This window comes from Trachypithecus francoisi, unplaced genomic scaffold (genome assembly GCF_009764315.1).
Source record: "Trachypithecus francoisi isolate TF-2019V2 unplaced genomic scaffold, Tfra_2.0 Contig00526, whole genome shotgun sequence".
NCBI classification, from domain to species: Eukaryota; Metazoa; Chordata; class Mammalia; order Primates; family Cercopithecidae; genus Trachypithecus; species Trachypithecus francoisi.
Genome location: NW_022680701.1, coordinates 1 through 53,265, shown reverse-complemented (window position 1 = coordinate 53,265; position 53,265 = coordinate 1). Strand labels below are relative to the sequence as shown.

The 53,265-nt window shown below is 45.0% G+C and overlaps 1 protein-coding gene and 1 pseudogene across 2 annotated transcripts; one reads left to right on the top strand and one right to left on the bottom strand.

Moving 5' to 3' along the window:
• The first annotated feature begins 7,655 nt into the window (after nt 1-7,655).
• Nucleotides 7,656-46,851, top strand: LOC117085142 (archaemetzincin-2). The gene is made up of 9 exons (XM_033213758.1): nt 7,656-7,750; nt 35,942-36,027; nt 37,094-37,376; nt 37,696-37,869; nt 37,961-38,078; nt 42,350-42,360; nt 43,541-43,704; nt 44,755-44,931; nt 46,508-46,851. The coding sequence occupies exons 2-9, from the start codon at nt 35,992-35,994 to the stop codon at nt 46,661-46,663; spliced, it is 1,119 nt and encodes a 372-aa protein (XP_033069649.1). The 5' UTR covers nt 7,656-7,750; nt 35,942-35,991; the 3' UTR covers nt 46,664-46,851.
• Nucleotides 40,975-42,882, bottom strand: LOC117085133 (annotated as a pseudogene). Its single transcript, XR_004437805.1, has one exon. The product of XR_004437805.1 is annotated as a chromatin accessibility complex protein 1-like (transcript).
• Nucleotides 46,852-53,265: the final 6,414 nt, after the last annotated feature.

Genomic DNA, 53,265 nt, shown 5'->3' with positions numbered 1-53,265 from the left:
GGGGGGCATGTTGGAGGAGCCGCCCTTCCAGAATCTTGTTGGCAAGAGGGAAATCCAGGAGTGCTTCCTGGAGGAGGAAGCTGTTGGCAGAGATGAATTCAAAAGGTTTCTACACTACCATCTCATGAAACCCTCTGGACCCAGTGCTTTTTTCAGTGGCAGATTTTTTTTCTCATCAGTGGTAATTAGTTTATTTAAGTTTCTACTCACCTTCTAATTAATTTTGGCCATTTTATATTTTACTAGGAAAGCATTCATTTTCTCCAGATGTGTAAACTCTCCACTTTTAAAATTTATTATGAATTTCTTTGTGATCAAGTAAATGATTTTTCTAACTTTTTCGTAGACATATAAGAAAAATGCATATTTTCTTTTTAAATTTTTATTCTTATTTTTTTGAGATGGAGTCTTACTCTGTTGCCCAGGCTGGAGTGCAGTGGTGTGATCTTGGCTCACCGCAACCTCCACTTCCTGGGTTCAAGCCATTCTCCCGCCTCAGCCTCCCGAGTAGCTGGGTTTATAGGCATGCACCACCACACCTGGCTAAAGATGGGGTTTCGCCATGTTGGCCAGTGAGTCTTGAACTCCTGACCTTAGGTGATCCTCCCGCCTTGGCCTCCCAAAGTGCTGGGATTACAGGCATGAGCCACTGCTCCGGGCCTGCTTTTGACATAGTCTTTTAACTAATATATCAGGGATGAAGTGCATCTTCCTGGCAAATTTACAAAGCATCAGTTTATCTTAGTAGAACATAGGAGGCTTATGAGGACAATTTGTTGAAATTTTTATAAAACTGTAAAATTGTGTTAAATTTTACATGCTAAAAAGGAGTATTATTTCATTGATCTTTGATTCCCAGTGAAAACTAAGTTGATTAGCAAATTTTTTTTGTCCCCACTTGGAAAAACCTGGGGATGATTAGTAAATTTAATTTGCCTGACTTTGCAACTTGTTTGGTAAAAATGCATAAAACCACATGTGGTTTATAAGCATTGTCATTCTTACTGTTTAATGTTTTCATTTACACCAGGTTTGGAAACAAAAAGGTGAAGAGTACAGAGTGACGGGCTATGGTGGTTGGAGCTGGATTAGTAAAACTCATGTCTATAGGTTTGTTCCGAAATTGCCAGGCAATACTAATGTGAATTACAGAAAGTCATTAGAAGGAAGTAATTAAAATTACATTTCCTGCCTAATTGTTTCTGCTTTATATTTCTTATAAATTGGTAGTATATGGACTATATTTTAGATGAAAAAGTTTTTCTTACATTTTTTGAGAGAAGTCTCGCTCTTGTCCCCCAGGCTTGAGTACAATGGTGCAATGGCTCGATCTCGGTGCACTGCAACCTCCGCCTCCCAGGTTCAAAGGATTCTCCTGCCTCTGCCTCCCAAGTAGCTGGGATTAAGGCGCCTGCCACCGTGCCCAGCAAATTTTTGTATTTTTTAGAAGAGATGAGGTTTCACCATGTTGGCCAGGCTGGTCTCGAACTCCTGACCTCAGGTGATCCGCCTGCCTCCGCCTCCCAAAATGCTGGGATTACAGACGTGAGCCACTGTGCCTGGCCTCTTAAATTTTTAATAGTACTGCAAAATTACCAATGTAGTTTACTAAAACCCTAAAACTTTACAGATTACCTTTTTTTTTTTTTTTTTTTTTTGAGACGGAGTCTCGCTCTGTCACCCAGGCTGGAGTGCTGTGGCCGGATCTCAGCTCACTGCAAGCTCCGCCTTCCAGGTTCACGCCATTCTCCTGTCTCAGCCTCCCGGGTAGCTGGGACTACAGGTGCCGCCACGTCGCCCGGCTAGTTTTTTGTATTTTTTAGTAGAGACGGGGTTTCACCGGGTTAGCCAGGATGGTCTCGATCTCCTGACCTCGTGATCCGCCCGTCTCGGCCTCCCAAAGTGCTGGGATTACAGGCTTGAGCCACCGCGCCCGGCCCAGATTACCTTTATTCACAGGAATTTGATGTCTCAGATTTCCGTAAGATCATAGAACAGAACTTGTTTTTTAGAAGAGGCCTCAACCGCCTGATTATCGTTTTTCAAAATCTTAAATTCAGGCCAGGCCACCAGGTATGGTGGTTCATGCTTGTAATCCCAGCACTTTGGGAGGCCGAGGCAGGTGGATCAGTTGAGGTCAGGAGTTCTAGACTACCCTGGCCAACATGGTGAACTCTTATCTCTACTAAAAATACAAAAATTCGCTGGGTGTGCTGGCGCATGCCTGTGATCCCAGCTACTCAGGAGGCTGAGGCAGGAGAATGGCTTAAACCCAGGAGGCAGAGGTTGCAGTGAGCAGAGATTGCACCACTGCACTCCAGCCAGGCAACAGAGCAAGACTCTGTCTCAGAAAAAGAAAGCAAATTCAGGCCAGGCATGGTGGCTTATAATCCCAGTGCTTCTCGGAGGCTGAGGCAAGAAGATCACTTGAGGCCAAGAGTTCAAGGCCAGCCTGGGCAACATAGCAAAACTCCATCTCTACAAAAAAGTTTTAAAAAATTAGCTCGTCCCAGCACTTTGGGAGGCTGAGACGGGCGGATCACAAGGTCAGGAGATTGAGACCATCCTGGTGAACACGGTGAAACCCCATCTCTACTAAAAAAAAAAAAAAATTGCCGGGTGTGGTGGCGGGGGCCTGTAGTCCCAGCTACTCGGGAGGCTGAGGCAGGAGAATGGCAGGAACCCAGGAGGCAGAGCTTGCAGTGAACTGAGATCCGGCCACCGCACTGCAGCCTGGGTGACAGAATGAGACTCCGTCTCAAAAAAAAAAAAAAAAAATTAGCTGGGCGTGGTGGCACATGCCTGTGGTCCCAGCTACTTGGGGGTCTGAAGCAGGAGGATTGCTTGAGGCCAGGAGTTTGAAGCTGCAGTGAGCTGTAATTGTGCTGTTGCATCCAGCCTGGATGACAGAGCAAGACTCTCTCTCTTAAAAAAAAAAATCTTAATTCAGTTCTAATTCACTTCTCGGGGAGTCATATATCGTAACCTTGGCATTGCTGCACATAAGAGAAAACCAGAAAGGAAGTGACAGAGGCTTTCAAAACACTGTCACATAAATGAGCTATTAATTGAGTTTTTTTTTTTTTTTTTTTGAGACGGAGTCTTGCTCTATCACTCAGGCTGGAGTGCAGTGGCCGGATCTCAGCTCACTGCATGCTCTGCCTCCCGGGTTTACGCCCTTCTCCTGCCTCAGCCTCCCAAGTAGCTGGGACTACAGGGGCCCGCCACCTCGCCCGGCTAGTTTTTTGTATTTTTTAGTAGAGACGGGGTTTCACCGTGTTAGCCAGGATGGTCTCGATCTCCTGACCTCTTGATCCGCCCGTCTCGGCCTCCCAAAGTGCTGGGATTACAGGCTTGAGCCACCGCGCCCGGCCTTAACTGAGTTTTTACAACTAACTAGTGAGCTTTAGTATTTAGAATCACAGAACTCTATAGAGATGAACTGCTCTTTTAAGAGACCGTGTGTTTTTAAACTCATGTTCAATGAGCCGGTTATTTTGTGAGGATGCTAGTGACACAGTGAAGACCACATATACACAGAGTGATAGAACACTGGCAGAACCCATGCCCTTTTCTGTGATTCTTTTCTTATCTCACCACCTGCTCTCGACAGGATTATGGTTTCTTTGCACTCTCTTCCCTTCCTTCAGTCAGACCTTTCTGGAAGAAACCATTCATTTAAATTAAAAATAGATATATATTTTTATATCTATTTTCTCACACCAGTATCCTGTTCTCGACAGGATTATGATTTCTTTACACTCTCTTCCCTTCAGCCAGATCTTTCTGGAAGAAATCATTCATTTAAATTAAAAATAGATATACCTTGCTAGGTCCTTGGGATATTTAGGTTCAAGTGAAGAAGGTAAAGAATAGGAAAATGCCTTTAAGGCCAGGTGCCGTGGCTCACACCTGTGATGGGATGCCAAGGCAGGGGAGGATCAATTGAGCCCAGGAGTTCAAGAAACAGCCTGGGAAACATGACAAATCCCCATCTCTACAAAAAATGCAAAAATTAGTCGGGCATGTTAGTACACACCAGTATTCCCAGTTACTCAGGAGGCTGATGTGGGAGGATCGCTTGAGCCCAGGAGTTCAAGGCTGCAGTGAGCTGAGATCAGCCTGCTGTGCTCCAGCCTGGGTGACAGAGCAAGACCCTGTCTCCAAAAAAAAAAAAAAACAAACAAACAAAAAGCCTTTAAGGCCCAAGAAAATTCATTTAGACAGTAGTTCTGTTTTGGGAGGTTTGATTTTTTTTTAAAAATTATTATGGGAAATTTAAAACTGCACAAATACAAAGAGAATAATGAGCTCCCAAGCAACCATCATTCAGCTTTGACAATGATCAAAGTTTATCACTTTTTTTTTTTCAAGATGGAGTTTTGCTCTGTCACCCAGGCTAGAGTGCAGTGGTATGGTCTCAGCTCACTGCAACCTCCACCTTCCAGGTTCAAGTAAGTCTCCTGTCTCAGCCTCCTAAATAGCTGGGATTACAGGCACCTGCCACCACGCCCAGCTAATTTTTGTATTTTTAATAGAGACAGGGTTTCACTATGTTGACCAGGCTGGTCTCGAACTCCTGACATCAAGTGATCTGCCTGCCTCAGCCTCCCAAAGCGCTGGGATTACAGGCTGAGTCACTGCTCCCAGCCAGATTTGATCACTCTTGGTTCAGTTGTCACTGACCACTTTTCTTAATCCTGAAGTGTTTTAAAACAAATCCCAGAAATCATGCTTCACTAGAAGTTCAGTATGTGTCTCTACATAGACATTTTCTCCATAACCATCATGTCATTGTCACACTCAACGAATTAACTATAATTAATAGATTAATCATCTGATTTTCAGTCCATATTCCACTTGCCCTAGTTTTCTTAGAGATACCTTTTTACTGTTAGCAGTAAACCAGGTCCAGGCAAGGCCACACATTGCATTTCATGATTTTTCTTCAGTCTTTTATTCTGTTATGCAAACTTCAAGGAGTCCAAGAACCATTGAAATAGATTACAAAAGTTTATATACATACTTTTTTCCTTGGTAGAGGATCATACTATTTATCCATTTCTAATAGGGTTCTGTGACACAAAGTATGTTAGAAACCACTAATGTGGACTTTCTGGAATCATCAAACAGATTGTGATAATCCTTTATACATGAAGTTTTATTATTATTTTGTGTGTGTGACAGAGTGTCTCACTCTGTCACCCAGGCTGGAGTGCAGTGGCACCATCTCAGCTCATTGAAACCTCTGCCTCCCAGGTTCAAGCGATTCTCCTGCCTCAGCTTCCCAAGTAGCTGGGAATACAGGCTCGTGCCACCATGCCCAGCTAATTTTTGTATTTTTAGTAGACAGGATTTCACTGTGTTGCCCAGGCTAATCTGGAACTCCTGGGCTCAAGCGATCCACCCATCTGGCCTCCTAAAGTGCTGAGATTACAGGCCTGAGCCACTGTGCCTGGCCACCCTCTTCAGACAAAATATGGGCATTTCCATTGGCCTAGTCTTCATCTTGCCTACTTTATTGACTTAGATTACTTACCTGGTCGCTGGAGACATATACACATTTGTCATTCTTAGTGCTCAACCAAATTGTATTGAATGCATTTATTTGGTAATTAGTGCTTGTATTTTAATCTTCATTTCACATATGTGTTCCATTTTCCTAACTAGATTGAAATAAGCCATTTGATGTACAGAATCCTGTTAGGTATTTTTCTTTCTTTCTTTCTTTAAAATTTTGAGACATGGTCTTGCTCTGTCACTCAGGCTGGAGTGCACTGGTGCAATCACGGCTCACTGCAACATCCACCTCCCAGGCTCAAGCGATCCTCCCACCTCAGCCTCTTGCTAGCTGGGACCACAGGTGCGCACCACCATGCCCGGCTAATTTTTCAAATTTTTTCTAGAGACGAGTTCCTGCTATGTTGTCGGGGCTGGTCTTGAACTCCTGACCTCAAGCTGTCATCCGGCCTTGGCCTCTTAAAGGGCTGGGATTGCAGTTGCGAGCTGCTGCGCCTGGTCAACTATTTTTCCTTAAATTACTTTTTGGTTGTCACTTATCTCAATAAATATTAATATATGTTTATAAAACCTTTCTCTTATCTGAAGAGCTGACCTCAACCACTCAGGGTTGAGTCCCTGTGATAAGGTTTGAGGGTGCCTGAAATGTCATCATGATTCGTCCTTTGGGCTAAGTTGAAACCTCGTGACTTGTCAGGAAAATCAATTAAGGTTATTTGCCGATAATACAAGCATTTAACGCCGGGAAGTAGGTTTTAGGCAGGATTCCCTCTTTTCCACTGCAAAGAAGAGGTAAGTTCTTGCTGAGGTGATCGAGGGCCTAGCTGGGGCACTGGGAAGGTGGTGGGAGTTTGGAACATGCAGTAGTTGCGTTCTGGAGTTTACTGAGGCTTTCCGAGTGGGGCTTCCACCCAACAGGTCTTAGGGCGCCCCTCCCTCTGGGCGTGGCAGCCTGGGGCGTGGCTCCTGGCACAGATCCGGAGCAGTTGTCATCTGAGTCAGTTTCAGGACTCCAGCTCCAAGCTTTGGGTTTCCATAATTCTGGGGGCTTGTCTCCCTGTCCCTCCCCCCTCAACTAATTTCCCTCCGTGGCTGGCACTGCCCTCGGGCCACCCCTCTCCGCGACATTTTTTTCTTTCTCTCGCTGGCTCTTTCAGCATCAGTTTCCATAGGGGCCTGGAGGGGAATGATATTTTGGGGCTCCCCTGACTTCCTCTCCGAGCTGCGAAAGGGAAGACGCGAGGAAGAGTTCTGAGCGGCTTTGGGCTCCAGCCAGGGGTCCGCGGAGACTGTGGTCTTTGACCCCGGGCATTTCGCGAGCTATGCGCCCCTCTCAGCCGCGCCACCCTCGCCGGGAGTCCAGCCGCACCGCGCTGCACGGATCTCAGGAGCTCTGGGCTCCCCGCCGCCGACTCGACGCTCCCGCGCTCCCCCTAGCGGCCACCGTGCTGCCTCGCTCTGTCCCAGGCTCGTCCGCTGCGCAGCTCACACGGGAGAGTGAAGAAACAAGAGGGCGGCTGAAGCCGATCCTGAGTGGGGTTCCAGCAATTCGGAATGAGCGTTTTCCCTCCACCCGCTTCCGCCGGCCGGGCCTGTCCCGCGCGGCCCCGCAGGCCTCCCCACCCGGTCCCGGCGCTCCCCACTGTCTCCCCGCCCCGCGCTCGCCCCTCCAGCTCCGCTTTTCCTTCTCCGCTAGCCTGGGCTCCGACACTGGGGTGGGGCAGACCGCCCAAGCAGCCCGCGGTTCCCGCTGCGGAGCGCTGCGCCCCAGCCCCGCTGCCGCCTAGGTTCGGACCCATCGGGGGACTCCGCTCGCAGCACCGCGGTAGCAGCAGGGCCAGGTTGAGGTGGCCTTCAAGACGCGGCTGAGCTCGCCCATAGGGAGCAGCAGTAGCCAGAGGAAGCAGCCGCTGGCCCCTCCAAGCACCAGCGCCCTGGTGGAGGGGGCGAGGAGGCGGGGGCAGCAGCGGCGGCCACCTGGCCCGGACTATCGCAGCCTGGAGGGCCGTCAACAAAGTGGTGTACGATGACCACGGAGCTTCCTCCTGGAGCGAGGAGGAAGAGAACGGCGGCGCCGAGGAGACCCAGGATTCTGAGGACGAAGAGGAGCATGAGATAGAGCACGACGACGATGACTCCGATTATCCGGAGGAGATAGAAGACGCCGCCGCCGCCAGTTACTGCACGGAAAGCAGCTTCAGGAGCCATAGTACCTACAGCAGCACTCCAGGTACCCACCCAGCCCCCCTGCTGCAGACTCCTTCCCCACCTCCTCTGCCCTCCTCCCTTGCTCACTCGTGTGCTGTGCATCTTGCTCCGATCTCCCCATAACCCCGCCTCACCGCCAAACTGAAGGAAAATGCGACAGCACAGCGAGTGGCAAAAAACTAGATTTACAAGAGGAAAGAGGTGCATTGTTCAAAATGGAGATTGCATTGTTGCAGTTTGCAGGCCACACCCTCTCTCTCTCTCTCTCTCTCCCACCAATCCCCTCATTTTCCTCTTCAAAATTTGCGCCAGTGCAGCAGTGTCTCCACTGGGCAGCATTGAAACTTTGGCAAACACATATTCATTGCATTCATTTCTCTCACGTTGTTTTGGTGTGGTTTTCTGGAATGAAAGAAGCCTCTTGTTTTGCAAACCTCTTTGCATTTCTCTTCTTAATTATTTTTTATTTATTTATTTATTTTTATTTTTTTATTTTTTTGAGACGGAGTCTCGCTCTGTCGCCCGGGCTGGAGTGCAGTGGCCGGTTCTCAGCTCACTGCAAGCTCCGCCTTCCGGGTTTATGCCATTCTCCTGCCTCAGCCTCCTGAGTAGCTGGGACTACAGGCGCCCGCCACCTCGCCCGGCTAGTTTTTTTTTGTATTTTTTAGTAGAGACGGGGTTTCACCGTGTTAGCCAGGATGGTCTCGATCTCCTGACCTCGTGATCCGCCCGTCTCGGCCTCCCAAAGTGCTGGGATTACAGGCTTGAGCCACCGCGCCCGGCCACCTCTTTGCGTTTCTAATGTGGTTTCTTTCGGATTTTTTATTAGATCTCTATTACTTAAAAGGGACTTAAGGATTTGGACAGATTGTGGCACACAAACACACATAAAAACATGCCTGTTTTCACACCTCTAGCTGTGGTTTTAAAATTGTGTTAAGGAAACGGATCATTTGGGTTAGTAGGGGAACCTTATCTGGTCCCGTGTGTGTATTTTTATTCTTCGAGTGCTAATGGGCCTGTGCAACAGTCTCTGGTAAATGGCTGGTTAAAAAGCAAAGCAGAAAGCCAAACAAGACCCAACCAAATTTGGTAATTTATCCGATTCAGAATTGTTTTTGGTTAAATCAAAAATAAAAGTACAGGCCGGGTTTTCGAGAAGCTCTTTTGGGAAGTCTGTGGGCGAGATCAGGAGACAGTCTCAGGGTTTACCCCAGTCAGGGCATCAGGCAGGGTTGTAGTGTGGACTGAGTATCTGACATCCTGTAGCTATGTGGTCAGAGGGATGGGCTACTTTGTATCTTCAGCTTCTAAAGTCTTCAGAGCCATCTTCCAGTTCTTAGAATTAGGTCAAATGAAAAAATCTGGTAGGATGAAATGAATGTCAGAGCAGGGCATGGAAAGGAGAGTAGAAACTTTATCAGTGTGCTGTCAAGTCTGAATCCACACTGATTTTTGATTCTTTGTGGCTGGAAGCTTATGGAATCTTCGCTGTCTATGGGGTTCCGCAGTTTTACAGTGACACGCCCTTGTGTGGGCCGCTTTCATCCACGAGGTATTTTTGGTGGACATTTTCAATCTGGCAATTGTGTCCTTTGATTCTGAGAACTTCTCTTGACAACTTCCTCTTTTCCCTCTTGTATTTATCTTGAGCTATGATTTTATTGAACGTTGGGCTTCCTATTTTGGTCTTCTGACTTTTATCATTTCTCTCCAGTTTTCCTCTTTGTCTCTTTTTCTCTTTGCGGTATGTGTATGTGTTCAGTTTCTTAAGATTTCCTTATCTTGGTCGTCCAACCCTACTATCCAGTTTTTCCTTTCTGCTACCATATTTTTATTATCTAAGAGCTCTTTTGTTTTTAGAATCTTCCTTTAAAAAAAATAGTAAAATCCTCTTTCTGTGTCTTGGATATAGTATTTTCTCTTACCTTTCTGAGGCCATTAATGACAGGTTTTTTCCTCTCCTCTGTGCGTGGTCTGTTTCTTCTAAGTTGCTTCTTCCTATTCTTTGTTTTGGTTTTTTTATTTCGTGCTCAGATGTTTATTAATTCTTCATTTTCTACTCCTCATTAACATTGTGGTACTATGTAGCCAGTTGGAAGCTCTGAGCTAGTGGATGGGCCTTATCAATTTTGACTTAACCATTGGATGATTTTCATTGTCTCTTTTATTGGGGGAAATCTCTTGTCAGTATCTTGAGGTCTGTCCTCCAGAGTAAGCTCTGGAGGAGTGATGGCATGGAAAGGCCTTTTCCTGTTTCCTGCTTGAAGCATGAAGGTCTTGCTGTTGGTATTCTCGTGGCTGAGTGGTGGAAGAAAGCTTCATTTATTGTGCACACAGCATTTACTATGTGTATTGTCACTTAAATCCTCAGTTTTCTGTACAATACCTTTGTTCACAACTGAGCGTGGTTTTTGCCAGTCAAGGGAGCCTCAGTTTACCTCCTCTAGAGACTAGACCTTTGGCAGCTGAAGGGGAGAGAGATAGTTTAGGAATCTGCTCCATAAACAGCTTCCAGCCAGGTCCCTATTCTAAAGACACCCCTCCTCGTTATCATTGCTTTTTGAGGATTGTGTTCTCAACCTCACCTTCCTTTTTACTTTGAGATGGGACTTTCTTAGGTCTGCTGAGGCAGTACTCACTTGTTCATCTACTTTCAGATTTTTATTTTTTAAATCGTGTGTCTCCTACTTTATTCTTATGAGTTAGTCTTTAACGATTTTTTTTTTTTGACAGGGTCTCACTTTGTCACCCAGGCTGTGGAGTGCAGTGGCACTATCTTGGCTAACTGCAGCCTTGACCTTCTGGGCTTAAGCAGTCCTCCTGTTTCAGTCCCCCCAAGTAGCTGGAACTACAGGTATGTGCCACCATGCCCAGCTAATTTTTGCATTTTTTTTGTAGAGACAAGGTTTTGCCATGTTACCCATAGTCTCGAATTTGTGAGCTCAAGCCATCTGCCCTCCTTTGCCTCTCAGAGTGCTGGGATTATAGGCGTGAGCCACTGCATCCAGCCTAACAATATTTCTTGAGCATGGTTTTAAGAAGGTTTCAGGAGGGAGCAAAATGAAATCTGTCACCTTAACCCAGAAACTGCTATGAGAAACGATACATGAGGGTTCAAATGTATATTCTGTGTCTGTTGGTTTGGATCAGATATTTTAAGACATATGTGTAAAATATGTGTAATTTTTTTCTTTTCTTGCTCCCTTACCTCCCAAACATCTGGTCATGGTATTCCTTGTGCCGTTTTTTGTTTTTGTCTTTGTTTTGACATTTTGCTGTTGAGGTGGTAACACAGAAACCTTTGTCAGCAAGGTCATTCCAAGTGGTGAAATAACTGTAACCACATTTTTAAAGTTTATTGCTCTCGGGAAGCTGAGGCACAGGAATCACTTGAACTCAGGAGGCAGAGGTTGCAATGAGCTGAGATAGTACCACTGTACTCCAGCCTGGGTGATGGAGTGAGACTCTGTCTGTCTCAAAAAAAATTGAGGAAATCAAATATTTTATTTTTCTTAGTGGAACTGTAAAATTCTTAAGTTATGTTTGTCAATAAAACTGTTCATTTAAGTTTATCTGCTTTAAAAGCTATAGTTGTCATTCAAATTGCCTTTTCTGATGCGTAATAAAGTGCACAGATTTTAAAGATGATTTCAGGCAAATAGTGTATCTTTTTCTATGCTGTGATATTTTGAGTATTTTTCTATGTAAAGTCAAGTAGGAAACTTTAAACAGTGATAATTAAGTATTCTGTTTCAACAATTTTGACAAATCTGAAAGATTTTACATCTTTTATGAAAATGAGATTAAAATAATTTCAGTTTAACTGTACCTTTGTGGTAGATTATAAGTGGACTCCTCGTGATAATTTTAAAGCCATGTAAAATTTTCATGCAGTTTATAGTATGCAGAGGTTTTAGGTGTAATGTTAGCAATTTATAGAAATTAAGTTTTCCATTATTGCTTTTATTTAATACGTGCTTAAAAATATGTTATTTGTATAGGTTAGTGAAGCATATAATAAAAAAGATTCTTTTTTTTTTTTTTTGAGACGGAGTCTCGCTCTGTGGCCCAGGCTGGAGTGCAGTGGTGCGATCTCAGCTCACTGCAAGCTCCACTTCCCGGTTCACACCATTCTCCTGCCTCAGCCTCCTGAGTAGCTGGGACTACAGGCACCCGCCACCACGCCCTGCTAATTTTTTGTGTTTTTAGTAGAGATGGGGTTTCACTGTGTTAGCCAGGATGGTCTCGATCTCCTGACCTCGTGATCCGCCCGCCTTGGCCTCCCAAAGTGCTGGGATTACAGGCGTGAGTCACCACGCCCGGCCCAGCTTTTAATTTTAATAAATAATATTCCTTTTGAACTTCTTGCCTTTTTAAAAAAGTAAAACTTTAAATTTTAGAATAGTTTTAGGTTTATACAAAAGTTGCAAAGATAGTAGAGGGTTTCCATATATCCTGTACTTGGTTGCCCCTGTTATTAACGTCTTAGATTAGTGTGAGATATTTGTTACAACTAATGGACCAGTATTGATACACTGTTACCAACTCAAGTCCATACTTGATTCAAATTTCCTTTTACCTGATGTCCTTCTTCTGCCTCATGATCCTATACCACATGATATTTAGTCATCATGTTTTCCTCTGGATTGTCGGTTTTTCAGACGTTCCTTGTTTTTGATGGCCTTGACAGTTTGGGGGAGTACTGATTAGGTATTTTGTAGAAAGCCCTCATTATGGGTTTTTCTCATGGTTAGCCTAGGTTTTTGCATTTTGGGGAGGAAGACCACAGAGGTGAAGTACAATTCTCATCTTCTTATCAAGAGTGCATGCTGACCTCGTGACTTACCACTGATGATGTTAACCTTGGTCCCCTGGTTGAGGCAGTGTTTGTCAGGTTTCTCCACATCCTCCCCCATCCCTCAACCCCCCAATACTGTACTTTCTGGAAGCAAGTCACTGTAAACAGCCACACTTAGGGGGTGAGGAGTTATGTTCTACCTTCTTGAAGGGACAATATCTACATCAATTATTTGGAATTTTTCTGCACAGGAGATTTGTTTATTCATTTATTTTTTCAGCATTTATTTCTATGAGTATACATTCATGGATATTTTATACTTATTGGATTATAACTGGATATTGATTAGGTCATAATTCAGTGTCACCTTACTTATTTTGTTACTCAACTCTTTATTTTTTTAAGTGTAAGCTACCAAGGGTTTGTGGTAATGCCAGCAGTCATTGGAAGTGCATACACTGGCCATCCCACAAATCCCAGGCTCTGAACTCAAGCCAGGTCCCTACCCGGGCTCCAGGTTAAGTGCTTTGCATGTGTTGCCTCTTACTCCTCCAATGAGCTGGAGGGGGAGGACCCATTAGTATTCCCACTTCCCAGAGGAGGAAAACGAGGTGTCGAGAGGTCAGATCATCTTCCCAAGGTCATGGAGCAGGTCTGTGACAGAGGCTGATTCTCACTGAGACGGGTGTGACGCCAGGGGGAACACTTCACCATTCTGCCACTCTGTCCCCCAGCTATGGACATAGATTCCTAAAACATTATATATACAAGGGTTCAAGTTCTGGTAAAGGATTAGGGCCTCCCTCTCTCGGTGCCCGAAGTCATAACAGTTATTATGTATAACAACAGCATTTCAAAATCCCAACTCAGCCATGGGGTGATGGCAGATTAGTTTGCGCTCCTCCCTCCTAACCCTGCCATGCCACAGGGCAGCAAACTGGGACCCTAAGAAGTGGCGGCTTGCTCCAAGTCTTAAGGCTGGTCCCCTGATGTTAGAGCCAGAATCAGAAGCCAGTTCAGAATCTCCCCACCCAGCCCACAGAGTACATTTTTGGAGTAAATCAGGCAGCTGAAATGTGGAAAGAAATGGAGGTTTGGTCACATGATCCTTGCTATTGAAGACAGTCCCAAGACCATAGTTCAGAATTAAACTATAAAATCAAATGTACTTTCCAAACACATGCATGATGCCTGCCCTCCACCAGAGGTGGAAGGTGGTCAGGCAAGCCAGACTGGGCGCCACCTAGGTCACTGGAGATCAGGGAAGGACACTTGACCAGAACAGGTCCATTGCCTGATGGGTGGCCCGTGAGGACTCCCTCCAATGGGGCAAAGTATTGAATCCACCAGACTGGCTCCCTGCAGTGGCTGGACAATTTGTAGAGAACCGGACAACAGAGAAAGAGACACAGGGTGAAGGGGCAGGAGAAAAGACCCTGTCGCCAGAGCAGCCTCGCATCCTGGCAGCTTTCCCTCCTCACTCTTCATCCCGAAGGAAGCCTCCCTGGGTTCTCCATTCTAACCATAGAAGAGTCGGCCTCTCACGTAGCTCTTAAGGCACAAAACAGAGTCAAATGTACACAGTAGGCAGGTCTTCTCCCAGTCCTTTTGCTTGGCATCTTTGCATTCAGATTCCTGCATTTTTGATTCCTTTGTGAAGTGATACACTTACGAATGCCTTACTGAATTAATTTTGCTGCCTGTCACTCTAGCAAGTCCACTCTGGGCCAGTTGGATTTGCCAGGGTTTATTCTCCTCCTTACGGGTCCAGGAGGGCTCCCGGGCAAGCCAGCTTCAGGCGGAGACCACAGCATGTCCCCCTTTTCATACTTCAAAAGCCAAAAGAAGATGGGGTTGGGGCAAGGCAATCTGGGACCCCATTTTCTTTCTATTAATCTTGCCTGAATTATGTGTTGAAAAATGAATGTTAAGACTGGGCACAGTGGCTCATGCTGTAATCCCAGCACTTTGGGAGGCCAAGGTGGGCCGATCATTTGAGGCCAGGAGTTCAAGATCAGCCTGGCCAACATGGCGAAATTTCATCTCTACTGAAAAGTACAAAAATGAGCTGGGCATGGCGGCAGGCACCTGTAATCCCAGCTACTTGGAGGCTGAGGCTGGGACCCGGGAGGCGGAGATTGCAGTGAGCTGAGATCACACCACTGTACTCCAGCCTGGGCAACAGAGTGAGAGACTGTCTCAAAAAAAAAAAAAAAAAGAGAAAAGAAAAGAATGTTAAAGCTCTCACCACTGAGGAATGTTTAATATCTGCCTGAACACAATGCTAACTTTAGAAAATAGCTATTGCTCTTTGGCTTGAGTCACAGAGGGAAAAAGAAAAAAAAATTAAAATAAACCGCTATTGTGTGTTTTCCTGTAGTAAAAATAGAGGAGAGCTGAATTCTGTTGGGCATGGAGTTAATAATAATTTACACCTGTGGTGCTCAGCCAACCACACGGTTGGGCAGCTGGTGAATTTTACCTACAGATCCTATTAATATAAGGTGAACTTCTCCATTTCTACCCTCCCACTTCAACCACCATCAACACGACTCCTCTCTCAGGGAACTTTTAGCTTCACTATTATTGCAGGGTGGCAAAGGTGATACCACAGCCCAAGAATTTCACACACTGGTTTCCAGTTTTTGTTTTTTTTGTTTTCTGTTTTTTTGAGAAAGAGTATCACCCTTCACCCAGGCTGGAGAGCAGTGGTTCCATCCTGGCTCACTGCAATCTCCACCTCCCGAGTTCAAGCTATTCTCCTGCCTCAGCCTCCCGAGTAGCCAGGATTACAGGTGCACGCCACCACACCTGGCTAATTTTTGTATTTTTCTTTCTTAGTGGAAACGGGGTTTCACCATGTTAGCCAGGCTGGTCTCGAACTCCCAACCTCAGGTGATTCACCCGCCTCGGCCTCCCAAAATGCTGGGATTACAGGTGTGAGCCACCACGCCCAGCCTGGTTTCCAGTTTCTTTGGGGGGAAATTGCCAAAGCAAAACCCAAATGAAACAAAGAGGATGATAGAGAAAGAGGAAAGAAGGAAGGCAAAGCAGAGGAAGTGAAAAAGAAGTAGATAAAAATAAAAATAGCTGCCCCTCAGCCTGGGCAACATAGGAAGACCCCAACTCTAAGTAAAATTTAAAAAATTAACCAGATGTTGTCGCACGCACCTGTAGTCCTAACTCCTCGGGAGGCTGAGACTGGAAGATCACTTGAGCCCAGGAGGCTGCAGTGAGATATGATTGCATCACTGTACACCAGCCTGGGCAACCGAGTAAGACCCTGTCTCTAGGAAAAAAAAAAAAAAAGCTACCCCCAATTCCTATCCCATGCCTGGCACTGTAGTGGTTTCTGCATTTGATGTTTAACAAACTGAAACTGCTGCATAGGTGTTACAGGTAAGGCCAGCAACACCCAGACAGGCTGGATTTGCCTAAGGCCACACAGCTTAGTAAACACAGAAGCCTGAATCTGAATCCAAGTCCCTCTTAGGCTAAAGCCCATGTTCTTGTTTACCGGTCACAGAAGCACCCTACTCTCATTCCTTAAAGAATCTCACAAAATAAAAGAAAAAAGCAGCACAGCAAGTCTCTAGAAAATCCATTAGCAGGCATGGTAGCTCATGCCTGTAATCCCAGCACTTTAGGAGGCTGAGGCTGGTGGATCACCTGAGGTCAGGAGTTTGAGACCAGTCTGGCCAACATGGCAAAACCCCATCTCTACTGAAAACAGAGAAATTACCAGCCTGGCCAACAGTCCAGCCTGGCCAACATAGTGAAACTTCATCTCTACTAAAAATACAAAAATTAGCTGGGCGTGGTGGTGCACGCCTGTAATCCCAGCTACTCGGGAGGTCAGGGCAGGAGAATCACTTGAAACCAGGAGGCAGAAGTTGTAGTGAGCTGAAATCACACCACTGCACTCCAGCCTGGGTGACAGAGAGACTCCGTCTCAAAACGAACAAACAAAATAATTAGCCAGGCATGGTGGCAGGCACCTGTAATCCCAGCTACTCGGGAGGCTGAAGCAGGAGAATCGCTTGAAACCGGGAGGTGGAGGTTGCAGTGAGCTGAGATCGCACCACTGCACTCCATCCTGGGCAACAAGAGTGAAACACTCTCTGGAAAAAAAAAAAAAAGGAAAGAAATGGTCTTCCCGTGCCTCCTGGGAGTGAAGGTGCTAATCTATGAACCTATGTCCCCAGCCCTCTGAGGGTGACAATTCAATACAAAGCCACTGGTGTTTTTCTACATCATTCTCTCTATGAGCTTGGATGTTATGAGGCTGGTTCTTTCTTTTCTTTCTTTCTTTTTTCTTTTCTTTCCTTTCCTTTTCTCTTTCTTTCCTTCTTTCTTTCTCTCTCTCTTTCTTTTCTTTCTTTTTCTTTCCTCTCTCTCGCTCTCTTTCTTTTTTTTTTTTTTTTTTTTTTTTGAGGCGGAGTCTCGCTCTGTCGCCCAGGCTGGAGTGCAGTGGCAGGATCTCAGCTCACTGCAAGCTCCGCCTCCCGGGTTTACGCCATTCTCCTGCCTCAGCCTCCCGAGTAGCTGGGACTACAGGCGCCCGCCACGTCGCCCGGCTAGTTTTTTTTGTATTTTTAGTAGAGACGGGGTTTCACCGTGTTCGCCAGGATGGTCTCGATCTCCTGACCTCGTGATCCGCCCGTCTCGGCCTCCCAAAGTGCTGGGATTACAGGCTTGAGCCACCGTGCCCGGCCTCGCTCTCTTTCTTTCTCTCTCTCTTTTTTTTTTTAATTGAGACAGAGTCTCACTCTGTCGCCCAGGCTGGAGTGCAGTGGCGCAATCTCGGCTCACTGCAAGCTCCTCCTCCCGGGTTCACACCATTCTCCTGCCTCAGCCTCCCGAGTAGCTGGGACTACAGGCACCCGCCGCCACGCCCAGCTAATTTTTTGTATTTTAAGTAGAGACGGGGTTTCACAGTGTTAGCCAGGATGATCTCCATCTCTTGACCTTGTGATCTGCTCGCCTCAGCCTCCCAGAGTGATGGGATTACAGGCATGAGCCACCGTGCCCGGCCTCTTTCTTTCTTTCTTTTGAGACAGGGTCTTGCTCTGTTGCCCAGGCTGGGGTGCAGTGGCATGATCTTGGCTTACTGCAGCCTCAACCTCCTGGGCCCAGGTAATCCTCCCACCTCAGCCTCCTGAGTAGCTGGGACCACAGGTGCACACCACCACACCTGCTTAAGCTGATCCATTCTTGCTGTGCTGGGTCACCCCCAGGTGACACTCAATGTCAATAAGTCGTGTTTTATTCCAACAACTACACTTTGTTTTTCTGGATCACTCCTACAGCAAATGGCAGATTCCATTTCTTCAGGGTATAAATGTGTAATAAGAACAAGTAGCGGTTGGGCTCAGTGGCTCACACCTGTAATCCCAGCACTTTGGGAGGCTGAAGCAGGCAGATCATCTGAGGTCGGGAGTTCAAGACCAGCCTGACCAACATGGAGAAACCCTGTCTCTACTAAAAATACAAAATTAGCTGGGCATGGTGGTGTACTCTGGGAGGCGGAGGCAGGTGGATCACTGGAGTCCAGGAGCTCAAGACCAGCCTGGGCAACATAGCAAGACTCCATCTCTAAAAAAAAAATTAAGATTAACCAGGTGTGGTGGCACATGCCTGTAGTCCCAGCTACGTGGGAGGCTGGGGTGAAAGGATCACCCGAGCCCAGGAGGTCAAGGCTGCAGTGAGATGTGAGTGCATAGCCTGGGCAAGAGAATGTAACCTTGTCTCTAAAAAAAAAAAACCAAAAAACAAAAAAACCCAAAACAAAACAAATCACTGCATTATTTTTATAAAAGCATATGTATCTTATGGGCCAGGTGCAGTGGCTCATGCCTCTAATCCCAGCACTTTGGAAGGCCGAGGTAGGGGGATTGCTTGAGCTCAGGAACTCAAGACCAGCCTGGGTAATACAGTGAGACATTGATACTACAATTCAAAACAACAATAAAAGAATTAGCTGGGCATGGTGGCACACACCTATAGTCTTAGCTACTCGGAGGGCTGAGGCGGAAGGATTGCTTGAGCCGAAGTCAAGGCTAAAGTGAGCCCTGATTGTGTCACTGTACTTCACCCTGGGTGACACAGTGAGACCCGGTCTCAAAAAAAAAAAAAGGAAAAAAAGATAGCTAGGTAGATAGATGTATCTGCAAATCATTCCTAGGAGCAGCCCAGGCCTAGAGAGTTAAACACCCATAGTGACTCACATCAACAGGCCTTTTTGTCAGCGGGCATTTCCATAATTAGAACTACTTGTGACCAACATGTCCAACCACGAGGATAGATCACAAGTACTGTCTCCAGCGCTGGTTTCTTAGCACAAAAAGAACCTGTTAAATGTCAGGGCTTTGTGTTTTTGCCTTTGGGCTTTTGCCATGCCTGGTTATTGGGCACCTTCTGGTAATAAGCAATTAGTTGAAAGGAGCTGTTCCCATGTCTTCTTTAATTCTCTCATTAACCCTGGGGGCCAGAGGTTCTTACTGTGCATACCCCTAGATAAACACACTGAGTCCCAGGGAGGTAAAGTGCCTTGGCCGGGGCCACCCAGGAGCTGGTGGTGCCTCCGTTGAACCCAAGGCCACGGACCGTGGAGTTCGTGCCCTCTCACTGTGGCACATGGGCCTGAGCCTCAGGAACACTGGAAAGTAGGTCGGCTTCCCCCTCACGGAGCCCCTACCCGGGACAGCCGCAATCCCTCAGGGCCCCTCTAGGTGCCTGCTTGGCTGACTAAGCAGCCTGGAGAGAACAGTGACCCAGAAAAGCAAGAGGAGAGTTTCCAGGAGTACAGAACACTGGTGCTATCAGGTGCCAGGAGCAGCGTGTGCCACACATGGTCCTGCTCTGCCGTGGCTTTGTGTCTTTGGTATGTGCTGTGCCCTCAGCCTGGGCTGCCCTGGACTGGCTGTCCCTACCCCTCCAAGGCTTAGCCCAAAATCTTACTTTTTTTTTTGAGATAGGGTCTCACTTGGTCCACCAGGCTGGAATGCAGTGGCACAATCTTGGCTCACTGCAACCTCCACCTCCCAGGCTCAAGCAATTCTCCTGCCTCAGGCTCTCAAGTAGCTGGGATTCTAGGTGCCCATCACCATGCCCAGCTAATTTTTGTATTTTAAGTAGAGATGGTTTTTTTTTTTTTTTTTTTTTTTGAGACGGAGTCTCGCTCTGTCGCCCGGGCTGGAGTGCAGTGGCCGGTTCTCAGCTCACTGCAAGCTCCGCCTCCCGGGTTCACGCCATTCTCCTGCCTCAGCCTCCCGAGTAGCTGGGACTATAGGTGCCCGCCACCTCGCCCGGCTAGTTTTTTGTATTTTTTGGTAGAGATGGGGTTTCACCGTGTTAGCCAGGATGGTCTTGATCTCCTGACCTCGTGATCCGCCCGTCTCGGCCTCCCAAAGTGCTGGGATTACAGGCTTGAACCACCGCGCCCGTCCGAGATGGGTTTTGTTATGTTGGCCAGACTGGTCTCGAACTCCTGACCTCAGGTGGTCCCCCTGCCTCGGCCTCCCAAAGTGCTGGGATTACAGGCATGAGCCACTGCATCTGGTTTCCAAAATATTACTCTTTTCCCCAGAATGGAAATACAATTATTATTCAAAATATGAGTAATCTTAAAAAATAAAAAATGTAAGTTTTAAAACTTTTTATATATACATGTAAATTTATATGCACATTATGTATATCAAATGTGTGAATATGTATTTTTGTATTTATAAACACTTAAACTAAAATATGTAAATTTATGTATAAAATTATAACATGAACATCATATTATACTATGTATACATTCTGTAACCCTCATTTTCACTGACTACAAAATAAATGTATTTTATATGGTAAGTATAGATTTACATAATTTTTTCAAGGTAAATAGTTAAAAAATATAAAACTAGTAAATGCTCATTGCAAAATAAATATTGCTAAAAAATATCAGGAAGAAAGTAAACAGCACAAAAAGCCCTCCTTCTAAAGACAACCATTATTAACATTTTGGCAAACATCCTTTTATCCTTTTTTTTTTTTTTTTTTTTGAGATGGAGTCTCGCTCTATTGCCCAGGCTGGAGCGCAGTGGGGAGATCTCAGCTCACTGCAACTTTCACCTTCCAGGCTCAAGTGATTCTCCTGCCTCAGTCTCCTGAGTAGCTGGGATTACAGGCACCCACCACCACATCCAGCTTATATATACATATATATATTTATTTTATTTTATTTTTTAGTAGAGACGAGGTTTCACCATGTTGGCCAGGCTGGTCTCAAACTCCTGACCTCAAATGATCCGCCCACTTCAGCCTCCCAAAGTGTTGGGATTATAGGCATGAGTCACTGCACATGGCCCAAATATCCCTTTTTTTTTTTTGAGATGGAGTCTCGCTCTGACGCCCAGGCTGGAGTGTAATGGCGTGATCTCGGCTCACTGCCAACTCTGCCTCCTGGGTTCACGGCATTCTTCTGCCTCAGCCTCCCGAGTAGCTGGGACTACAGGCACCCGCCACCACACCCGGCTAATTTTTTGTATTTTTAGTAGAGATGGGGTTTCGCCATGTTAGCCAGGATGGTCTCGATCTCCTGACCTCGTGATTCGCCTGCCTTGGCCTCCCAAAGTGCTGGGATTACAGGTATGAGCCACCGTGTGCTACCGCAAACATCCTTTTTTACACACATACACACCCATATTTTTATATAAATAGTTTCAAATTATATATACACTGTTTGGGACTTCTAAAAAATTTTCAGCAAGATCTTGTGGACATCCTTCCATGATAATACGCATAGCATGAGATTGTTCTTTTTCATGACTACATCATATTTTATTGTGAGAGCATAACTTTATTGAATTTATTTATAAACACTAGTGGCGAAAATCCATTTTTCAACTATTCAGAATTAAAAACAACACCGTGATGAGCCATCTTTATATATGGATTATTTCTGGAATAAGAAATAAATGGACTGAAAAATTAGAATGTATAATTCCAGAGGTCCCGTGTTGTCAAATTTTGTTGAAAAATGTGCACCACAAAAAAGTCTAAAAGTTCAGCCAAGTTTCACTTGGGTCATTTCTGGGCAAAAGGACCAGGCATGATTTTGTTTTTCTTCCTATTCTTCTGTCCTCCTCAGCTCTTCTAAGTGTGTCCTTCGTTATGCTGATGCAAGTTGGCATTTTTACATTGCACAAGAATATATGGTTGTAATCCACGCAAGTGTCGCCTCTGACGACACTCTCTTTCCAGTTCCTCCTGCACCACACTTGCTCTCATCATCTGCTACAGGAGAGGGACCTGCTAGCCCTGTGCCTAAGTTAGCACCAGCAGGAACCCACAGGTGTTCAGTGGGGAGCTGCTGACTGCCTTGGAGAAGTGAATTTGAGACAAGTTGTTAATGGCTCACGGTCCTAGGGTAACCCCCTTGGCTGGCACCTGCATTTAGCACAGCAGTGAGCCAAGCTGTTTCCAGCTTGTGGGGAAGAAGCCTTGAGGGGTCCCTAAGGGCAAGAAGGCCTTTCCTGGCTCAGTCCAATCAGATACCCACTGTGGCTGTGCTTCTTCTGGCCCCAGGTCCCTGTCTTTGTTGGTTCCCTGCACTGACCTGGCCAAAAGGAAGCTGCTTGTTTCTGGGCAGCAGCTGTCCCCTCCCCCAGAAAGTCTAAAAGGACACAGAGGACGTCTTCAGTATTTCCGTAGAGGTCACAAGTGAAGTGGGTCGCTGTTTTATGTTTGGTTGTTGCTGAGACACTTCCTCTTTCATTTACATCTTATTCAGGCCACCTCCTCCAACCCCCTTGGAGACGGAAAAAGGGGAACTCGAAAGAAAAACTGAAAATTTCAGACCGAGCTACAGTGCAGGAGACCATGCTGTCATCCTGAAGCAGAGGCTGGGGACGCCGCCAAGAGGATCACAGCATCCTCCAGGGTTCACTGACGCCACTGACCCAGGCTTTCTTTTCTTTTCTTTCTTTTTTTTTTTTTTTTGAGACGGAGTCTCGCTGTCGCCCGGGCTGGAGTGCAGTGGCCGGATCTCAGCTCACTGCAAGCTCCGCCTTCCAGGTTTACGCCATTCTCCTTCCTCAGCCTCCCGAGTAGCTGGGACTACAGGCGCCAGCCACCTCGCCAGGCTAGCTTTTTGTATTTTTTAGTAGAGACGGGATTTCACCGTATTAGTCAGGATGGTCTCGAACTCCTGACCTCGTGATCCGCCCGTCTCGGCCTCCCAAAGTGCTGGGATTACAGGCTTGAGCCACTGCGCCCGGCTCTTTTCTTTATTTTTTTTATTTTTTTTTAAATAGAGATCAGAATCTTGCTAGGTTGCCCAGGCTGATCTTAAACTCCTGAGCTCAAACAATCCTCCCACCTCAGCCTCCTAAAGTGCTGGAATTACAGGCTTGAGTCACTATGCTGGGACTGACCAGGAACTTTCTTCCTCCCCTCATTCGAACTTTCTTAGCTCCCACTCAAGTCTTCCTAAATGCTACGTGGTATCCTTGGGACTCCTAATTCCTAATTTTTCAGGAAGTGAAATGACATTCTTAAAGTAAAAACCAAAATCTGCTTTTGCTCGATTCTTTGAATTTACTGTATTTATATGCCATATATATATATAGACAGAGAGAGAAACGTACATATAGATATACATACACATATGTACACACACACACATCAGATTGTGGTAGCTTTTGGAAACTCTCTGAGGCACAGAAAATAAGTTGCCTGACAAGACATCAAATAATTGCAAAAGAGGCCACAGCCCCGAAGGCCTTATTGACTGCTTTGTGATTTGTAGCATGACAACTGATAAGCATCTATTGGCTTCAGTAAATAGAAGTTGAATCATAACATTTGTTCCAGGAAACAGTAACTGAAGTCGCAAATCATAAATAATAAAGCATAAAAAATCTTATTTTAACCTAATGGACTAAAAGATTTCTTGCTGTTTTCATTTCTGCTAATGGTCTCTCTCCCTTGGCACTGCCAGAGCTGGCCCATTAAAGGTGAATTGAGCCTCAGTTTGCAGGCAGGACGTGGTCCAAAAGATCATTTGTAAGTTGGTTGTTTGGACCAAAGAATGTGTTTTCCCCTAGAAACCATTTTTCTCAGGGTGACTGGGATCTCAGGTTCACTTGTACAGTGCTGTTCAACTTCTACTGAAGCTGAGCTCCGGGTCTTTGAGGGCAGGTTCTCTGCAGTGCAGGAGGGAGAAATCAGGTCACCTGCTGCTTCTTTGCATAGAGCCCTGGCTCTGAGCACAATTTAAGCATAAGTTTTCTTTTCTACATTCTCAACTCCCTTTTGGTGTCCAGGTCCAGGGCCCTAGTCCCTGGATTGCAGCACCCTCTCCTAATGTACTTTACCCACCTCTGGGCTGCTTGCCTGCTGAGGGGGGTCTGGGACCCCAAATTACCCACTTATTCCTGCTTCCTGACCAATCAGACTTCCATTTCCTCAGGGCAGTTGATATCAGCTAAGGGCCAGGGGAAAAGCAAAAGGAGCAGATATGAATTCACACTAGTAGGTGAATCACGGAGAACCTCTTAACCCTTAATATCTTCTCATGTTAAAAAGAATTAGTTGTGAGACTTGAGAGTCCTTGTCGGGCAGTATGGGTTAGGGATGAACAAGGTGACTAAGGATTCATTTTCACGCACACATTAGTGGGACTCTTAGGCTCTTTACTGCACCTGCTTCCGGAACACTGGCAGTCAGTTAGGAAACGATCCTACTCTGGAAAAAAATGGGATGGTCACAGAGAAGACTTTCAGGTTCAGACACTGGGGAGACTCCCCTCAGTGAATAAGCTGATTATCTGCGAAATTGCCTCTGAGAATAAGCCACATTCATGCACACAGAACCGTCCACCAGTTTTTTTGTGCCTCATAATGAAATCTTAACAGATAGCCAAAGATTACCAGATGTTTATGGAAAGTTCTAACATGAAACAAAGAGACCAAAAGAGAGGAAACAACAGAACAAATCTTTAAAAGTGGTACAGTTACTATCTATAGAGAAATAAGAAAAGACATTTTATCAATGAGACATTTTATCCATGAGAGGATGTATTTTAGACTGTTTGGGATACTATAACAAAATATGATACACTGGGTGGTTTATAAACAACAGAAATTTATTTCTCACGGTTCTAGGGACTGGAATCAAAGATCAAGGCACTGATTTGGTGTCTGGAGAGGGCCTGCTTTCTGGTTCAGAGATAGTGTCTTCTTGCAGTGGCCTCACGTGGCAGAAGGGGTGAACTGGCTCCCTAGGGTCTCTCCCTAGGGTCTCTTTTTTTTTTTTTTGAGACGGAGTCTTGCTCTGTGCCCAGGCTGGAGTGCAGTGGCCGGATCTCAGCTCACTGCGAGCTCCACCTCCCGGGTTCACGCCATTCTCCTGCCTCAGCCTCTCAAGTAGCTGGGACTACAGGCGCCCGCCACCTCACCTGGCTAGTTTTTTGTATTTTTTAGTAGAGATGGGGTTTCACTGTGTTAGCCAGGATGGTCTCAATCTCCTGACCTCGTGATCTGCCCGTCTCAGCCTCCCAAAGTGCTGGGATTACAGGCTTGAGCCACCGCGCCCAGCCCGGGTCTCTTTTATAAAAGCACTAATACTATTCATAAGGGTTCCATTCTCATGACCTGATCACCTCCCAAAGGTTCCCATCTACAAATACTATCACTTGGGGGTTAGGTCTCAACATATAAATTTTGGGGAGACACAGACATTCAAACCATAGCAGGGTGCAAAATAAAATAATCATAATAAGAAAGGAATTTTGGCTATGAAAAAGCAGAATAGTTTAAAGTAAGTATTCAAAAGAAAAGATAGAAAGTAATTGAGAAAGTCTGGGTGCCGTGGCTCACACCTGTAATCCTAGCACTTTGGGAGGCCGAGACGGGTGGATCACGAGGTCAGGAGTTCAAGATCAGCCTGGCCAAGATGGTGAAACCCCATCTCTACTAAAAATATAAAAAAAAAAAAAATTAGCCAGGCGTGGTGGTGGGGGTCTGTAATCCCAGCTACTAGGGAGGCTGAGGCAGAGAATTGGTTGAACCCAGGAGGTGGAGGTTGCAGTGAGCTGATATCACATCACTGCACTCCAGCCTGGGCGACACAGCAAAACTCTGTCTCAAAAAAAAAAAAGAAAAAAGAAGAAAAAGAAAATAATTGATAAAAACTTCAGAACATAGTACAAAAAGATGGAACAATGTGAGAGATAAGAACATTTGAGGATCTATTCTGAAAGTCCAACATCCAGCAAGAATGGAGGGAAGGAAATTATTTTTAAAAATACCAGAAAATTTCTCAGAATGAAAGGATAAGAGTCTCAGTATCGAAGGGCCTGCTAAGTGAGCCACAAAATGAATGGGAAAAAAGGCTCAGGCTAAGGCACATCTTTATAACCCCTCAGAACTCTAAGGATAAAAAGGAGATCCTAAAATCTTCCTAAAAATAACAGATAACATACAAAGGACTAGGAATCAAAATGGCATTGAACATCTCAGTAGCAACACTGGAAGTCAGAAGAAACTGGAGCAAACTATTTATAATTCTGAGGGGAAATGATTTGCAGTCTAGAATTCCACACCAACTCAATAAATTCTCAGTCAAGTATGAGGGCAGAATAAAAACATTTTCAGATGTCAAAGATCTCAAAGTATTTATGTACCTTTATTCCAGAAGGTTCTGGGGATGTGCTACTGAAACCAAAGAAATAAGCCAGGAAAGAGGAAGACACAGAATTTAATAATTTAAGAAACAGGGGATCCAACAGAGCAAAGTGTAGTTGCAGTCCTAGAAACAGCTATGCAGTAGGCCCATGGACGACCAGTACAGATAGGAATGGGGAGATGAAAGTACCCAGAAAAAAAATGTAACCAGTGTGCATGGGCCATGTAGAGAAGCATTAAAAGACAAAGTAAAGAATCAGAGAATCATAAAAAATGAGGCACATGCATATTATATAGTTTTTTTAAAGAAAATAAATAATAGAAATCAAGTGATGATTAACTCCAGGCAAAAATAAAGAGGTTCTACAAGAAAGAAAGCATGGTCATAGTACACTACTTGGCTCTGTAGTGTACAATGTTTGCATAATCATCAGAATGTAAACATTGACCACCAGATTCAACCAAAATGTGTGATATAATCACAAGAGGAATGAGAGGTGGAAAGTATGATGTATGAAAGTTAAGTCCTCATCTCTCATGGCAATAAATTAACAGATGCTACCTAAAATTAAAAGATCAAGAAATCTCACTATATACACATTGTTGAGAAACATGGAGATAAATACCAGAAAAAACAGCCAAGGGGTTGAGAACAGTAGCCTCTAGGAAGCTGGCCTATGGGGTGGGGACTATTACTTTTCATTACAATGCTTTTAGTACTTCTTAGCTTTTAAAAATGTATACTTGGAACATTTTCATACATATAGTAATTTTATTATTTGTTTATTTTTTGAGACTGAGTGTTGCTCTATAATCCAGGCTTCATGAAATGCAGTGGTGTGATCTTGGGTCACTACAACCTCTGCCTCCCGGGTTCAAGTGATTTTCCTGTCTCAGCCTCCCAAGTAGCTGGGACTATAGGTGTGTGCCACCACACTTGGCACACTTGGCTAATTTTCTGTTTTTTTGTCTGTTTGTTTCATTTTGTTTTTTTAGCAGAGACGGGGGTTCGCCACATTGGCCAGGCTGGTCTCGAACTCCTGACCTAAGTGATCTGCCTGCCTTGGCTTCCCAAAGTGCTGAGATTACAGGCGTGAGCCACTGCACCCGGTCCATATAGTAATTTTAAAATAAAGTCAACAAATTAGGAAGACAAATGATGGCTTGATTGTTAATCTAAGTGAATCTCTAGTTAGTGGTGTGTTGGTGTAAGTAAAATTCAGAGACCATAGAAAAAATAGATTGCGGAGCAGTTGAAAGCCTAGGCAGAAAGACAGAGGCAGGGAACCACCTAAAAAGCATGTAGAAGTTGTTATGCTCAAGGGTCATTTGTATATTTAGGAATGCCTAAATATTAATACACTACTGACTTGTTAAATTGCTTTCTGATTGTAAAATTAATAATACTTATTATAGAAAGTTTGGAAAAGGCAAATTAATAAGTAAACCAGGAGAGAGAAAGAGAAATCAAAACCACCAAATATCTCATTATTCACAGATTATTACTTATCAGCACTTTTTTTTTTTTTTTTGGACACAGAGTGAGTGCAGTGGCGCAATCTTGGCTCACTGCAACCTCTGCCTCCCAGGTTCAAGTGATTCTCATGCCTCAGCCTCCCAAGTAGCTGGGATTACAGGCATGTGCTACCATGCCTAGCTAATTTTTGTATTTTTCAGTAGAGATGGGGTTTCGCCTTGTTGGCCAGGCAGGTCTCGAACCCCTGACCTCAGATGATCTGCCCGCCTCAGCTTCCCAAAGTTCTGGGGTTACAGTCATTAGCCACCATGCCCGGCAAGCACATCTTTTTAAAACAAAAATAAGGTGTATAGGCCAGGCAAAGTGGCTAATGCCTGTAATCCCAGCACTTTGGAAGATGGAGGCATGCAGATGGCTTGAGCCCAGAAGTTCAACACCAAAACAAGCCTGGGCAACATGGTGAAACCCCGTCTCTACAAAAAATATAAAACATTAGCCAGGTGTAATGGTGCATAGCTGTAATCCCAGCTACTTGGGAGGCTGAGGTGGGAGAATCACCTGATCCTGAGAGGTCCAGGCTGCAGTGAGCCGTAATCACACTACTATACTCCATCCAGCCTGAGTGACAGAGTGAGATCCTATCTCCAAAAAAAAAAATTGCAATGTGTAAACGTTTCTGTGTCACACTTTATTTCCCTTTAGCATTTCTCTAGATCACTACTGTCTTTGAGAAATGATTTTTTTTTTTTTTTTGAGACAGTCTTGCTCTGTCACCCAGGCTGGAGTACAGGGGGGTGACCACAGCTCACTGCAACCTCCATCTCCTGGGTTCAAGCGATTCTCCTGCCTCAGCCTCCTGAGTAGCTGGAACTACAAGCGTGTGCCATCATGCCTGGCTAATTGTTGTATTTTTAGTAGAGACCGGGTTTCGCCATGTTGGCCAGGCTGGTCTCAAACTCCTGACCTCAGGTGATCAGCCTGCCTCAGCCTCCCAAAGTGCTGGGATTACAGGCATGAGCCACTGTGCCCAGCTGAGAAATGATTTTAAATAGATGCTTAGTATTCTAATATATGAATGTACATGTAATTTATGGTCTTTGATTAGTAATTTGTGCTTTTCCAGTCTCCAATAGCTGGATATTTTCATTGTTTCTAATTTTTATAATTATAAATAATATTTTGGTGACTATCCTTAACCTTAAGTCTGTGAGATCTCTTATTGGGTCAATGGGTATGAACATTTTAAAAGCTATTAATACTCCATGTCGGGTTGTTCACCAGAAAGATTCGACCTGTTTATACACAGTTCCACCAGCAAAGTCTACCATCATTGGACATTATCATCAAATACAACTTTTTAGTAGCCATGTTAATGTATCACACAATCAAAAAAAGATCAAGGTTGGGGGCAAATTTGTAAAACGGAATGCAAACAAAAATAAATGAACCAAACTATATTTCATGTTAATAACAATACTACACTGAAGGGCAGAATTGGGAAGGGGAAGAACTAACTCACGTAGGTAACTTGAACACAGTGTTTTAATATATATCCTCTGGCTGTAAAGAACCTTAACACATACTAATTGGTAAAATTGTTTTCCTGCAGTGCTATGGATTAGGAATTCTGAAATTATTTTAAGTACATATTCTAGTACAGAGCAAATAAATAAATAAATTGTGAATAAGAGGAGCCAGGTTTCTCTCTACTGATGAAGGACATCATATATATGGAAAAACGGAAGGCTAGAATGAATGAACTCTGTGGTGTCAGGCTGGACTGGAATTGGAAATGTCAGTATGGACTCATGTTTTAGTTGTACTGTGACTACTTAAGAAAACGTGGCCGGGCGCGGTGGCTCAAGCCTGTAATCCCAGCACTTTGGGAGGCCGAAACGGGTGGATCACAAGGTCAGGAGATCGAGACCATCCTGGCTAACACGGTGAAACCCCGTCTCTACTAAAAAGTACAAAAAACTAGCTGGGCGAGGTGGCGGGCGCCTGTAGTCCCAGCTACTCGGGAGGCTGAGGCAGGAGAATGGCGTGAACCCGGGAGGTGGAGCTTGCAGTGAGCTGAGATCCGGCCACTGCACTCCAGCTTGGGCCACAGAGTGAGACTCCGTCTCAAAAAAAAAAAAAAAAAAAAGTGCTTGATTTTTGGGAATATGCTCTGAGGTATTTAGGAGTGCAGGGCATCATGTCTGCAATTTACTTTTTTTTGGAGACACAGTCTTGCTCTGCTGCCCAGGCTGAAGTGCAGTGACATGATCTCAGCTCACTGCAACCTCCACCTCCTGGGTTCAAGCGATTCTCCTGCCTCAGCCTCCCAAGTAGCTGGGATTCCCAAGTAGCTGGGATTACAGGAATGCAACACCACATCCCACTAAATTTTAGTAGAGATGGGTTTCAGCATGTTGACCAGGCTGGTCTCGAACTTCTGACCTCAAGTGATCAACCCACCACAGCCTCCCAGAGTGCTGGGATTACAGGCGTGAGCCACCGGGCCTGGCCTGCAATTTACTGTCAAATAGTTCAGGGAAACAATGTACATTTGCATATAGAGAGAGACAGAGATAAAGACAGAGAAAGAATGAGAATGATAAAGAAATGAGGTAAAATGTTAAGTACTGGGGAATCTGGGTGAAAAGAAGGTAGGGATTCTTTTTCTTTTTCTTTTTTCTTTTTGAGATGGAGTCTCGCTCTGTCGCCCAGGCTGGAGTGCAGTGGTGCGATTTTGGCTCACTGCAAGCTCCACCTCCCGGGTTCACGCCATTCTCCTGCCTCAGCCTCCGGAGTAGCTGGGACTACAGGTGCCCACCACCACACCCGGCTAATTTTTTATATTTTTAGTAGAGATGGGGTTTCACTGTGTTAGCCAAGACGGTCTGGATCTCCTGACCTCATGATCTGCCTGCCTCAGCCTCCCATAGTGCTGGGATCGTAGGTGTGAGCCACCGCGCCCGGCCCCGAAGGTAGGGATTCTTTATATTTTTGCCACTTTTTTTTTTTTTTTTGCCACTTTTCTGATAGCTTGAAATTATTTCAAAATAAACAGTTTGGCCAAATTAGCAGGTAAGAAAAAATTATTAGAGTGGTTTTCATTTGAGTTCATTCAACTTGATTGAACACATGAATGTTAATGGACTATTCGGATTATATGGTTCATATTTTTTGCTCATTTTTATGTCATGGTGTTTATCTTTTCCGTGTTGATACATAAAAGCTATTTTAAAACCCTTCATCTGCCATATATGTTACATTTCTTTCCTGCTTTCTGCCACCTTCTAATGTTGTTACCAACTTTCTTTTCCAACCTTGGACCCCTGGCATATTCACTCATTTCTAAATATCAGAATTTGTAGTGCTCTTTGAAATGTAGCCAGTCTATGGTTCAGTCTGCAACTGCGTAGTAGTTAACAGGCAAAAATATCTTAGTAAGGGAAAGTGTCTTTTTCTTCTAACAAAAAAAACACAACAAAACCTAACCCCCCCAAGCACTAAGGTGTTTATTTATTTATTTTTTTGAACAGGGTCTCACTCTATTGCCCAGGCTGAAGTGTTGTGAATCAGCCTCAACCTCCCAGGCTCAATCCATCCTCTCACCTCAGCCTCCCAAGGAGCTGAGACTACAGGCATGTGTCACTACACCAGGTTTTTTTTGGGTTTTTTTTTTTTTAGAGATGGGGTCTCCCTATGTTGACCAGGCTGGTCTAGAACTCCTAGGCTCAAGTGATCCTCCTGTCTTAGCCTCCCAAAGTGCTGGGATCATAGGCATGAGACACTATGCCTGGTCAGTTTTTTTAAAAAAATAAATATTAGACTATGCAGAAACATGCTATCCTAAAATTTTTGAGCAAATACAAAGTTCATGATTCAGAAATTTAAACAGTTTAAATGCAAAATGAAGTTCTTTTTAATGAATACCAAAAACTGTCAGGAGATCGAGACCATCCTGGCTAATATGGTGAAACCCCGCCTCTACTAAAAACGCACAAAAAAATTAGCCAGGCGTTGTGGCGGACGCCTGTAGTCCCAGATACTCGGGAGGCTGAGGCAGCAGAATGGCAAGAATCCAGGAGGCGGAGCTTGCAGTGAGCTGAGATACGCCACTGCTCTCCAGCCTGGGTGACAGAGTGAGACTCCATCTAAAAAAAAAAAAAAAAAAAAAAACTGAATGAAAATCTAGTGAATACCTTTTATGCTTCAGACACCTCGTACGAGAGTCTTTACCCTCAAGCATCTCGCAGTTGAGTAAGGGTGACATGTAAGAAATAGGTTACAATCACTGTGACAAGGACGACTGCAGTATTATTATGTACACACAAGACAATGAACAGGCAGAAGAGAAGTCTTGTCATGAGGCGGGATGAGGCTATAGAAGAGGTGACAACTAAGCTAAAGAAGCCACTCAGGATATCAGAAGACAGCCAGCCGTTCAGTCAAAAACAGGCACAATATCCAAAGGGACTCATTTGATCCCTAAAATTCTGCTAAGATGTGCTGTAGGTGGGGCACGATGGCTCACGCCTGTAACCCCTGCACTTTGGGAGGCCGAGGTAGGTGGATCACCTGAGGTCAGGAGTTCAAGACCAGGCTGGCCAGCATGGTGAAACCCCGTCTCTACTAAAAATACAAAAATTAGCCAGGTGTGGTGGTGCGTGCCTGTAATCCCAGCTACTCGGAAGACTGAGGCACGAGAATCACTTGAACCCAGGAGGCAGAGGTTGTAGTGAGTCGAGATCTCGCCACTGTACTCTAGCATGGGTGACAGAGCAAGACTTCGCATCAAATAATAATAATAATGAAAAAAGATTTGCTGTTATTGTCTCCGTTTTACAAACTAGTGAAGAGATGAAAAAGAGGTCAAGTAACTGGCACAGGTCCCATGCTAGTAAGTGGGGGTTTTAGGATTCAAGCACTACACCACCTCAGGCTGTCGGGAGATAGGCGCCCAGTCAAAAGGCACTTGGGAGAAAGCCCACGACTTCTCAAGCATTGAAGCAGGAGTGCCGCGTCAGTATTCTCGGTTTCAAACTTTGAGAACAGTCATGGTGCGAATCCATTTTATTAGAGAATGGGTTCAGGTGAGGGTGGATATGGGCACTGGGTTCAAAAGACAAATTTGGAGATTTCATGATCCAGAAGGGTGAACAAATAAGGAAGGGATGAGGAGATCCTCGAAGTTGAAAGGTTCAAACACACAGAGTTAATGTCCTCTAAGGAGAGCCAACAAGGGGTTAGAAGTGCTGAAGTCATCAAGAAAATGTGCCTGTCTTTCCTGGAGACTGGGAAGGAGAATGAGGATGAGGAAAATCCAGAGGATGGTAAAATGGCTTGACTTGAAAAGAACTCAGATCGGGCGTGGTGGCTCACCCCTGTAATTCCAGCACTGTGGGAGACCAAGGCAGGTGTATCACCTGAGGAGTTCCAGACCAGCCTGGGCAACAGGGTGAAAATCTGTCTTTATTTAAAAAAAAAAAAAAAAAAAAAAAAAAGGCCAGGCACGGTGGCTCACGCCTGTAATCCCAGCACTTTGGGAGGCTGAGGCAGGTGGATCACGAGGTCAGGAGATCGAGACTATCCTGGCTAACATGGTGGAACCCCGTATCTACTAAAAATACAAAAATTAGCCAGGCGTGGTGGTGGGCATCTGTAGTCCCTGCTACTAAGGAGGCTGAGGCAGGAGAATCGCTTGAACCCAGGGAGCAGAGGTTGCGGCCAGCCGAGATCCCCATCGAGCCATTGCACTCCATTCATGGGCAACAAGAGTGAAACTCGGTCTCTAAATAAATAAGAGGTTACTTTTGTAGCGAAAGTACAATAGCTGGAAAATAAAAACAAGGGCTTAGTATTTTTGAGGAAAGTGTGGGAAGGAAGTAAGTGTCCAGGGAAGGAAGCTGGGTGTCCCTTAAGGTGAGGTCTTGGAAGTGAACCAGTGGGAGGTTTGGGGAAACAGGTTTGTAATGGAATTGGGCTTCCCCAGGGCTGCTTTTAGGAAGCTGCTAGGACCAACGGATCGTGGCATAAACTGGTAAAGAAGGAACTGAGTCGGATAGGAAGGTGGGTGTGGGGGTAGAGGCCTGTTTAAAGGCCAACTTCAAAGGGAGAGGGGACGCTGGTGAGGTGGCGACTTGTAACTGGGATCAGTCAGTGGCATTACCAAGTCTGGCAATCCACCGTGTCCTAAGGCCTGATGGGCGCTGGGATGCATCAGGGGCTGTAAAGGAGAGTGTCCTGGGACCGCGTGCTTTGAGCCCCCACATTCCCAAGGCCGAAGGGAGTCCTCTCGTCTTCCAGATGACAATGGCGAGGCCCTAGGCTGTGCGCGGTGGCCCACGCCTGTAATCCCAGCACTTTGGGAGGGCAAGGCTGGCGGATCACCTGAGGTCAGGAGTTCGAGACCAGCCTGGCCAATATGGTGAAACCCCCATCTCTACTAAAAATACAAAAATTAGCCGGACGTGATAGTGGGCACCTGTAGTCCCACCTACTGGGGAGGCTGAGGCAGGAGAATCGCTTGAACCCAGGAGGCAAAGGTTGCAGTGAGCCGAGATCGCACCACTGCTCTCCAGCCTGGGCAACAGAGAGAGCCTCCATCTCAAAAACAAAACAAAACACAAAAGTAAAGAAGAAGAAAAAGAGAATGGCGAGGCCCAGAGAGACTGAACGTCTCACCCGATGCCACAGAGCTAGCACAGCCCTAAGGCAGGCCCCGCGGTGCCTTTCCGACCTCACTGCCCCTCCTGGCATCCGGGTTTCGGCCTCGGAGCGCCAGGAACTGCACGAGGGCGCGCCCCACACTTGAGCGTCTGGGTTCCAGCCTCGGCCGCCCCCAACAAATAAAGAAGGGAAAGTCCTGCGGGTGACGGCCCCGGGGAGCGCCGCAGCTCTACATCAACCTGTGGCGGCCGCCAACTCATTTGGGGCCACGCTGGTTGCATTCGTCACGCCTGGACGCCTCTCAAACCCGCGGCCTGTCAAGCAGTCCCACACGGGCAACCCCGGCGACGCGGGCGCGTCTGTGGCTCTCGAAAACCAGGCGGCGCAGTCCCCGCGAGGGCAGGTAGGGAACTGGCGACTGAGGGGGCCGAAGGCTTGGGGTTGTAGCCCCATCGCGACTCTGGAAGAGGCCGGCGGGCCGCAGCCACCGAACTCCAGCTCTGCGCCTGCCCAGGAGGGCCGCGCGCTCAGGGGCGTGGCGCGGGCGGGTCGCGAGTGGGGCGGGGCTCACAGGGCGTGCGAGACGGAGCGGCGCGGCGGGTGGCGCGAGGGGCGTGGCGCCAGTGGGCGTGGCGTGGCGTAGTGCGGGCGGGCACGCGCGTGAGAGCAGTCGCGGGTGGGTGGGGTCGAGGATTGTTGAGTCAGGGCCTTTCGCGGGTGCTGTCAGAGCTGGGCCGGGAACCCTAGGCGGGGCAGCCGGGTCGTAGAGGCGGGGGCCAGTCGCGGTCGGTGGAGAGGGTTGAGGATGTGGGAGGGGTGGACGTGACGGAAGCCGCGGGGACTGCGGGGGCGGAGCGCCTCTGGGGAGCCAGGGAGGCCTTTCCAGAGGCTCCTGGGGGAAGAAGAGGCGAAGCAAGAGTACCCGGGGAACCCCTACTCCACCCCCAGCCGGAGACTGGGTTGTGCCTGCACAGACCGGAGCCCACAGTGCGAGTTGCTATAGGCCACCAACCAGGGTGGCCAGCTCCTCCTGGTTTGCCCGGGATGTTCTGGTTTTGGGACCAAAGCATCCCAGGCCTCCAGCCCACTGCAGTGACCATATTATGCGCCCCCAGACCATCTTCTCCCGCAGCTTCCCTAGATTAGGCTTGGGAGGCAAGAGGAGGCCTCCTGACCTTTCACACTGCCTTCGTTAATATTAAGATGAAGGCACACTCCACAACTTATTTCCGGCCAGGCCTAGACGTGGCCGTCCTTGTAAGATAAAAGCTTCCATGGGAGCCTTCCTTCCTCATCAAGGTACGTAGACTACAGGAAGGTACATCTTGTTTTATATTTTGTCCTGTAGAAGTCAGATTTCAGCCCAGTTGTGTGGGAGTGAGGATGAGCCTATGCTCATATCAGAGCTTTGAGTATAGAGACATTTGATCTGGAATTTCAACCAGCCTCTTCAACCCCAGAATTCAGAGGTTCAATCGGAACAACATTAGCTTAAGTTTTCCCATCAGTCGTCTATCATTAAACTGGCAAAATCTAGATAATTAGAAAATATGACAGAGGTGATCCGGACAGATGTTCGGTTTTTTCCTTGTCTAATTCAAAAAGCCTCGTGGCGGAACATCTGACCCATTCAAGAGGAAGGATGAAAGCTCTACATGGGAACACGATGTGAATGGAAGAAACCTGTCATTGTGAGTCTGGCTTTTGATTAGTCATCTAATGTCTTCCCTAATGTGATGTGACTTTGAGGCCGTAAACTTCAGTGGCTAAGCTGTAGTTTCTCAGCCTACAGTTAAATTGCAGAATTGATAGGGCTTACATTAGTTTTGTTTTTATTTGATGTTGAAGATCTTTGAGTCATATTAGAAACGGTGAGTATTTTTCATGTGGCACTAATGAGTTAATTCATAATATTGTTTTTTGAGACAGAGTCTCTATTGCCCAGGCTGGAGTGCAGTGGCACAATCACGGCGCACTGCAGCCTCGACCTCCTGGGCTCAGATGATCCTCCCACCTTAGCCTCCCAAGTAGCTGGGACTACAAGTGCACACCACCATGCCCGGCTAATTTTTTTGTAGATACGGGATTTTGCCATGATGCCCAGGCTGATCTCAAACTCCTAGGCTCAAGTAGTCCTTCTGCGTTGGCCTCCCAAAGTGCTGGGATTATAAGCGTGTGCCACCGTGCCAGGCTAATACTATTATTCCCTGAACAAAGGAAATTGGGTGTGAGGTCCTGCTCCTATGATCACCATGAGGTTTTATTTGTTTGTTTTGGACTCTTGCCTAGGCTGGAGCACAGTGGCACGATCATGGCTCACTGCAACCTCAGCCTTCCTGGTAGCTAGGACCACAGGTGTGTACCACTATGCCCAGGGAATTTTTAAATTTTTTGTAGAGACAGGGTCTCACCATGTTGCCCAAGCTGTTCTCAAACTGTTGGCCTCAAGCAGTCCTTCTATTCCAAAGTGCTGAAATTACAGGCATGAGCCACCAAGCCTGGCCACCACTCGTTTTTGTAATGGGAGCGGGTTCCATATGAGATGGAGGAATAGATTTCATGATCTTCTTTTTAATTTCTTAGATCCCCAAGAAATTGATTGGACGTGAGGAAACCACTCTTAAGTGTGACCACTCTAAAGCATTAGCAATCAGTCATTTCATTCTAGGGAGACATCAGAGCTGTATATGGAGGATAGGTAAAGTACCCAATATGGATGTGTATTTTTATATTTGACTACTTGTGTTTCTTTGTTAGATGCAAATAGTACGGCACTCCGAACAGACACTAAAAACAGCCCTCATCTCAAAGAACCCAGTGCTTGTGTCACAGTATGAGAAATTAGATGCTGGGGAACAGCGTTTAATGAATGAAGCCTTCCAGCCAGCCAGTGATCTCTTTGGACCCATTACCTTGCATTCTCCATCAGATTGGATCACCTCCCACCCTGAGGTCCCCCAAGTCTTTGAACAGTTCTTCAGTGATCCTTACAGAAAGACACCCTCTTCAGACAAATGCAGCATTTATATACAGTCCATTGGTAAATACTGGTAATGTGCTGGTTTTGATTTGGTTTTGCAATGGCGCTGTTGTCAGGAATAGTCCGGGCTATTGGTCTGATTCAGATGGGCTGTTTTAGGATCATTTTTGATATTCATTGCGACGGTACAAGTTTTGTAGCCAAACTGACCTAGAACATTTTGTTTCCTTTTAATTCATAGCAACACCAATGAATGATAAAGGTGTATTGAAAATTTAGAGTTGGTTTTGTTTCTAATTTGAATCCTCTTACTCATAGACTGGGTAAACACTGAATAATCATCTTAAAGTCTGTTTTTAAATGTTCTTCCATATTATAGGCTCTCTAGGAAACACCAGAATTATCAGTGAAGAATATATGAAATGGCTCACGGGCTACTGTAAAGCATATTTCTATGGCTTGAGAGTAAAACTCCTAGAACCAGTTCCTGTTTCCGCAACAAAGTGTTCCTTTAGAGTCAATGAGAACACACAAAACCTACAAATTCATGCAGGTGAATTACACAACTTTGCAATTTGAACCGAGTAAAGGAAGCATATGTATATACTATACACTCATACATTTATTTATTTCTTTTTAAATAGGAGACATCCTGAAGTTCTTGAAAAAGAAGAAACCTGAAGATGCCTTCTGTGTTGTGGGAATAACAGTGATTGATCTTTACCCAAGAGACTCGTGGAATTTTGTCTCTGGACAGGCCTCTGACAGATGGTATTCCTTTTTTTGGCGTTGTTAGAAGCTTCTTCAACTTGAGAATATTTGAAGATGTTAAAAGAAGGGAAAAAAATCCAACCAAGAATCATATTGATATTTAAAACTGTATAGTATTTTCAGTTGCGACATGCCATAATGGGAAGTGTGCTGTTGGTAGATTCTGATAATCTAGGTTCGGGTTGGCCACTCACTACATACATGACCTTAAAGGTAACAATACCCACATCATGGAGTGATTTGGAGATAATTTACATAAAAGTGCCTATACATAAAAAGTGTGTATAAACCTGGACAACATAGACCACATGTCTACAAAAAAATTAAACTAAATTAGCTGGGCATGGTGGCACAAAACCTGTAGTCCTGGCAACTCAGCAGGCTGAGGTGGGAGGATTACTTGAGCCCAGGAGGTTGAAACTGCAGTGAGCCGTGATCACACCACTGTATTCCAGCCTGGGCAATAAAGTGAGACCCTGTCTCAAAAAAAATGCATATATAGGCCTGGCACATATATAGGCATTCAGCGTAACAGCTAGTAAATGTCAGTAATTCAGTAGCAAGGTGAATTAAAGCAATTCCAGTTTGAACTATCATTAATGGATGTGAAAATCTTGCTAATTGTTTTTCAGTTCTTTTCATAGTCATCTTGCATAGATAGAATAGCCGTAGACTAAGTGTATGCTTCTTTCTCATCCTACGACATTGCTTTTTGTTTTTTAATTTAAAAAGGCAAAACTTCCATCTTTGATTTGAGATACATAATAAACCTTGACTCACTAGGAACTCTGCATGGTAATATTGGGGATGGGAAAGGTTCTGGAAACAGGTCATATTTTCAACCCAATTTTTTTTTTTTTGTCATCTCTCTACTTCTCTCCTCCCCTTCATTTTTGCTCTTACTTCTCTAACTTCATCCCCAATAATCCAAGACAGACGTGAAAGGGAAAAGGCCCCCGAAGGGGAGTGGTTCATTAGTGTTCTGGGGATGGGGAGTAAGTACAGGGACTGTCCTGAGAGTTTATGGTCTGTCTGGATGTTACATTAGCCTTAGGATTTGTGTGGGGTCGTAAGCTTTTTGGGACAAATGTTTTACTAGAGGTGGGGGCTGTAGGGTTATAGAGCCTCTTCCCACCTATTTCTTTATTCTTTATTCTCCATTTATGTGAGGTTTCTTGTAGCCCCCCATGGCCCTACCAACATGTACTCTTGGAGATGTGGGTCACTACTCTCTTACTGATTTTGGTAGTGTGAGGTAGCTTTTTATCATATGTTTTCTCTTTTATTATTAACCTGATAGAGATGGAAACATTGAAAAATAATTTTATCTACCTTTTATTTTTCTTTTGAGACAGGGGCTCCCTCTGTCACCTGGGCTGGAGTGCAGTGGTGTAATCATGGCTCTCTGCAACCTCAACCTCCTAGGTTGAAGGGATCCTCCTGCCTCAGCCTCCCGAGTAGCTGGGACCACAGGACCACCACATCCGGCTGTTTTTTTTTTTTTTTTTTTTGTCGAGATGGGATCTCCCTGTGTTGCTCAAGCTCATCTCAAACTCTTGGGCTGAAGCGATCCTCCTGCCTCAGCCTCCCAAAGTGCTTTGATTACAGGTGTGAGTCACCACACCCAGCTAAAAAAAAATTTTTAAACCACATGTTCGTTTATCTAGATATTGCTAGCTGATTTATCTTATGTATTTGAGGAGGTCAGGAAACATTTCCCCAAACTGTTTTTACTTTAATTCTTTTTTTTGTAAGTTTCTTAAATATTACATGACATGAAAGATTGACATAGGAAAGTAGCAGGATTATACAGTGACAGTATCTTAACACGGTGGTCTTTTCTCCAAGTTTACAAAGATTCATATTTTTAAATTGGGATGCATTGACTATGAAAGAAAATAATCTTCTGTTGTAGGATTATTGGAAGAAAGAAATGTCCTTGCTGAAAGTATTACTGTAGTGAGATATGCTCACACTTGATTGGCCAGAGGGGATTACTTGTGATACATGAATAGATTTAGTGTTTTCTTAACTTCCAGAATGCTTTTTTCCCTAATTTTCGAATATCAGTCTACACTTTCTGGGTAAAGGGAGGCGAAGAAGTTGTTTTTGAATCAAATTAGATTGAACAAATCTATGAGTTTATTTTCTTTAAAAATGTATTACTTGGCCAGACGCGGTGGCTCACGCCTGTAATCCCAGCACTTTGGGAGGCCGAGGCGGGCAGATCACAAGGTCGGGAGACTGAGACCACGGTGAAACCCCGTGTTTACTAAAAATACAAAAAAAAATTAGCTGGGCGCGGTGGTGGATGCCTGTAGTCCCCCCTACTCAGGAGGCTGAGGCAGGAGAATGGTGTGAACCCTGGAGGCGGAGCTTACAGTGAGCCGAGATTGCGCCTCTGCACTCCAGCCTGGGTGACAGAGCGAGACTGTCTCAAAAAAAAACAAAAAATGTAGTACTTTAAAATAAAAACTGAATGAGAGACATAAATAAAAGTGATCATGTAAACAAGTCGAATTATGAAGCAGTACCCTGTAGAGTGGGTTATGTAGCAAACCGTGCTCTCTGTGCTTGCAGAGATGGTTGATATAACTCTAAATGTAACACAGGAAGTCAGTTACAAGGGTATTTATTCTGGTCACCAGACACATAATAGAGTTGGGCTGTTCTTTAAAAAGGGGGTGGGGTGGGGCAGGGGAAGGGGTTATTCTGTCTAAAGCCGTGGTTTAAAGCATGGTCTTGAAGACATCAGGGCAGTTGTCTTCAGTCAGTGCTGCGTGAGGGAAGGCCAGCAACCCCTCCAAACACACGTGTAACAGATCTGTTTAGTGTGTCCTTAAAGAGTGAAATCATGACTGCCTATTCATGTGATTTTCTTTTTATTTTTAAAAATATTTTATTTTAAAATAAATGTTAATGAACAAGAGGGACGGAAAACACCAGTGGTTGCCAGGGTGCAGGAGAAGAGACTAAGTACAGGGAGCAGGGGAATGTCCTGGGTGATAGACCTGTCCCATAGATTGGTTACAAAACTATGCATTTGTCAAAATTCACAGACTAGACACTAAAAAGGGTGATTTTACTGAAAGTAAATTATAAACTTTTTTATTTTTAAAAAAGAGATAATAAAGGCCAGGCATGGTGGCTCATGCCTGTAATCCCGGCACTTTGGGAGGCTGAGGCGGGCAGATCACTCCCGAAGTCAGGAGTCTGAGACCAGCCTGGCCAACATGGTGAACCCCATCTCTACTAAAAATAGAAAAATAGGTTGGGTGTGGTGGCACACGCCTGTAATCCCAGCTACTCAGGAGGATGAGGCAGGAGAATCACTTGAACCTGGGAGGCGGAGGTTGCAGTGAGCCAAGATAGCGCCACTGCACTCCAGTCTGGGCGACAGAGTGAGAATCTGTCTTAAAAAAAAAAAAAATGATAATGAAATGAGAGGAACCAAACATTTACCCTATGTGAGGTTAAAAAAAAAAAAGGGCTTATGATAGATTTTCTCTTAGAGACAGTAAAAATAAGTACCAGGAATTTAAAGCAAAGAACAGTAAGATGAGAGAGATCTTCAATATACAAAATGTTTCAAAACATTTTTTTAGTACAACATGCTTATACAAGAGGTAAGACTTATTTTTGTATTTGATTTGATAATTTGACTTGGAATATTTCTGTGGGAATAAAAGTGTTAGAATGCTTATTTTTAAGTTTCTCAAAATTTGCAGGCAGTAAGCAAGGCCTTAAAGCCACAGAGGGCTCTAAAACTAGTTCCATAAAGCATTTTACTGTAAAAATATGTACAGATCTTTAATAGAAAAGTATATTTCTTTACAGTAGAAAAATATCTGAACAGTCAAGACAAAAATTCAAATATAACATACGACCTATAAACTACATATTTAGCTAAAACTGAATTGAGCTGTTTATAAGAACTGATTCCAAAATATACATACATGAATTTACATAACTGATATGTAGAAGTTCTTCCAAATCGACTGTAAATTGAAAAGTTAAAATTGGCCTTGCCTCTGCAGTTTGGAGCTGCAATGGCTGCCAGTATCGGCTGCTTTCTTGGTGCCGGAGCTGCAGGGTGGGCCTGTCAAGGAGGGACTGCTGTCTGGGTCACTTTCCCTCTGGCTGTTTGTGGCGCAGGTGCATGAGGCGCTCAATCTTGGCCTGGAAAGAATACCTCGAAAGAATATCATGCACTAGAAGTCTGTGAGGAAGTGAAGACGCTAAAAGCGGGCAGTGCTGTGTTTACTTACAGACGGTGGAGCGGGTCCAGGGCAGTCCTCGCCAGGCTTGTTTTTAAAGCATTTTTTTGGTTTAGGATTCAGCTTCATCATGGTCACTTTGATTATCATTGTCATTCTCCTCATCTTCGTCCCTCTTTTCCTCTTTAAGCATTTTCAGGTATTTACTAGCTAATATCTTCTTTGGTAATATATCTGCAAGAAACTGAAAAGTTTCTGATTCCTGTGCAGTATTTGCTAAATCACTGTAAGTCAGTACTTTCTTTTCCTTTCCACTGCCGTGTCTGTAGGAATAGGTGGCTAGGCATTGAACAAAGAGCTCCGTGGCCTTGGCTGTGAGCACCAACGCCTCCTGGTTGATGCTGCACACCTCGGGGGAGCTCTTCATGATGACCCGATGCGGGATAGAGGCAGCGAGATGAGCTGCTGCTCCCCGCACTTGTCTTTGCCCACGACCACGTCCGCCATCTTCCCACCCCTCGCGCGGGTGGCAGCCGGCGGGCCCGACCGCGAAGTGGCTGCCTTGCCGGCCAGCCGGTGGGTGCCTTTTTGTTTTTTTTGAGACGAAGTCTAGCTCTGTCGTCAGGTTGGAGTGCAATGGTGCAATCTCGGCTCACTGCAACTCCGCCTCCTAGGTTCAAGCCATTCTCCCGCCTCAGCCTCCTGAGTAGCTTGGATTACAGGCACCTGCCATCATGCCTGGCTAATTTTTGTATTTTTGTAGAGACAGGGTTTCACCATGTTAGCCAGTCTGGTCTTGAACTCCTGACGTCAGGTGATCCACCTGCCTCGGCCTCCCAAAGTCCTGGGATTACAAGTGTGAGCCACCACACTCAACCCAAGTGGTTATTTTTTATGATTCCTTTTTGAGTACTTGATTTGGAGTACTTGCTACTTCAGAAAAAGACTACTTTTGTGGGAAAAGACTGTCTGAAACTTCAGTTTGTCAAGTATTTCACCTCAAGTCCATTAAGTTTTACAGGGCAAGGCAAAGTGAATAGCAGCAAAAGATTTTGATAGGGAAATCCGGGGCAAAAGTCTTTCTTTTTGGTGGCAAACCATAAATGTATCACATGGTGTGGACACAGTGACACAGAGGTGTACTCACTGGCCAGATGGGCCAGCAGGCTCTTCTTTCTTTGGTCTTTCCTCAGGGACCTTACTCTCATTCTGTCGCTGCTTGTCCTCTTTTTGTAGGTGTGGGGATATTCAGCTTTGCCAGGTATGGCAGTGATTTTTATAACATGCGCTATGAAGGCAAAGTGAAGAAGCTCAAGAAAACATCTTCAAGTGACTATTCAATTTTCGACAACTGTTATATTCCAGAAATAACTAGTGTTTTACTACTTCGATCCTGTAAGGTAAGTGACTAAAAAAATCTGACAGGACGATTTTTTAAAAGAGAATCTTAGTTGCATGAATTGTATATTGTCAGTCTTTAAGGCAATATTATAAATGACTTTGTATCGTTTGTATAATTTTGGTGCATAGTGCTTGACTGAAATGATCAATAAAGCAAGGTAAATGGATACCTTCATATTGAAATTTACAGTATCAGTGCCAGTTTTTTGTACTACTGGTGACACACAGCCTTGGCTGTACCCATGTGTTCTCTATTAGTGTAATTACTGAATTCTGGCGTGAACGGGTAACCTACGTGTTCAAGCTACTGTAGTCATTGGGCAAAACTGCCTTCCCCAGGCCTTTGGAGGACATCTGCTCTGGCTTCTCTGGGAGCATGGGCCTTCCTGCCCTGGGCTCCAGGCTATCCTCAAATATAGTTATCCTGGCAGTTCCTAATCTCCCCAACTATTTGTTGGGGTTTGAGAGCTACGCCTCTTAGAACTACATTCTCTAAGTGTGTTCCATGGGTCCCCTGTGTCATTGCCACCTGATGTTCTCATTAGCATGCACATCAAGCCCCCTTTCTCCCAGACCTACTGAAATCAGCATCTCTAGGGGAAGGGCCCCAGAATCTGAATTACAATGAGTATCCTAGTCTAGATTAAGGGTTCTCAACCAGGGGTGATTTTGCCATCCAGGGAATATTAGCAACATCTGGAGACATTTTTGATTTTCAGGATCAGGGAGGGAGTTCTGTTGGGATCTAGTGGGTAGAGCCAGGGATGCTGCAAAGTATTGTGCAGGGCACAGGACAGCCTCCCACAACCTGGTATTATCGGTCCAACATGTCAGTGGTGTTGAGGTTGAGGAAGTCTAGAGCAGAAAGGCAGTAAGACATTTGGGGAGATGAGGGATTATTAAGTCTTTGAAGGTCTGGACGGGGTGAAGTTTCGGTGATAATAGTAAGGGAGTTGATTCCTATGTTTCTTGGAGAAGCAGGAGAAAGAAGAGACGTGTAGCTTAATGTGATGGTGGTCTTATAAAGCCTCAACATGATTGTCTTGCAGACTTTAACCCATGAGATAGGACACATATTTGGACTGCGACACTGCCAGTGGCTGGCATGCCTAATGCAAGGCTCCAACCACTTGGAAGAAGCTGACCGGCGCCCTCTAAACCTTTGCCCTATCTGTTTGCGCAAGTTGCAGTGTGCTATTGGCTTCAACATTATAGAAAGATACAAAGTAAGTTGCGGGGTGGACAGTGTAAAGAGGGGGAAGTGGTTATCTGAGTAGCAAGCTGATGTTTCTATTATATCCTTCTCTAGAGTTATAGTTTATCAGAGGAAGTTAGTGTAAAGATAAGCAGGAAGCTGCGGTTTAAAAACATGTGAAGAAATGCCCTTCTTAAGAACTTCAGCTTGCCTTTGAGTGATTTATGCTTACAGTTCAATGAGAAATAGTAGAAGTTTCTCTGCTTCTCTTCCATTTAGGGCAAGAGAGTTTGACTTTGCAGAACAGAATAAATATTGGTATGTGTGGCAAAGTTCATTTTTTTTTTTTTTTGAGATGGAGTCTCGCTCTGTCACCCAGGCTGGAGTGCAGTGGCACGATCTCGGCTCACGCAAGCTCTGCTTCCCGGCTTCACGCCATTCTGCTGCCTCAGCCTCCCGAGTAGCTGGGACTACAGGCGCCTGCCACCACGCCTGGCTAATTTTTTGTATTTTGTTTAGTAGAGACGGGGTTTCACCGTATTAGCCAGGATGATCTCGATCTCCTGACCTTGTGATCTGCCTCCCTCAGCCTCCCAAAGTGTTGGGATTACGGGCGTGAGCCACCGCGCCCGGCCAAAGTTCATTTTTTAAACCCTATAAGTGTGTGGACAAGATTTATCTTTCCAATATGGGACAGAGGTATGATGTTCATTAGGAGGAAAAAATGATTTTCTTTAAAAAGGAAGAAGGAAAGTACCTAATCTCAGTATGTGTGTGTGTGTGCCCACACATGCCCACAAACATCAATATACATTCATGTGGCTACTCATGGGTGTGACTGCGCATTCAGGTGACTGCACAGAAATGTCTACACACGTGTGTTCACATACATATGTCTATCCATCCCTATGTGTACACTTATATATGTATATACGTACATGTCAAATTAATACAATGTCGGCCGGACGCGGTAGCTCACGCCTGTAATCCTTGCACTTTGGGAGGCAGAGGCGGGCGGATCACGAGGTCAGGAGATTGAGACCATCCTGGCTAACACGGTAAAACCCCGTCTCTACTAAAAAATACAAAAAACTAGCCGGGCAAGGTGGCGGGCGCCTATAGTCCCAGCTGCTCGGGAGGCCGAGGCAGGAGAATGGCGTGAACCTGGGAGGCGGAGCTTGTAGTGAGCTGAGATCCGGCCACTGCACTCCAGCCTGCAGTCTGGGCGACAGAGCGAGACTCCATCTCAAAAAAAAAAAAGAAAAAAAAAAAACCCCAAAAATTATATAATGCCTTGTGGAATATTTAGCAAGTTGAGAAAAAATAACATCCTATCATGCTAGTAACAAAATGTAAGAATGAGTGTATTTCCTTTTCATCTTTTTTCAATGCGTACTTTTGACATCATTTGTAATTCTGTGTATATTTGGTATGCACCATTTCACTCAGTATATCATAAGCATTATTTCATATTCACACCATCATTATCAAATGCAGCATCTTCATGGGGTAAGATGTCACTCTATATCTAGAAGCCAATGCTCTTCTCTTGTCTCATAGTATTTTGCTGTGGTTTGTTGAAATGCGCATCTTTCCTGTTTTTCCAGGTACTGGTGAGGTGGATTGATGATGAATCTTCTGACACACCTGGAGCAACTCCAGAACACAGTCGTGAGGATAATGGGAATTTACCGAAACCCGTGGAAGCCTTTAAGGAATGGAAAGAGTGGATCATAAAATGCCTGGCTGTTCTCCAAAAATAAGGACCTTCAATTAGGAGTGATTGAAATAAATGACTACTTGCATGTTATGCTTTCATTTGGGTGGAATACCTCATCAGAATAAACTACTGATCTTGTGCTGTGTCAGAGTAACAGACTAGAACCTTCTTTCAAGTACCTGAATTGAAATGAAACTCATTTTGAATAATAAAAACTCTAGAAACTCTTTATCTTCTCATCTTGCTGGCCTGGTCTGTGGCAGCAAGCACTTTATTTCCATTCCCCAAATATGCTTATGTCTCCCAAGAAAGCTGGGACTGGTGGTAACGAGCAAGTAAATAACTTGAAAAAGAACTGTAGATGTCCCAGGGAACCAACCAACATAATTTCCAGGGGGTGATTTTGTTTTTAGAAGAGCTGCTCCCCTCTGTTAGGCCCAGCCAAGTCACATTTTTGGACGTCCATGGGCTCTGATCTTCACCACAGCCCTCCTCTTCCGAGAGCCTTCCTTACTCTCTGGAGTGCATTACCTCGTTTTTTTCTCTTGCTGGTTGTCACCTTATTCCTATATCAGTTTTTAGCAGCTTAAAATATGACCTCTCAGGAATATTTGCAAGTGAAAATAACAATGGTCCTTACACTACCACAACATTTGGTGGTGGGAGTTCTGTTGCAGTTCTGAGCTATAACATAGTCATTTATGAGGGATCTTACAAATAGTGGTAACGGTATTTATATTTGTGAGTGTTACACTTTTTCTGTAGATTTAGAGCAGGTTTCAGGTTTATTTCAGTAATAATGTCCTCCTCACCTTCTTACGTTGTGAAGTGTTTACTTGAGTCAGGGAGAGAGTTTAATGGGGTTATCTGTCGGGGTGCCATGAATGCTGATGAGGACCTGCAGAGTGCGAACATCAGCCCCGTTGCTACGGGGGGTGGAGGTGGAAAACCTCAGACTTGACAAACCACCTCTGCTGCATAGATGTGTTTTGGAAATTAGACATTACAGTGAATATTTTATGGAATGCCAGTGAGCAGACAGCATTTCCCACTTTCCTATCTTACCTTGAGGGTAAGACTTAGAGGTTTCGTTTTGTTTTGTTTTTTTGTAATTTGAAACCTAAATTCTTTCATTGTTTGATGTACGCAATATGATGTAAGGCACATTTTATACCCTGAGTCAGTGGTTTCCCTTGGATTCATTCTCCTACTTGATTGAACCCATTTAAGTCGTTTTAGAAAATGGTGGTTTGCTATTAAGATTAATTGGAGAGAATACTTGGTCATTCTATTAGCAAAAAGAGACTGATGGAGTATGGTGTTTTATGGATTCTGTCACAGGGCTTATTTCCTCCTTGAATAATGTACTTTAAAAATTATTATCTATTCAATTACATTTTTTTTTTCCTACGAGGTAAGCACGGTTTTAGTCCTGTAGATCAGCCTTTGTCACAAACTCTTTTGAACTAAGATTTGCCTAGGTGAATAAATTGGGGATGACGGTTGTCTGGAGAAGATATATGGTCCATTTGTGAATACTCTGCACTATGAGATCAGGAGAAAAATCATCTAAGAAATCGTTCACTCTTGCTAAAAATTTTATGTGATGCATTTATTCAGCAATCATAAGTGCTGTGTATAACTTGTATATATTTTTGGACAATTTCTTAGGGTTCAGCTTAAAAATATAATTTGCCTACTGCAACTAAATTTTATGTACTATGGTTAAATCTTTGTTGTTTTAAAAGATAACTTCCACTAAATAAATCCAAGCAGATTTTGTTCTGCAAATGCTGAATGAACAAAGTATTGAACTAAAAAGAGGATTAATAATTTTCTACTGTCTAAATACTCTTAGAAATCAGTTAATTTGTTTCATTTATGTCATAGATCCTGATCCCAGTCACCTGTGGAGTGAGTGGCTCTCCAGTCAAGAGATTTTTCAGGCCTCAGACTTTTAATGGTGAGGGTTAAATAGAAGAATTTGGCGAGGATTACCCGTCCGTTCTTGTCCAGCTTGCTTTATGAAACACACATTCCCCTGATATGAATAATTTACATTTGAAGCCCTACGAGAGACAGAGGACGGCGTTGCTCCCTCTTGGGAGCGGGAGTGCTGAAATCGAAGCAGGCAGCTGCGGGACCGCTATAGCCGGCCCTGCGCTCGGGCCCTTCCCGGGCAGGAAGCGCGTAGCTGTCTCCGGCTGTGGCCAGACGGGTACGGGCGCGCGGGCCCAGCAGCTGCGAACCGCCGACGCACCACCTGTTTCCGCGCCCGGGGACTTCCCCTGGCGGGGCTCAGAAGTGTGGGGTCGGTCGCTTGGCCTCCCTTGGCGTCAGCGACCCAGGGTAACAACCTCCACTGCCGCCCGCCATTCGGGCCTGCATGTGGAAGAGCCACGTGTGCCGCGCTCTGGGCATGGCCTTGGAAAGTCAGGACCGCGATGGCAGCAGAGCAGTGAGTGGAATCAACTCCCCAGTAGAGTATTTAAAAAGTGCTTCATTGAAGAGTTCGAATCTCAGTCAGTTTCTAGATTCTGATATCTAGAGTAGCGCCGTCCAATAGAAATATAATACAAGCCACATATGTGTGCTGAATTTTTCTAGTAGTTGTATTAGCAAATGCATAAAGAAGCGATTGGAGTTAATTTTAATAGTATATTCTATTTAATCCAGTGCATCCAAAATATTATTTCAATCAATAGCAATATCAATATCAATGCTGAATATTTTATATCCTTTTTTTTGTACCATCTTCAAATTCCCGTGTGTATGTTACACTTACAGTACGTCTTACTTCCAACTGGCCGCATTTTCAAGTGCCCAACAGCCCCATGTGGCTTGTGGCTACTGTATTGGACAGTGCAGCACTAGACCAGTATCCAACTCTAGTGTACCTGGAAAAATGCACCCATGATATTGAGTTGCTGGGAGAGGAAGGCTTATTTCAGGAAAAGGTCATGCAAGTCTTCTGTCAGTACAGCCAGTGCTGACATTCAAGCTGAAAGGGTGTAGACACTGTAAAGGCCTCTGGCTTTGCTATTAACTTGTTTCTTTAAAAGCTTGATACTATTCTCTATTACAGCTTATTTGTTACCCTCCCCGCTTCATTTTCAAGGGCCTGGTATTGTCTTCAAATGCATTTCCATTTTTGGAAAGCGGAGTCATAAAGCATTAATAATGTGGAGACTGTTTAGTCCATTTCATGCATGAGGACGCAAGCCTGCAGCAGCCGAGTAAACTTGCTTGTTGTTTAACCAATGGCAAAAATGGGATCAGATCCCAAGTCTCCTGTTGAGTTATTTGTTGTTTTCACTGTGCTACATGACCTCATTGAAGTAAAATATCACCAGCCAGAACCTAACCATTTTCCCCCCAGATTGTTTACAAGGGGTTATACACCATTGAACTTTCAGTTTCTTTTCTGTTCAAGTAGAGCCGTCTGGGATTGCTCAAAGTTGGAGAAATCAGTCTATGTACTTCTGCCTTAGTACCAAAAAAAGAGAGGTGCAATATTTACTTATTTTTGAAATAAGGTCTTGCTCTGTTGCCCAGGCTGGAGTGCAGTGGCATGATCACAGCTCACTGGAGCCTCGACCTCCCGGGATCAAGTGATCCTCCCACCTCAGCCTCCCAAGTAGCTGGAATTACAGGTGTGCACCACCGTGCCCGGTGTACTTTTTTTTTTTTTTTAGAGATGAGGTTTTTTCCATATTGCCCAGGCTGGTCTGGAACTCCTGAGCTCAAGCAGGCTGCCTGCCTTGGCCTCCCAAAGTACTGGGATTACTGACGTGAGCCACCGTGCCCAGCCAAGAGTTGCAATATTTAGTAAAGCTCTTGCAACTTGTCGAGGCATTAAAAGAAAGCAGTATGAAAAAAATATGTCTACTGGAAAACAGCTTAGTTAAAATCTACTGGGACAATATGTTCAAACTCACAGACCTCCACACTTAACCCAGTATTGATTTCATCCCACTGTTTTCTTTAGTGTCTGCTCATGGATCAGTTTTTTCTTCTTTACAGCTGACCCACCTGTATAGTACACTACTGCTGGGCAGTCTGAGACCCATCCAGCCTCGGACGCTGAACGGGTGGGTTCTGAGCACAATGCTTTCAGTGTCCTGTGGTTATCCAGCTGTTTCACAGCAGCACAGACTCTCTTGAGCTGTAACTGTCAATGGATATCTTTCTTTTTTGTCTTGTGTGACTAAAGGGAAAAAAAGTCTATAGCTCATTCATTCATTCATGTATTTTTTCATTCAACAATATTCATGGAGCACCACCTACTGGGTGCCAGGCCCTGCTCAAAGCCTTGGGAATATAGCAGTGAACAAAGAACTCCTACCCTAATACACTAGTGGATGAGACAGAGAGTCAAGGAGTAAACAGATGCTTTATTTTATTTTTATTTTTAATTTTTTTTGAGACAGAGTTTTGCTCTGTCACCCAGGCTGGAGTGCAGTGGTTTGATCTTGGTTCACTATATCCTCTACCTTCTGGGCTCAAGAGATCCTCCTGCCTCTGCTTCCCAAGTAGCTGGGAGTACAGGCACGTGCCACCCCACCTGGCTAATTTTTGTATTTTTTTGTAGAGAAGAGTTTTACCATGTTGACCAGGCTGGTCTCAAACTCCTGGGCTCAAGCAATCTGCCCACCTTAGCCTCCCAAAGTAGATGCTGTTATAACCTAATGTCAAAGTAAACGGATAGAAACAAGTACCATTCTGAACAGGATAGACAGGAATGCCTCCTTAGGGAGGTGGCATTTGGAAGTGATCAAACTGAAGGGTCACATTGTATATACAGCTCAGGGAAGGGAGTACCAAGCAAAGGGAACCACAAATGCTAAGGCCTGAAGCTTGTAACAATAAGAACAATTCCAGAAACAGTAAGAGAGGCTGGGCATGGTGGCTCACACCTGTAATCCCAGCACTTTGGGAAACCAAAGTGGGCGGATCACGAGGTCAGGAGATTGAGACCATCCTGGCTAACATGGCAAAACCCCTTCTCTACTAAAAATACAAAAAAAAAAAAAAAAGAAAGAAAGAAAAGCCAGGCATGGTGGCAGGCACTATACTTGGGAGGCTGAGGCAGGAGAATCACTTGAACCTGGAGACAGAGGTTGCAGTGAGCCAAGATCGTACCTTTGCGCTCCAGCCTGGGCAACAAGAGCGAAACTCCATCTCAAAAAAAAAGGAGGGGGGGGCCGGGCGTGGTGGCTGTCGCCTGTAATCCCAGCACTTTGGGAGGCCGAGGCAGGCAGATCATGAGGTCAGGAGATCGAGACCATCCTGGCTAACATAGTGAAACCCCGTCTCTACTAAAAATACAAAAAATTAGCTGGGCATGGTGACATGCGCCTGCAGTCCCAGCTACTCGGGAGGCTGAGGCAGGTGAATCGCTTGAACTTGGGAGGCAGAGGTTGCAGTGAGCCGAGATCACACCACTGCACTCCAGCCTGGGCGACAGTTTGAGACTCTGCCTAAAAAAAAAAAAGAGCCAGTGAGGCTAGTATAACAGGAGCAGAGGGAAAAGGAATACCATGAGGCAGTTCACGCAGGGCCCATGGCTAAGGATTTATGTCAGACTTGTGCTGTAAGAGGATTACTGTGGCTGCTGTATGGAAAATTAAGGTGGGGGTGGCGTATTGTAAGAGTGGAAGCAGGCAGGCCAGCTAGAAGACTACTGTAATAATCCAGCTAAGATGATGTTGGCTTGGATCAAGGGTCCTGGTGCAGTTGGCAGAAGCAGTCAGCTCCTGGATATGTTTAGAAAGGAGAGCAAAGTGGATATGTGGAGGAGTGGGTTTGAGGAGGAGGATCCAGAGTTCTGCTGAGGACATTTTAAGTTGAAGATGCCTAGTTTATATCCATGCCCTGCTGTGCGGGCAGATGTAAATCAGGAGCTCAGGGACAAAGTTGGCACTAAGAATGGGAGGTGCCGGTGCAGAGAAGGTGCTTAAAGTTCTGGTTGAATTCTAGGGCGTGTAAGTTGTTAGGGAAGTGAGTGTGCTTGTTCTTGAGTTGCTGGAAAGGCGTATGAATGACACAAATACATGGCCACAACATGTATTTTCTCAGTAATATTTGGGGAAATGTTCTGGGCATCAGGTTTCCCATCTAATTTTCCCTGTAGGAAGTGGATAGTCATTGAAGTAGTTTTGATTTGGGTGTGAGTTGTTACATGGAAAGCGAAGTTCTAAGTTTTCTTGCCACTTTTCTTGTTCTGCACCTTTAGAGAGTCATTATGAGAACTGAACACTAGGGGGACCCAGTTTCCTTACTTGTGCAACGGGGGCTGGCCCAGCTCTGGGCTCTGGTCACCCTTGCATAGGACACATGCAATATAAACACAAATCTGAAAACAAGGACAGCTTCTCTTTTCTCAATGCAATGTGTACTTATAACAGTGGTCATTTTTGCATGTAACATGTCTGAATTTCTTAAATAGGTCATTTTAAGTAATGTGCATAACCATTAAAATTTTTCTTTTTGAGACAGGGTCTCACTCTGCCAAGGCTGTGTGCAGTGGTGCCATCTGGACTCACTGCAGCCTCTGCCTCCTAGGTTCAAGTGATCTTCCCACCTCAGCCTCTCGAGTAGCTGGGACTACAGGCATGAGCCACCACACTTGCCTTATTTTGGTTT

Bases quoted from the DNA above. Each gene is read 5' to 3' on its own strand.
- LOC117085142 (XM_033213758.1), top strand. From the start codon at position 35,992: ATGGGAACACGATGTGAATGGAAGAAACCTGTCATT. The intron at 37,377-37,695 runs GTAAATACTGGT...TCCATATTATAG, and splicing joins CATTTATATACAGTCCATTG to GCTCTCTAGGAAACACCAGA. The intron at 43,705-44,754 runs GTAAGTGACTAA...ATTGTCTTGCAG, and splicing joins TACTACTTCGATCCTGTAAG to ACTTTAACCCATGAGATAGG.